The sequence below is a fragment of the Heterodontus francisci genome, unplaced genomic scaffold, assembly GCF_036365525.1.
Source record: "Heterodontus francisci isolate sHetFra1 unplaced genomic scaffold, sHetFra1.hap1 HAP1_SCAFFOLD_52, whole genome shotgun sequence".
Classification (NCBI taxonomy): domain Eukaryota; kingdom Metazoa; phylum Chordata; class Chondrichthyes; order Heterodontiformes; family Heterodontidae; genus Heterodontus; species Heterodontus francisci.
The window spans coordinates 7856861-7926681 of record NW_027141175.1 but is presented as its reverse complement, the minus strand read 5'-3'; positions in this window follow the sequence as shown (position 1 = coordinate 7926681).

Genomic DNA, 69821 nt, shown 5'->3' with positions numbered 1-69821 from the left:
TTACTTGGTGTCCGTGTGTGTCTTTGTTACTGGTTGTCAGTGTATGTCTTTGTTACTGGGTGTCAGTGTGTGTCTTTGTTACTTGGTGGAAGTGTGTGTCTGTGTTACTGGGTGTCAGTGTGTGTCTGTGTTACTTGGTGTAAGTCAGTGTCTTTGTTACTTGGTGTCCGTGTGTGTCTGTGTTACTGGGAGTCAGTGTATGACTATGTTACTGGGTGTCAGAGTATGTCTTTGTTACTTGGTGTAAGTGTGTGTCTGTGTTACTGGGTGTCAGTGTATGTCTGTGTTACTTCGTGTAAGTGTGAGTCTGTGTTACTGGGTATCAGTGTATGTCTTTGTGACTTGGTGTCAGTGTATGTCTTTGTTACTGGGTGTCAGTGTGTGTCTTTGTGACTTGGTGTCAGTGTATGTCTTTGTTACTTGGTGTAAGTGTGTGTCTGTGTTACTGGGTATCAGTGTATGTCTTTGTTACTTGGTGTCAGTGTATGTCAAAATACTTGGTGTAAGTGTATGTCTTTGTTACTTGGTGTAATTGTCTGTCTTTGTTACTTGGTGTAAGTGTATGTCTTTGTTACTGGGTATCAGTGTATGTCTTTGTGACTTGTTATCAGTGTATGTCTGTGTTACTTGGTGTAAGTGTGTGTCTGTGTTACTGGGTGTCAATGTGTGTCTGTGTTACTTGGTGTAAGTCAGTGTCTTTGTTACTTGGTGTCCGTGTGTGCCTGTGTTTCTGGTTGTCAGTGTATGACTATGTTACTGGGTGTCAGTGTATGTCTTTGTTACTTGGTGTAAGTGTGTGTCTGTGTTACTGGGTGTCAGTGTATGTCTGTGTTACTTCGTGTAAGTGTGTGTCTGTGTTACTGGGTATCAGTGTATGGCTTTGTGACTTGGTGTCAGTGTATGTCTTTGTTACTGGGTGTCAGTGTGTGCCTTTGTGACTTGGTGTCAGTGTATGTCATTGTTACTTGGTGTAAGTGTGTGTCTGTGTTACTGGGTATCAGTGTATGTCTTTGTTACTTGGTGTCAGTGTATGTCAAAATACTTGGTGTAAGTGTATGTCTTTGTCACTTGGTGTAATTGTCTGTCTTTGTTACTTGGTGTAAGTGTATGTCTTTGTTACTGGGTATCAATGTATGTCTCTGTGACTTGTTATCAGTGTATGTCTGTGTTACTTGGTGTAAGTGTGTGTCTGTGTTACTGGGTGTCAATGTGTGTCAGTGTTACTGGGTGTCAATGTGTGTCCGTGTTACTTGGTGTAAGTCTGTGTCTTTGTTACTTGGTGTCCGTATTTGTCTGTGTTACTGGGTGTCAGTGTATGTCTGTGTTACTTGGTGTAAGTGTGTGTCTGTGTTACTTGGTATCAGTGTATGGCTTTGTGACTTGGTGTCAATGTATGTATTTGTTACTGGGTGTCAGTGTGTGTCTTTGTGACTTGATGTCAGTGTGTGTCTTTGTTACTTGGTGTAAGTGCGTGTCTGTGTTAATGGGTATCAGTGTATGTCTTTGTTATTTGGTGTCAGTGTATGTCAAAATAATTGGTGTAAGTGTATGTCTTTGTTACTTGGTGTAATTGTCTGTCTTTGTTACTTGGTGTAAGTGTATGTCTTTGTTACTTGGTGTAAGTGTATGTCTTTGTTACTTGGTGTAATTGTCTGTCTTTGTTACTTGGTGTGAGTGTTTGTCTGTGTTACTGGGTGTCAGTGTATGTCTTTGTTACTTGCTGTAAGGGTGTGTCTGTGTTACTGGGTGTCAGTGTATGTCTGTGTTACTTGGTGTAAGTGAGTCTGTGTTACTTGGTGTAAGTGAGTCTGTTTTACTGGGTATCAGTGTATGTCAAAATACTTGGTGTCAGTGTATGTCTTTGTTACTTGGTGTAATTGTCTGTCTTTGTTACTTGGTGTAAGTGTATGTCTTTGTTACTTGTCGTCAGTGTATGTCTGTGTTACTTGGTGTAAGTGTGTGTCTTTGTTACTTGGTGTAAGTGTATGTGTTTGTTACTTGGTGTAATTGTCTGTCTTTGTTACTTGGTGTAATTGTATGTCTTTGTTACTTGGCGTCACTGTATGTCTGTGTTACGTGGTGTAAGTGTATGTCTTTGTGACTTGGTATCAGTGTATGTCTTTGTGCCTTGGTGACAGTGTATGTCTTTGTTACTGGGTGTCAGTGTGTGTCTGTGTTACTTGGTGTCAGTGTATGTCTTTGTTACTTGGTGTCAGTGTCTGTCTGTGATACTTGGTGTAAGTGTGTGTCTATGTTACTGGGTATCAGTGTATGTCTTTGTTACTTGGTGTCAGTGTATGTCTGTGTTACTTGGTGTCAGTGTATGTCTTTGTTACGGGGTGTCAGTGTGTGTCTGTTTTACTGGGTGTAAGCGTATGTCTGTGTTACATGGTTTAACTGTGAGTCTTTGTTACTGGGTATCAGTGTATTTCTTTGTTACTTGGTGCAAGTGTGTGTCTGTGTTACTGGGTATCAGTGTATGTCTTTGTTACTTGGTGTCAGTGTATGTCTATTTTACTAGGTGTAAGTGTATGTCTTTGTTACTTGGTGTCTGTGTATGTCTGTGTTACTAGGTGTAAGTGTGTGTCTGTGTTACTGGGTGTCAGTGTGTGTCTGTGTTCCTTGGTGTAAGTCTGTGTCTTTGTTACTTGGTGTCCGTGTGTGTCTGTGTTACTGGTTGTCAGTGTATGTCTTTGTTACTGGGTGTCAGTGTATGTCTTTGTTACTGGGTGTCAGTGTATGTCTTTGTTACTTGGTGTAAGTGTGTGTCTGTGTTACTGGGTGTCAGTGTATGTCTGTGTTAATTGGTGGAAGTGTGTGTCTGTGTTACTGGGTATCAGTGTATGTCTTTGTGACTTGATGTCAGTGTATGCCTTTGTTACTGGGTGTCAGTGTGTGTCTGTGTTACTGGGTATCAGTGTATGTCTTTGTTACTTGGTGTCAGTGCATGTCAAAATACTTGGTGTAAGTGTATGTCTTTGTTATTTGGTGTAAGTGTATGTCTTTGTTACTGGGTATCAGTGTATGTCTTTGTGACTTGGTGTCAGTGTATGTCTTTGTTACTTGGTGTAAGAGTGTGTCTGTGTTACTGCGTATCAGTGTATGTCTTTGTTACTTGGTGTCAGTGTATGTCAAAATACTTGGTGTAAGTGTATGTCTTTGTTACTTGGTGTAATTGTCTGTCTTTGTTACTTGGTGTCAGTGTATTTCTGTGTTACTTGGTGTAAATGTGTGTCTTTGTTACTTGGTGTAAGTGTACGTCTTTGTTACTTGGTGTCAGTGTATGTCTTTGTTACTTGGTGTCAGTGTATGTCTGTGTTACTTGGTGTCAGTGTGTGACTGTGTTACTGGGCATCAGTGTATGTCTTTGTTACTTGGTGTCTGTGTATGCCTGTGTTACTTGGTGTAAGTGTGTGACTGTGTTACTTGGTGTAAGTGTGTGACTGTGTTACTGTGTATCAGTGTATGTCTTTGTGACTTGGTGTCAGTGTATGTCTTTGTTACTGGGTGTCAGTGTATGTCTTTGTGACTTGGTGTCAGTGTATGTCTTTGTTACTTGGTGTAAGAGTGTGTCTGTGTTACTGGGTATCAGTGTATGTCTTTGATACTTGGTGTCAGTGTATGTGAAAATACTTGGTGTCAGTGTATGTCTGTGTTACTTGGTGTCAGTGTGTGACTGTGTTACTGGGTATCAGTGTATGTCTTTGTTACTTGGTGTCTGTGTATGTCTTTGTGCCTTGGTGACAGTGTATGTCTTTGTTACTGGGTGTCAGTGTGTGTCTGTGTTACTTGGTGTCAGTGTATGTCTTTGTTACTTGGTGTCAGTGTGTGTCTGTGATACTTGGTGTAAGTGTGTGTCTATGTTACTGGGTATCAGTGTATGTCTTTGTTACTTGGTGTCAGTGTATGTCTGTGTTACTTGGTGTCAGTGTATGTCTTTGTTACGGGGTGTCAGTGTGTGTCTGTTTTACTGGGTGTAAGCGTATGTCTGTGTTACATGGTTTAACTGTGAGTCTTTGTTACTGGGTATCAGTGTATTTCTTTGTTATTGGTGCAAGTGTGTGTCTGTGTTACTGGGTATCAGTGTATGTCTTTGTTACTTGGTGTCAGTGTATGTCTATTTTACTAGGTGTAAGTGTATGTCTTTGTTACTTGGTGTCTGTGTATGTCTGTGTTACTAGGTGTAAGTGTGTGTCTGTGTTACTGGGTGTCAGTGTGTGTCTGTGTTCCTTGGTGTAAGTCTGTGTCTTTGTTACTTGGTGTCCGTGTGTGTCTGTGTTACTGGTTGTCAGTGTATGTCTTTGTTACTGGGTGTCAGTGTATGTCTTTGTTACTGGGTGTCAGTGTATGTCTTTGTTACTTGGTGTAAGTGTGTGTCTGTGTTACTGGGTGTCAGTGTATGTCTGTGTTAATTGGTGGAAGTGTGTGTCTGTGTTACTGGGTATCAGTGTATGTCTTTGTGACTTGATGTCAGTGTATGCCTTTGTTACTGGGTGTCAGTGTGTGTCTGTGTTACTGGGTATCAGTGTATGTCTTTGTTACTTGGTGTCAGTGCATGTCAAAATACTTGGTGTAAGTGTATGTCTTTGTTATTTGGTGTAAGTGTATGTCTTTGTTACTGGGTATCAGTGTATGTCTTTGTGACTTGGTGTCAGTGTATGTCTTTGTTACTTGGTGTAAGAGTGTGTCTGTGTTACTGCGTATCATTGTATGTCTTTGTTACTTGGTGTCAGTGTATGTCAAAATACTTGGTGTAAGTGTATGTCTTTGTTACTTGGTGTAATTGTCTGTCTTTGTTACTTGGTGTCAGTGTATTTCTGTGTTACTTGGTGTAAATGTGTGTCTTTGTTACTTGGTGTAAGTGTACGTCTTTGTTACTTGGTGTCAGTGTATGTCTTTGTTACTTGGTGTCAGTGTATGTCTGTGTTACTTGGTGTCAGTGTGTGACTGTGTTACTGGGCATCAGTGTATGTCTTTGTTACTTGGTGTCTGTGTATGCCTGTGTTACTTGGTGTAAGTGTGTGACTGTGTTACTTGGTGTAAGTGTGTGACTGTGTTACTGTGTATCAGTGTATGTCTTTGTGACTTGGTGTCAGTGTATGTCTTTGTTACTGGGTGTCAGTGTATGTCTTTGTGACTTGGTGTCAGTGTATGTCTTTGTTACTTGGTGTAAGAGTGTGTCTGTGTTACTGGGTATCAGTGTATGTCTTTGATACTTGGTGTCAGTGTATGTGAAAATACTTGGTGTCAGTGTATGTCTGTGTTACTTGGTGTCAGTGTGTGACTGTGTTACTGGGTATCAGTGTATGTCTTTGTTACTTGGTGTCTGTGTATGCCTGTGTTACTTGGTGTAAGTGTGTGACTGTGTTACTTGGTGTAAGTGTGTGACTGTGTTACTGTGTATCAGTGTATGTCTTTGTGACTTGGTGTCAGTGTATGTCTTTGTTACTGGGTGTCAGTGTATGTCTTTGTGACTTGGTGTCAGTGTATGTCTTTGTTACTTGGTGTAAAAGTGTGCCTGTGTTACTGGGTATCAGTGTATGTCTTTGTTACTTGATGTCAGTGTATTTCTGTGTTACTTGGTGTCAGTGTGTTTGTTTGTGTTACTGGGTGTCAGTGTGTGTCTGTGTTACTTGGTGTAAGTGTGTGTCTTTGTTACTTGGTGTCCGTTTGTGTCTGTGTTACTGGGTGTCAGTGTGTGTCTTTGTTACTTGGTGTCAGTGCATGTCTTTGTTACTTGGTGTCAGTGCATGTCTTTGTTACTTGTTGTAAGTTTGTGTCTGCGTTACTGGGTATCAGTGTCTGTCTTTGTTACTTGGTGTAAGTGTGTGTCTGTGTTACTGGGTATCAGTGTATGTCTTTGTTACTTGGTGTCAGTGTATGTCTGTGTTACTTGGTGTAAGTGTGTGTCTGTGTTACTGGGTATCAGTGTATGTCTTTGTTACTGGGTGTCAGTGTGTGTCTGTGTTACTGGGTGTCAGTGTATGTCTTTGTGACTTGGTATCAGTGTCTGTCTTTGTGACTTGGTGTCAGTGTATGTCTTTGTTACTGGGTGTCAGTGTGTGTCTGTGTTACTTGATGTCAGTGGATGTCTTTGTTCCTTGGTGTCAGTGTGTGTCTATGTTACTGGGTATCAGTGTATGTCTTTGTTAATTGGTGTCAGTGTATGTCAAATTACTTGGTGTATGTGTATGTCTTTGTTAATTGGTGTAATTGTCTGTCTTTGTTACTTGGTGTAAGTGTATGTCTTTGTTACTGGGTATCAGTGTATATCTTTGTGACTTGTTATCAGTGTATGTCTGTGTTACTTGGTGTAAGTGTGTGTCTTTGTTACTTGGTGTGAGTGTTTGTCTGTGTTACTGGGTGTCAGTGTATGTCTTTGTTACTTGCTGTAAGGGTGTGTCTGTGTTACTGGGTGTCAGTGTATGTCTGTGTTACTTGGTGTAAGTAAGTCTGTGTTACTTGGTGTAAGTGAGTCTGTTTTACTGGGTATCAGTGGAGGTCAAAATACTTGGTGTCAGTGTATGTCTTTGTTACTTGGTGTAATTGTCTGTCTTTGTTACTTGGTGTAAGTGTATGTCTTTGTTACTTGTCGGCAGTGTATGTCTGTGTTACTTGGTGTAAGTGTGTGTCTTTGTTACTTGCTGTAAGTGTATGTCTTTGTTACTTGGTGTAATTGTCTGTCTTTGTTACTTGGTGTAATTGTATGTCTTTGTTACTTGGCGTCAGTGTATGTCTGTGTTACTTGGTGTAAGTGTATGTCTTTGTGACTTGGTATCAGTGTATGTCTTTGTGCCTTGGTGACAGTGTATGTCTTTGTTACTTTGTGTCAGTGTGTGTCTGTGTTACTTGGTGTCAGTGCATGTCTTTGTTACTTGGTGTCAGTGTGTGTCTGTGATACTTGGTGTAAGTGTGTGTCTATGTTACTGGGTATCAGTGTATGTCTTTGTTACTTGGTGTCAGTGTATGTCTGTGTTACTTGGTGTCAGTGTATGTCTTTGTTACTGGGTATCAGTGTGTGTCTGTGTTACTGGGTGTAAGCGTATGTCTGTGTTACTTGGTGTCAGTGTATGTCTATTTTACTTGGTGTAAGTGTATGTCTTTGTTACTTGGTGTCTGTGTATGTCTGTGTTACTTGGTGTAAGTGTGTGTCTGTATTACTGGGTGTCAGTGTGTGTCTGTGTTCCTTGGTGTAAGTCTGTGTCTTTGTTACTTGGTGTCCGTGTGTGTCTGTGTTCCTGGTTGTCAGTGTATGTCTTTGTTACTGGATGTCAGTGTATGTCTTTGTTACTTGGTGTAAGTGTGTGTCTGTGTTACTGGGTGTCAGTGTATGTCTGTGTTAACTGGTGGAAGTGTGTGACTGTGTTACTGGGCATCAGTGTATGTCTTTGTTACTTGGTGTCTGTGTATGCCTGTGTTACTTGGTGTAAGTGTGTGACTGTGTTATTTGGTGTAAGTGTGTGACTGTGTTACTGTGTATCAGTGTATGTCTTTGTGACTTGGTGTCAGTGTATGTCTTTGTTACTGGGTGTCAGTGTATGTCTTTGTGACTTGGTGTCAGTGTATGTCTTTGTTACTTGGTGTAAGAGTGTGTCTGTGTTACTGGGTATCAGTGTATGTCTTTGATACTTGGTGTCAGTGTATGTGAAAATACTTGGTGTCAGTGTATGTCTGTGTTACTTGGTGTCAGTGTGTGACTGTGTTACTGGGTATCAGTGTATGTCTTTGTTACTTGGTGTCTGTGTATGCCTGTGTTACTTGGTGTAAGTGTGTGACTGTGTTACTTGGTGTAAGTGTGTGACTGTGTTACTGTGTATCAGTGTATGTCTTTGTGACTTGGTGTCAGTGTATGTCTTTGTTACTGGGTGTCAGTGTATGTCTTTGTGACTTGGTGTCAGTGTATGTCTTTGTTACTTGGTGTAAAAGTGTGCCTGTGTTACTGGGTATCAGTGTATGTCTTTGTTACTTGATGTCAGTGTATTTCTGTGTTACTTGGTGTCAGTGTGTTTGTTTGTGTTACTGGGTGTCAGTGTGTGTCTGTGTTACTTGGTGTAAGTGTGTGTCTTTGTTACTTGGTGTCCGTTTGTGTCTGTGTTACTGGGTGTCAGTGTGTGTCTTTGTTACTTGGTGTCAGTGCATGTCTTTGTTACTTGGTGTCAGTGCATGTCTTTGTTACTTGTTGTAAGTTTGTGTCTGCGTTACTGGGTATCAGTGTCTGTCTTTGTTACTTGGTGTAAGTGTGTGTCTGTGTTACTGGGTATCAGTGTATGTCTTTGTTACTTGGTGTCAGTGTATGTCTGTGTTACTTGGTGTAAGTGTGTGTCTGTGTTACTGGGTATCAGTGTATGTCTTTGTTACTGGGTGTCAGTGTGTGTCTGTGTTACTGGGTGTCAGTGTATGTCTTTGTGACTTGGTATCAGTGTCTGTCTTTGTGACTTGGTGTCAGTGTATGTCTTTGATACTGGGTGTCAGTGTGTGTCTGTGTTACTTGATGTCAGTGGATGTCTTTGTTCCTTGGTGTCAGTGTGTGTCTATGTTACTGGGTATCAGTGTATGTCTTTGTTAATTGGTGTCAGTGTATGTCAAATTACTTGGTGTATGTGTATGTCTTTGTTAATTGGTGTAATTGTCTGTCTTTGTTACTTGGTGTAAGTGTATGTCTTTGTTACTGGGTATCAGTGTATATCTTTGTGACTTGTTATCAGTGTATGTCTGTGTTACTTGGTGTAAGTGTGTGTCTTTGTTACTTGGTGTGAGTGTTTGTCTGTGTTACTGGGTGTCAGTGTATGTCTTTGTTACTTGCTGTAAGGGTGTGTCTGTGTTACTGGGTGTCAGTGTATGTCTGTGTTACTTGGTGTAAGTAAGTCTGTGTTACTTGGTGTAAGTGAGTCTGTTTTACTGGGTATCAGTGGCGGTCAAAATACTTGGTGTCAGTGTATGTCTTTGTTACTTGGTGTAATTGTCTGTCTTTGTTACTTGGTGTAAGTGTATGTCTTTGTTACTTGTCGGCAGTGTATGTCTGTGTTACTTGGTGTAAGTGTGTGTCTTTGTTACTTGCTGTAAGTGTATGTCTTTGTTACTTGGTGTAATTGTCTGTCTTTGTTACTTGGTGTAATTGTATGTCTTTGTTACTTGGCGTCAGTGTATGTCTGTGTTACTTGGTGTAAGTGTATGTCTTTGTGACTTGGTATCAGTGTATGTCTTTGTGCCTTGGTGACAGTGTATGTCTTTGTTACTGGGTGTCAGTGTGTGTCTGTGTTACTTGGTGTCAGTGCATGTCTTTGTTACTTGGTGTCAGTGTGTGTCTGTGATACTTGGTGTAAGTGTGTGTCTATGTTACTGGGTATCAGTGTATGTCTTTGTTACTTGGTGTCAGTGTATGTCTGTGTTACTTGGTGTCAGTGTATGTCTTTGTTACTGGGTGTCAGTGTGTGTCTGTGTTACTGGGTGTAAGCGTATGTCTGTGTTACTTGGTGTCAGTGTATGTCTATTTTACTTGGTGTAAGTGTATGTCTTTGTTACTTGGTGTCTGTGTATGTCTGTGTTACTTGGTGTAAGTGTGTGTCTGTATTACTGGGTGTCAGTGTGTGTCTGTGTTCCTTGGTGTAAGTCTGTGTCTTTGTTACTTGGTGTCCGTGTGTGTCTGTGTTCCTGGTTGTCAGTGTATGTCTTTGTTACTGGATGTCAGTGTATGTCTTTGTTACTTGGTGTAAGTGTGTGTCTGTGTTACTGGGTGTCACTGTATGTCTGTGTTAACTGGTGGAAGTGTGTGTCTGTGTTACTGGGTATCAGTGTATGTCTTTGTGACTTGATGTCAGTGTATGTCTTTGTTACTGGGTGTCAGTGTGTGTCTTTGTGACTTGGTGTCAGTGTATGTCTTTGTTACTTGGTGTAAGTGTGTGTCTGTGTTACTGGGAATCAGTGTATGTCTTTGTTACTTGGTGTCAGTGCATGTCAAAATACTTGGTGTAAGTGTATGTCTTTGTTACTTGGTGTAATTGTCTGTCTTTGTTATTTGGTGTAAGTGTATGTCTTTGTTACTGGGTATCAGTGTATGTCTTTGTGACTTGTTATCAGTGTATGTCTGTGTTACTTCGTGTAAGTCTGTGTCTTTGTTACTTGGTGTGAGTGTTTGTCTGTGTTACTGGGTGTCAGTGTATGTCTTTGTTACTTGCTGTAAGGGTGTGTCTGTGTTACTGGGTGTCAGTGTATGTCTGTGTTACTTGGTGTAAGTGAGTCTGTTTTACTGGGTATCAGTTTCTGACAAAATACTTGGTGTAAGTGTATGTCTTTGTTACTTGGTGTAATTGTCTGTCTTTGTTACATGGTGTAAGTGCATGTCTTTGTTACTTGGCGTCAGTGTATGTCTTTGTTACTTGGCGTCAGTGTATGTCTGTGTTACTTGGTGTAAGTGTGTGTCTGTGTTACTTGGTGTAAGTGTCTGTCTTTGTTACTTGGTGTAAGTGTATGTCTTTCTTACTTGGCGTCAGTGTATGTCTGTGTTACTTGGTGTAAGTGTATGTCTTTGTGACTTGGTATTAGTGTATGTCTTTGTGACTTGGCATCAGTGTACGTCTTTGTGACTTGGTGACAGTGTATGTCTTTGTTACTGGGTGTCAGTGTGTGTCTGTGTTACTTGGTGTCAGTGTATGTCTTTGTTACTTGGTGTCAGTGTGTGTCTGTGATACTGGGTATCAGTGTATGTCTTTGTGACTTGGTATCAGTGTACGTCTGTGTTACTTGGTGTCAGTGTATGTCTGTGTTACTTGGTGTAAGTGTGTGGCTATGTTCCTGGGTATCAGTGTCTGTCTTTGTCACTTGGTGTCAGTGCATGTCTGTGTTACTTGGTGTCAGTGTATGTCTTTGTTACTGGGTGTCAGTGTGTGTCTGTGTTACCTGGTATCAGTGTATTTCTTTGTTACATGGTGTCAGTGTATGTCAAAATACTTGGTGTAAGTGTATTTCTTTGTTATTTGGTGTTAATTGTCTGTCTTTGTTATCTGGTGTCAGTGTATGTCTGTGTTACTTGGTGTAAGTGTGTGTCTGTGTTACTTGGTGTCCGTGTGTGTCTTTGTTACTTGGTGTCCGTGTGTGTCTGTGTTACTGGGTGTCAGTGTATATCTTTGTTACTGGGTGTCAGTGTATGTCTTTGTTACATGGTGTAAGTGTGTGTCTGTGTTATTGGGTATCAGTATCTGTCTTTGTGACTTGGTGTAAGTATGTGTCTGTGTTACTGGTTGTCAGTGTATGTCTTTGTTACTTGGTGTCAATGTATGTCTTTGTTACTGGGTGTCAGTGTGTTTCTTTGTGACCTGGTGTCAGTGTATGTCTTTGTTACTTGGTGTAAGTGTGTGTCTGTGTTACTGGGTATCAATGTATGTCTTTGTTACTTGGTGTCAATGTATGTCAAAATACTTAGTGTAAGTGTATGTCTTTGTTACTTGGTGTAATTGTCTGAATTTGTTACTTGGTGTCAGTGTATTTCTGTGTTACTTGGTGTAAGTGTGTGTCTTTGTTACTTGGTGTCAGTGTATGTCTTTGTTACTTGGTGTCAGTGTATGTCTTTGTTACTTGGTGTCAGTGTATTTCTGTGTTACTTGGTGTCAGTGTATTTCTGTGTTAATTGGTGTCAGTGTATGTCTGTGTTACTTGGTGTCAGTGTATGTGTGTGTTACTTGGTGTAAGTGTGTGACTGTGTTACCTGGTATCAGTGTATGTCTTTGTTACTTGGTGTCAGTGTATGTCTTTGTTACTTGGTGTAAGTGTGTGTCTGTGTTACTGGGTATCAATGTATGTATTTGTTACTTGGTGTCAGTGTATGTCAAAATACTTGGTGTAAGTGTATGTCTTTGTTACTTGGTGTAATTGTCTGTCTTTGTTACTTGGTGTCAGTGTATTTCTGTGCTACCTGGTGTAAGTGTGTGTCTTTGTTACTTGGTGTAAGTGTACGTCTTTGTTACTTGGTGTCAGTGTATGTCTTTGTTACTTGGTGTCAGTGTATGTCTGTGTTACTTGGTGTCAGTGTGTGACTGTGTTACTGGGTATCAGTGTATGTCTTTGTTACTTGGTGTCTGTGTATGCCTGTGTTACTTGGTGTAAGTGTGTGACTGTGTTACTTGGTGTAAGTGTGTGACTGTGTTACTGTGTATCAGTGTATGTATTTGTGACTTGGTGTCAGTGTATGTCTTTGTTACTGGGTGTCAGTGTATGTCTTTGTGACTTGGTGTCAGTGTATGTCTTCGTTAATTGGTGTAAGAGTGTGTCTGTGTTACTGGGTATCAGTGTATGTCTTTGATACTTTGTGTCAGTGTATGTGAAAATACTTGGTGTCAGTGTATGTCTGTGTTACTTGGTGTCTGTGTATGCCTGTGTTACTTGGTGTAAGTGTGTGACTGTGTTAATTGGTGTAAGTGTGTGACTGTGTTACTGGGTATCAGTGTAAGTCTTTGTTACTTGGTGTCTGTGTATGCCTGTGTTACTTGGTGTAAGTGTGTGACTGTGTTACTTGGTGTAAGTGTGTGACTGTGTTACTGTGTATCAGTGTATGTCTGTGTTACTTCGTGTCAGTGTATGTCTTTGTTACTGGGTGTCAGTGTATGTCTTTGTGACTTGGTGTCAGTGTATGTCTTTGTGACTTGGTGTCAGTGTATGTCTTTGTTACTTGGTGTAAGAGTGTGCCTGTGTTACTGGGTATCAGTGTATGTTTTTGTTACTTGATGTCAGTGTATTTCTGTGTTACTTGGTGTCAGTGTGTTTGTTTGTGTTACTGGGTGTCAGTGTGTGTATGTGTTACTTGGTGTAAGTGTGTGTCTTTGTTACTTGGTGTCCGTTTGTGTCTGTGTTACTGGGTGTCAGTGTGTGTCTTTGTTACTTGGTGTGTGTGCATGTCTTTGTTACTTGGTGTCAGTGCATGTCTTTGTTACTTGTTGTAAGTGTGTGTCTGCGTTACTGGGTATCAGTGTCTGTCTTTGTTAGTTGGTGTAAGTGTGTGTCTGTGTTACTGGGTATCAGTGTATGTCTTTGTTACTTGGTGTCAGTGTATGTCTGTGTTACTTGGTGTAAGTGTGTGTCTGTGTTACTGGGTATCAGTGTATGTCTTTGTTACTGGGTGTCAGTGTGTGTCTGTGTTACTGGGTGTCAGTGTATGTCTTTGTGACTTGGTATCAGTGTCTGTCTTTGTGACTTGGTGTCAGTGTATGTCTTTGTTACTGGGTGTCAGTGTGTGTCTGTGTTACTTGATGTCAGTGGATGTCTTTGTTCCTTGGTGTCAGTGTGTGTCTATGTTACTGGGTATCAGTGTATGTCTGTGTTACTGGTTGTCAATGTGTGTCTGTGTTACTTGGTGTAAGTCTGTGTCTTTGTTACTTGGTGTGAGTGTTTGTCTGTGTTACTGGGTGTCAGTGTATGTCTTTGTTACTTGCTGTAAGGGTGTGTCTTTGTTACTGGGTGTCAGTGTATGTCTGTGTTACTTGGTGTAAGTGAGTCTGTTTTACTGGGTATCAGTGTATGTCAAAATACTTGGTGTAAGTGTATGTCTTTGTTACTTGGTGTAATTGTCCGTCTTTGTTACTTGGTGTAATTGTCTGTCTTTGTTACTTGGTGTAATTGTCTGTCTTTGTTACTTGGCGTCAGTGTATGTCTGTGTTACTTGGTGTAAGTGTGTGTCTGTGTTACTTGGTGTAAGTGTGTGTCTGTGTTACTTGGTGTAAGTGTATGTCTTTGTTACTTGGTGTAATTGTCTGTCTTTGTTACTTTGTGTAAGTGTATGTCTGTGTTACTTGGCGTCAGTGTATGTCTGTGTTACTTGGTGTAAGTGTATGTCTTTGTGACTTGGTATCAGTGTATGTCTTTGTTACTGGGTGACAGTGTGTGTCTGTGTTACTTGGTGTCAGTGTATGTCTTTGTTACTTGGTGTCAGTGTATGTCTGTGTTACTTGGTGTCAGTGTATGTCTGTGTTACTTGGTGTAAGTGTGTGGCTATGTTCCTGGGTGTCAGTGTATGTCTTTGTTACTTGGTGTCAGTGTATGTCAGTGTTACTTGGTGTCAGTGTATGTCTGTGTTACTTGGTGTCAGTGTATGTCTGTGTTACTGGGTATCAGTGTATGTCTTTGTTACTGGGTATCAGTGTATGTCAAAATACTTGGTGTAAGTGTATGTCTTTGTTACTTGGTGTTAATTGTCTGTCTTTGTTATCTGGTGTCAGTGTATGTCAAAATACTTGGTGTAAGTGTATGTCTTTGTTACTTGGTGTTAATTGTCTGTCTTTGTTATCTGGTGTCAGTGTATGTCTTTGTTACTTGGTGCAAGTGTGTGTCTGTGTTACTGGGTATCAGTGTATGTCTTTGTTCCTTTGTGTCAGTGTCTGTCTTTGTTACTTGGTGTAAGTGTATGTCTTTGTTACTTTGTGTCAGTGTATGTCTTTGTTACTTGGTGTAAGTGTGTGTCTGTGTTACTGGGTGTCAGTGTGTGTCTGTGTTACTTGGTGAAAGTGTGTGTCTGTGTTACTTGGTGTCCGTGTGTGTCTGTGTTACTGGGTGTCAGTGTATATCCTTGTTACTGGGTGTCAGTGTATGTCTTTTTTACATGGTGTAAGTGTGTGTCTGTGTTACTGGGTATCAGTGTATGTCTTTGTGACTTGGTGTCAGTGTATGTCTTTGTTACTTGGTGTAAGTGTGTGTCTGTGTTACTGGGTATCAATGTATGTCTTTGTTACTTGGTGTCAGTGTATGTCAAAATACTTGGTGTAAGTGTATGTCTTTGTTACTTGGTGTATTTGTCTGTCTTTGTTACTTGGTGTCAGTGTTTGTCTGTGTTACTTGGTGTAAGTGTGTGTCTTTGTTACTTGGTGTAAGTGTGTGTCTTTGTTACTTGGTGTAAGTGTGTGTCTTTGTTACATGGTGTAAGTGTGTGCCTTTGTTACTTGGTGTCAGTGTATGTATTTGTTACTTGGTGTCAGTGTGTGTCTGTGTTACTGGGTATCAGTGTATGTCTTTGTGACTTGGTGTCAATGTATGTCTTTGTTACTTGGTGTCAGTGTATGTCTGTGTTACTTGGTGTAAGTGAGTCTGTTTTACTGGGTATCAGTGTCTGTCAAAATACTTGGTGTAAGTGTATGTCTTTCTTACTTGGTGTAATTGTCTGTCTTTGTTACTTGGTGTAAGTGTATGTCTTTGTTACTTGGCGTCAGTGTATGTCTTTGTTACTTGGCGTCAGTGTATGTCTGTGTTACTTGGTGTAAGTGTGTGTCTTTGTTACTTGGTGTAATTGTCTGTCTTTGTTACTTGGTGCAAGTGTATGTCTTTGTTACTTGGCATCGGTGTATGTCTTTGTGACTTGGTATCAGTGTATGTCTTTGTGACTTGGTATCAGTGTATGTCTTTGTGACTTGGTATCAGTGTATGTCTTTATGACTTGGTGACAGTGTATGTCTTTGTTACTGGGTGTCAGTGTGTGTCTGTGTTACTTGGTGTCAGTGTATGTCTTTGTTACTTGGTGTCAGTGTGTGTCTGTGATACTGGGTATCAGTGTATGTCTTTGTGACTTGGTATCAGTGTACGTCTGTGTTACTTGGTGTCAGTGTATGTCTGTGTTACTTGGTGTAAGTGTGTGGCTATGTTCCTGGGTGTCAGTGCATGTCTTTGTCACTTGGTGTCAGTGTATGTCTGTGTTACTTGGTGTCAGTGTATGTCTTTGTTACTGGGTGTCAGTGTGTGTCTGTGTTACTGGGTATCAGTGTATGTCAAAATACTTGGTGTAAGTGTATTTCTTTGTAACTTGGTGTTAATTGTCTGTCTTTGTTACCTGGTGTCAGTGTATGTCTGTGTTACTTGGTGTAAGTGTGTGTCTGTGTTACTTAGTGTAAGCGCATGTCTGTGTTACATGGCTTAACTGTGTGTCTTTGTTACTGGGTATCAATGTATATCTTTGTTATTTGGTGTAAGTGTGTGTCTGTGTTACTGGGTATCAGTGTATGTCTTTGTTCCTTGGTGTCAGTGTACGTCTTTGTTACTTGGTGTATGTGTATGTCTTTGTTACTTGGTGTAAGTGTATGTCTTTGTTACTTGGTGTAAGTGTGTGTCTGTGTTACTGGATGTCAGTGTGTGTCTGTGTTACTGGGTGTCAGTGTGTGTCTTTGTTACTTGGTGTAAGTGTGTGTCTGTGTTATTGGGTGTCAGTGTATATCTTTGTTACTTGGTGTCAGTGTATGTCTTTGTTACTTGGCGTCAGTGTATGTCTGTGTTACTTGGTGTAAGTGTGTGTCTGTGTTACTTGGTGTAAGAGTGTGTCTTTGTTACTTGGTGTAAGTGTATGTCTTGGTTACTTGGTGCAATTGCCTGTCTTTGTTACTTGGTGTAAGTGTATGTCTTTGTGACTTGGTATCAGTGTATGTCTTTGTTACTGGGTGACAGTGTGTGTCTGTGTTACTTGGTGTCAGTGTATGTCTTTGTTACTTGGTGTCAGTGAATGTCTGTGATACTGGGAATCAGTGTATGTCTTTGTGACTTGGTATCAGTGTATGTCCGTGTTACTTGGTGTCAGTGTATGTCTGTGTTACTTGGTGTCAGTGTGTGGCTATGTTCCTGGGTGTCAGTGTATGTCTTTTTTACTGGGTGTCAGTGTATGTCTTTGTTACATGGTGTAAGTGTGTGTCTGTGTTATTGGGTATCAGTATCTGTCTTTGTTACTTGGTGTAAGTGTGTGTCTGTGTTACTGGGTGTCAGTGTATGTCTTTGTGACTGGGTTTCAGTGTGTTTCTTTGTGACTTGGTGTCAGTGTATGTCTTTGTTACTTGGTGTAAGTGTGTGTCTGTGTTTCTGGGTATCAATGTATGTCTTTGTTACTTGGTGTCGATGTATGTCAAAATACTTGGTGTAAGTGTATGTCTTTGTTACTTGGTGTAATTGTCTGTCTTTGTTACTTGGTGTCAGTGTATTTCTGTGTTACTTGGTGTAAGTGTATGTCTTTGTTACTTGGTGTCAGTGTATGTCTTTGTTACTTGGTGTCAGTGTATGTCTGTGTTACTTGGTGTAAGTGTGTGACTTTGTTACTGGGTATCAGTGTATGTCTTTGTTACTTGGTGTCAGTGTATGTCTTTGTTACTTGGTGTAAGTGTGTGTCTGTGTTACTGGGTATCAATGTATGTCTTTGTTACTTGGTGTCAGTGTATGTCAAAATACTTGGTGTAAGTGTATGTCTTTGTTACTTGGTGTAATTGTCTGTCTTTGTTACTTGGTGTCAGTGTATTTCTGTGTTACTTGGTGTCAGTGTATGTCTTTGTTACTTGGTGTAATTGTCTGTCTTTGTTACTTGGTGTCAGTGTATTTCTGTGTTACTGGGTATCAGTGTATGTCTGTGTTACTTGATGTCAGTGGATGTCTTTGTTCCTTGGTGTCAGTGTGTGTCTGTGTGACTGGGTATCAGTGAATGTCTTTGTTACTTGGTGTCAGTGTATGTCAAAATACTTGGTGTAAGTGTATGTCTTTGTTAATTGGTGTAATTGTATGTCTTTTTTACTGGGTATCAGTGTATATCTTTGTGACTTGTTATCAGTGTATGTCTGTGTTACTTGGTGTAAGTGTGTGTCTGTGTTACTGGGTGTCAATGTGTGTCAGTGTCACTTGTTGTAAGTCTGCGTCTTTGTTACTTGGTGTGAGTGTTTGTCTGTGTTACTGGGTGTCAGTGTATGTCTTTGTTACTTGCTGTAAGGGTGTGTCTGTGTTACTGGGTATCAGTGTATGTCTTTGTTACTTGGTGTAAGTGTGTGTCTGTGTTACTGGGTATCAGTGTATGTCTTTGTTCCTTGGTGTCAGTGTATGTCTTTGTTACTTGGTGTAAGTGTATGTCTTTGTTACTTTGTGTCAGTGTATGTCTTTGTTACTTTGTGTCAGTGTGTGTCTGTGTTACTGGGTGTCAGTGTGTGTCAGTGTTACTTGGTGAAAGTGTGTGTCTGTGTTACTTGGTGTCCGTGTGTGTCTGTGTTACTGGATGTCAGTGTATATCTTTGTTACTGGGTGTCAGTGTATGTCTTTGTTACATGGTGTAAGTGTGTGTCTGTGTTACTGGGTATCAGTATCTGTCTTTGTTACTTGGTGTCCGTGTGTGTCTGTGTTACTGGGTGTCAGTGTATATCTTTGTTACTGGGTGTCAGTGTATGTCTGTGTTACTTGGTGTAAGTGTGTGTCTGTGTTACTGGGTATCAGTGTATGTCTTTGTGACTTGGTGTCAGTGTATGTCTTTGTGACTGGGTTTCAGTGTGTTTCTTTGTGACTGGGTGTCAGTGTATGTCTTTGTTACTTGGTGTAAGTGTGTGTCTGTGTTACTGGGTATCAATGTATGTCTTTGTTACTTGGTGTCGATGTATGTCAAAATACTTGGTGTAAGTGTATGTCTTTGTTACTTGGTGTAATTGTCTGTCTTTGTTACTTGGTGTCAGTGTATTTCTGTGTTACTTGGTGTAAGTGTATGTCTTTGTTACTTGGTGTCAGTGTATGTCTTTGTTACTTGGTGTCAGTGTATGTCTGTGTTACTTGGTGTAAGTGTGTGACTTTGTTACTGGGTATCAGTGTATGTCTTTGTTACTTGGTGTCAGTGTATGTCTTTGTTACTTGGTGTAAGTGTGTGTCTGTGTTACTGGGTATCAATGTATGTCTTTGTTACTTGGTGTCAGTGTATGTCAAAATACTTGGTGTAAGTGTATGTCTTTGTTACTTGGTGTAATTGTCTGTCTTTGTTACTTGGTGTCAGTGTATTTCTGTGTTACTTGGTGCCAGTGTATGTCTTTGTTACTTGGTGTAATTGTCTGTCTTTGTTACTTGGTGTCAGTGTATTTCTGTGTTACTGGGTATCAGTGTATGTCTGTGTTACTTGATGTCAGTGGATGTCTTTGTTCCTTGGTGTCAGTGTGTGTCTGTGTGACTGGGTATCAGTGAATGTCTTTGTTACTTGGTGTCAGTGTATGTCAAAATACTTGGTGTAAGTGTATGTCTTTGTTAATTGGTGTAATTGTATGTCTTTTTTACTGGGTATCAGTGTATATCTTTGTGACTTGTTATCAGTGTATGTCTGTGTTACTTGGTGTAAGTGTGTGTCTGTGTTACTGGGTGTCAATGTGTGTCAGTGTCACTTGTTGTAAGTCTGCGTCTTTGTTACTTGGTGTGAGTGTTTGTCTGTGTTACTGGGTGTCAGTGTATGTCTTTGTTACTTGCTGTAAGGGTGTGTCTGTGTTACTGGGTATCAGTGTATGTCTTTGTTACTTGGTGTAAGTGTGTGTCTGTGTTACTGGGTATCAGTGTATGTCTTTGTTCCTTGGTGTCAGTGTATGTCTTTGTTACTTGGTGTAAGTGTATGTCTTTGTTACTTTGTGTCAGTGTATGTCTTTGTTACTTTGTGTCAGTGTGTGTCTGTGTTACTGGGTGTCAGTGTGTGTCAGTGTTACTTGGTGAAAGTGTCTGTCTTTGTTACTTGGTGTCCGTGTGTGTCTGTGTTACTGGGTGTCAGTGTATAGCTTTGTTACTGGGTGTCAATGTATGTCTGTGTTACTTGGTGTAAGTGTGTGTCTGTGTTACTGGGTATCAGTGTATGTCTTTGTGACTTGGTGTCAGTGTATGTCTTTGTTACTGGGTGTCAGTGTGTTTCTTTGTGACTTGTTGTCAGTGTATGTCTTTGTTACTTGGTGTAAGTGTGTGTCTGTGTTACTGGGTATCAATGTATGTCTTTGTTACTTGGTGTCAGTGTATGTCAAAATACTTGGTGTAAGTGTATGTCTTTGTTACTTGGTGTATTTGTCTGTCTTTGTTACTTGGTGTCAGTGTTTGTCTGTGTTACTTGGTGTAAGTGTGTGTCTGTGTTACTTGGTGTAATTGTGTGTCTGTGTTACTGGGTATCAGTGTATGTCTTTGTGACTTGGTGTCAGTGTGTGTCATTGTGACTTGGTGTCAGTGTATGTCAAAATACTTGGTGTAAGTGTATGTCTTTGTTACTTGGTGTATTTGTCTGTCTTTGTTACTTGGTGTCAGTGTTTGTCTGTGTTACTTGGTGTAAGTGTGTGTCTTTGTTACTTGGTGTAAGTGTATGCCTTTGTTACTTGGTGTCAGTGTATGACTTTGTTACTTGGTGTCAGTGTTTGTCTGTGTTAATGGTGTAAGTGTGTGTCTTTGTTACTGCGTGTCAGTGTATGTCTTTGTTACTTGGTGTAAGTGCGTGTCTGTGTTACTGGGTATGAGTGTCTGTCTTTGTTACTTGGTGTAAGTGTGTGTCTGTGTTACTGGGTATCAGTGAATGTCTTTGTTACTTGGTGTCAGTGTATGTCTGTGTTACTTGGTGTAAGTGTGTGACCGTGTTACTGTGTATAAGTGTATGTCTTTGTGACTTGGTGTCAGTGTATGTCTTTGTTACTGGGTCTCAGTGTGTGTCTTTGTGACCTGATGTCAGTGTATGTCTTTGTTACTTGGTGTAAGTGTGTGTCTGTGTTACTGGGTATCAGTGTATGTCATTGTTACTTGGTGTCAGTGCATGTCAAAATACTTGGTGTCAGTGTCAGTGTGCGTCTTTGAGACTTGGTGTCAGTGTATGTCTTTGTTACTTGGTGTAAGTGTGTGTTTGTGTTACTGGGTATCAGTGTATGTCTGTGTTACTTGGAGTAAGTGTGTGTCTGTGTTACTGGGTATCAGTGTATGTCTTTGTGACATGGTGTCAGTGTATGTCTTTGTTACTGGGTGTCAGTGTGTGTCTTTGCGACTTGGTGTCAGTGTATGTCATTGTTACTTGGTGTAAGTGTGTGTCTGTGTTACTGTGAATCAGTGTATGTCTTTGTGACTTGGTGTCAGTGTATGTCTTTGTTACTGGGTGTCAGTGTGTGTCTTTGTGACTTGGTGTCATTGTATGTCTTTGTTACTTGGTGTCAGTGTGTGTCTGTGTTACTGGGTATCAGTGTATGTCTTTGTGACTTGGTGTCAGTGTATGTCTTTGTTACTGGGTGTCAGTGTGTGTCTGTGTTACTTGATGTCAGTGGATGTCTTTGTTACTTGGTTTCAGTGTGTGTCTGTGTTACTGGGTATCAGTGTATGTCTTTGTTACTTGGTGTCAGCGTATGTCTTTGTTACTTGGTGTAAGTGTTTGTCTTTGTTACTTGGTGTAAGTGTATGTCTTTGTTACTTGGTGTCAGTATATGTCTTTGTTACTTGGTGTAAGTGTGTGTCCGTGTTACTGGGTGTTAGTGTGTGTCTGTGTTACTTGGTGTAAGTGTGTGTCTTTGTTACTTGGTGTCCGTGTGTGTCTGTGTTACTGGGTGTCAGTGTATTTCTTAGATGCTGGGTGTCAGTGTATGTCTTTGTTACATGTTGTAAGTGTGTGTCTGTGTTACTGGGTATCAGTGTATGTCTTTGTTACTTGGTGCCAGTGTGTGTCTGTGTTACTTGGTGTAAGTGTGTGTCAGCGTTACTGGGTATCAGTGTATGTCTTTGTGACTTGGTGTCAGTGTATGTCTGTGTTACTTGGTGTAAGTGTGTGTCTGTGTTACTGGGTATCAGTTTATGTCTTTGTGACTTGGTGTCAGTGTATGTCTTTGTTACTGGGTGTAAGTGTGTGTCTGTGTTACTGGGTATCAGTGTATGTCTTTGTGACTTGGTGTCAGTGTATGTCTTTGTTACTGGGTGTCAGTGTGTGTCTGTGTTACTTGATGTCAGTGGATGTCTTTGTTACTTGGTTTCAGTGTGTGTCTTTGTTACTGGGTATCAGTGTATGTCTTTGTTACTTGGTGTCAGTGTATGTCTTTGTTACTTGGTGTAAGTGTATGTCTTTGTTACTTGGTGTCAGTATATGTCTTTGTTACTTGGTGTAAGTGTGTGTCCGTGTTACTGGGTGTAAGTGTGTGTCTTTGTTACTTGGTGTCCGTGTGTGTCTGTGTTACTGGGTGTCAGTGTATTTCTTTGATACTGGGTGTCAGTGTATGTCTTTGTTACATGTTGTAAGTGTGTTTCTGTGTTACTGGGTTTCAGTATCTGTCTTTGTTACTTGGTGTAAGTGTGTGTCTGTGTTACTGGGTATCAGTGTATGTCTTTGTTACTTGGTGCCAGTGTGTGTCTGTGTTACTTGGTGTAAGTGTGTGTATGTGTTACTGGGTATCAGTGTATGTCTTTGTGACTTGGTGTCAGTGCATGTCTTTGTTGCTGGGTGTCAGTGTGTGTCTTTGTGACTTGGTGTCAGTGTATGTCTTTGTTACTTGCTGTAAGTGTGTGTCTGTGTTACTGGGCATCAGTGTATGTCTTTGTTATTTGGTGTCAGTGTATGTCAAAATACTTGGTGTAAGTGTATGTCTTTGTTATTTGGTGTATTTGTCTGTCTTTGTTACTTGGTGTCAGTGTTTGTCTGTGTTACTTGGTGTAAGTGTGTGTCTTTGTTACTTGGTGTAAGTGTATGTCTTTGTTACTTGGTGTCAGTGCATGACTTTGTTACTTTGTGTCCGTGTGTGTCTGTGTTACTGGGTGTCAGTGTATGTCTTTGTTACTGCGTGTCAGTGTATGTCTTTGTTACTTGGTGTAAGTGTGTGTGTGTCTGTGTTACTGGGTATCTGTGTATGTCTTTGTTACTTGGTGTCAGTGTATGTCTGTGTTACTTGGTGTAAGTGTGTGACCGTGTTGCTGTGTATCAGTGTATGTCTTTGTGACTTGGTGTCAGTGTATGTCTTTGTTACTGGGTGTCAGTGTGTATCATTGTGACTTGGTGTCAGTGTATGTCTTTGTTACATGGTGTAAGTGTGTGTCTGTGTTACTGGGTATTAGTGTATGTCATTGTTACTTTGTGTCATTGTATGTCAAAATAATTGGTGTCAGTGTCAGTGTGTGTCTTTGAGACTTGGTGTCAGTGTATGTCTTTGTTACTTGGTGTAAGTGTGTGTCTGTGTTACTGGGTATCAGTGTATGTCTGTGCTACATGGTGTAAGTGTGCGTCTGTGTTACTGGGTATCAGTGTATGTCTTTGTGACTTGGTGTCATTCTATGTCTTTGTTACTTGGTGTAAGTGTGTGTCTGTGTTACTGGGTATCAGTGTATGTCTTTGTTACTTGGTGTCAGTGTATGTCAAAATACTTGTTGTAAGTGTATGTCTTTGTTACTTGGAGTAATTGTCTGTCTTTGTTACTTGGTGTCAGTGTATGTCTGTGTTACTTGGTGTAAGTGTGTGTCTTTGTTTCTTGGTGTAAGTGTATGCCTTTGTTACTTGGTGTCAGTGAATGTCTTTGTTACTTGGTGTCAGTGTGTGTCTGTGTTACTTGGTGTAAGTGTGTGTCTTTGTTTCTTGGTGTAAGTGTATGCCTTTGTTAATTGGTGTCAGTGTATGTCTTTGTTACTTGGTGTCAGAGTATGCCTTTGTTAATTGATGTCAGTGTATGTCTTTGTTACTTGGTGTCAGAGTATGTCTTTGTTACTTGGTGTAAGTGTATGTCTTTGTTACTTGGTGTCAGTGTATGTCGTTGTTACTTGGTGTAAGTGTGTGTCTGTGTTACTGGTTATCAGTGTATGTCTTTGTGACTCGGTGTCCGTGCATGTCTTTGTTACTGGGTGTCAGTGTATGTCTTTGTTACTTGGTGACAGTGTGTGTCTGTGTGTCAGTGTATGTCTTTGTTACTGTGTATCAGTTTTTCTCGATGTTACTTGGTGTCAGTTTGTGTTTGTTTGTGTCATGGGTGTCAGTATTTAGTTTAGTGATACAGCACTGAAACAGGCACTTCGGCCAACCGTGTCTGTGCCGACCATCAACCACCCATTTATTCTAATCCTACACTAATCCCGTATTCCTATCACATCCCCACCTGTCCCTATCTATTTCCGTACCACCTACCTATACTAGGGTCACTTCTAATGGCCAATTAACCTATCAACCTGCAAGTCTTTGGCATGTGGGAGGAAACCGGAGCACCCGGAGGAAACTCACGCAGACACAGGGAGAAATTGCAAACTCCGCACAGGCACTACCCAGAATCGAGCCCGGGTCCCTGGAGCTGTGACGCTGCTAGCCACTGTGCCAATGTGCCGCCCAGTGTGTGTCAGTGTTACTGGGTATCAGTGTATGTCTTTGTTACTTGGTGTAAGAGCGTGTCTGTGTTACTGGGTAACAGTGTATGTCTTTGTTACTTGGTGTCAGTTTATGTCTGTGTTACTTAGTGTAAGTGTGTGTCTTTGTTACTTGGTGTAATTGCATATCTTTGTTACTTGGTGTCAGTGTATGTCTGTGTTACTTGGTGTAAGTGTATGTCTTTGTTACATGGTGTCAGTGTATGTCTCTGTGACGTGGTGTCATTGTCTGTCTTTGTTTCTTGGTGTAAGTGTGTGTCTGTGTTACTGGGTATCAGTGTATATCTTTGTTACTTGGTGTAAGTGTGTGTCTGTGTTACTGGGTATCAGAGTCTGTCTTTGTTACTTGGTGTCAGTGTATGTCTGTGTTACATGGTGTCAGTGTGTGTCTTTGTTACTGGGTGTCAGTGTATGTCTTTGTTACTTGGTGACAGTGTGTGTCTGTGTATGTCTTTGTGACTGTGTGTCAGTGCTTCTCTATGTTACTGGGTGTCAGTGTGTGTTTGACTGTGTTACTGGGTGTAGTTGTATGTCTGTGTTACTTGGAGTAAATGTATGTCTTTGTGACTTGATGTCAGTGTATGTCTTTGTTACTGTGTGTCAGTGTATGTCTTTGTTACGTGGTGTCTGTGCCTGTCTGTGTTACTGGGTATCAGTGCATGTCTTTGTTACATGGTGTCAGTGTATGTCTGTGTTACTTGGTGGAATTGTGTGTCTTTGTTACTTGGTGTAATTGTTTGTCTTTGTTACTTGGTGTCAGTGTATGTCTGTGTTACTTGGTGTAAGTGTATGTCTTTGTTACTTGGTGTCAGTGTATGTCTTTGTTACTGGGGGTCAGTGTGTGTCTGTGTTACTGGGGGCCAGAGTGTGTTTCTAACTGGGTGTCAGTATGTGTGTTACTGGGTGTAAGTGTGTGTCTGTGTTCCTGGCTATCAGTGTATGTCTTTGTTACTTGGGGTAAGTGTATGTCTTTGTTACTTGGTGTCAGTGTATGTGTTTGTGACTTTGTGTCAGTGTATGTCTTTGTTACTGGGTGTCAGTGTATGTCTTAGTTACTTGGTGTAAGTGTGTGTTTGTGTTACTTGTTGTCAGTGGATGTCTTATTTACTTGGTGTCAGTGTATGTCTTTGTTACTTGGTTTAAGTGTATGTCTTTGTTGCTTGGTGTAAGTGTGTGTCTTTGTTACTTGGTGTCAGTGTATGTCTTTGTTACTTGGTGTCAGTCTATGTCTTTGTTACTTGGTGTAAGTGTATGTCTTCGTTACTTGGTGTAAGTGTGTGTCTTGGTTACTTGGTGTAAGTGTGTGTCTTTGTTACTTGGTGTACGTGTGTGTCTTTGTTACTTGGTGTAAGTGTGTGTCATTGTTGCTTGGTGGAAGTGTGTGTCTGTGTGACTGGGTATCAGTGTATGTCTTTGTGACTTGGTGTCAGTGTATGTCTTTGTTACTGGGTATCAGTGTCTGTCTGTGTTACTGGGGGTCAGTGTGTGTTTCTAACTGGGTGTCTGTGTGTGTGTTACAGGGTGTAAGTGTGTGCCTGTGTTACTGGGTATCAGTGTATGTCATTGTTACTTGGTGTAAGTGTATCTCTTTGTACTTGGTGTCAGTGTATGAGTTTGTTACTTGGTGTAAGTGTGTGTCTTTGTTACTTGGTGTCAGTGTGTTTCTGTGTATGTCTTTGTTACTGTGTGTCAGTGTTTCTCTATGTTACTGGGTGTCAGTGTGTGTTTGTTTGTGTTACTGGGTGTCAGTGTGTGTCTGTGTTACTTGGTGTAAATCTATGTCTTTGTTTCTTGTAGTCAGTGTATGTCTTTGTTAATTGGTGTCAGTGTTTGTCTTTGTTACTTGGTGTAAGTGTGTGTCTGTGTTACTGGGTATCAGTGTATGTCTTTGTGGCTTGGTGTCAGTGTATGTCTTTGTTACTGGGTGTCAGTGTATGTCTTTGTTACTTGGTGTAAGTGTGTGACTGTGTTACTGGGTATCAGTGTATGTCTTTGTTTCTTGGTGTCAGTGTATGTCTTTGTTACTTGGTGTCAGTGTATGTCTGTGTTACTGGGTATCAGTGCATGTCTTTGTTATATGGTGTCAGTGTATGTCTGTGTTGCTTGGTGGAGATGTGTGTCTTTGATACTTGGTGTAATTGTATGTCTTTGTTACTTGGTGTCAGTGCATGTCTGTGTTACTTGGTGTAAGTGTATGTCTTTGTTACTTGGTGCCAGTGTATGTGTTTGTTACTTGGTGTAAGTGTGTGTATGTGTTACTTGGTGTAAGAGTGTGTCTGTGTTACTTGGTATCAGTGTATGTCTTTGTTACTTGGTGTAAGTGTGTGTCTGTGTTACTGGGTAACAGTGTATGTCTTTGTTACTTGGTGTCAGTGTATGTCTGTGTTACTTGGTGTAAGTGTGTGTCTTTGTTACTTGGTGTACTTATATGTCTTTGTTACTTGGTGTCAGTGTATGTCTTTGTTACTTGGTGCAAGTGTGTGTTTGTGTTGCTTGGTGTAAGTGTGTGTCTGTGTTACTTGGTATCAGTGTATGTCTTTGTGACTTGGTGTCAGTGTATGTCTTTTTTACTGGGTGTCAGTGTGTGTCTTTGTGACTTGGTGTCAGTGGATGTCTGTGTAACTTGGTGCAAGTGTGTGTCTTATTTACTTGGTGTCAGTGTATGTCTTTGTTACTTGGTGTAAGTGTTTGTCTTTGTTACTTGGTGTAAGTGTGTGTCTTTGTTACTTGGTGTAAGTGTGTGTATTTGTTACTTGGTGTCAGTCTATGTCTTTGTTACTTGGTGTAAGTGTATGTCTTTGTTACTTGGTGTAAGTGTGTGTCATTGTTACTTGGTGTAAGTGTGTGTCTGTGTGACTGGGTATCAGTGTATGTCTTTGTGACTTGCTGTCAGTGTATGTCTTTTTTACTGGGTGTCAGTGTGTGTCTTTGTGACGTGGTGTCTGTGTGTGTCTGTGTTACTGGGTGTCAGTGTGTGTCTGTGTTACTTGGTGTAATTGTCTGTCTTTGTGAATTGGTGTCAGTGTATCTCTGTGTTACTTGGTGTAAGTGTATGTTTTTGTGACTTGGTGTCAGTCTATGTCTTTGTTACTGGGTGTCAGTGTGTGTCTTTGTGACTTGGTGTAATTGTCTGTCTTTGTGAATTGGTGTCAGTGTATGTCTGTGTTACTTGGTGTAAGTGTATGTTTTTGTGACTTGTTGTCAGTCTATGTCTTTGTTACTTGGTGTAAGTGTGTGTCTGTGTAACTGGGTGTCAGTGTATGTCTGTGTTACTTGGTGTAAGTGTGTCTGTTTTACTGGGTATCAGTGTATGTCTTTGTTACTTGGTGTCAGTGTATGTCTTTTTTACTTGGTGTAAGTGTGTGTCTGTGTTACTGGGTATCAGTGTATGTCTTTGTTACTTGGTGTCAGTGTATGTCTGTGTTACTTGGTGTAAGTGTGTGTCTGTGTTACTGGGTGTCAATGTGTGTCTGTGTTACTTGGTGTAAGTCTGTGTCTTTGTTACTTGGTGTCCGTGTGTGTCTGTGTTACTGGGTGTCAGTGTATGTCTTTGTTACTGGGTGTCAGTGTATGTCTTTGTTACTGGGTGTAAGTGTGTGTTTGTGTTACTGGGTGTCAGTGTATGTCTGTGTTACTTGGTGTAAGTGTGTCTGTTTTACTGGGTATCAGTGTATGTCTTTGTGACTTGGTGTCAGTGTATGTCTTTGTTACTGGGTGTCAGTGTGTGTCTTTGTGACTTGGTGTCAGTGTATGTCTTTGTTACTTGGTGTAAGTGTGTGTCTGTGTTACTGGGTATCAGTGTATATCGTTGTTACTTGGTGTCAGTGTTTGTCAAAATACTTGGTGTAAATATATGTCTTTGTTACTTGGTGTAATTGTCGGTCTTTGTTACTTGGTGTAAGTGTATGCCTTTGTGACTTGGTGTCAGTGTATGTCTTTGTTACTGGGTGTCAGTTTGTGTCTGTGTTACTTGGTGTCAGTGTATGTCTTTGTTACTGTTTCGCAGTGTTTCTCGGTGTCAATGTGTGTTTGTTTGTGTTACTGGGTGTCAGTGTGTATCTGTGACACTAGGTGTCAGTATTTAGTTTAGTTTCGAGACACTGCTCTTCAACAGGCCCTTCGGCCCACCGAGTCTGTGCCGACCATCAACCAACCATTTATACTAATCCTACACTAATCCCGTATTCCTATCACAACCCCACCTGTCCCTATATATTTCCCGACCACCTACCTATACTAGGGGCAATTTATGATGGCCAATTAACCTATCAACCTGCAAGTCTTTGGCATGTGGGAGGAAACCGGAGAACCCGGAGGAAACCCACGCAGACACAGGGAGAACTTGCAAACTACGCACAGGCAGTACCAAGAATCGAACCCGGGTACCTGGAGCTGTGAGGCTGCGGTGCTAACCACTGCGCCAATGTGCCCCCCCGCCCCCCGCCAGTGTGTGCCTGTGTTACTGGGTTTCAGTATATGTCTTTGTTACTTGGTGTCAGTGCATGTCTGTGTTAGTTGGTGTAATTGTGTGTCTGTGTTACTGGATGTCAATGTGTGTCTGTGTTACTTGGTGTAAGTCTGTGTCTTTGTTACTTGGTGTCCGTGGGTGTCTGTGTTACTGGGTGTCAGTGCATGTCTTTGTTACTGGGTGACAGTGTATGTCTTTGTTACTTGGTGTAAGTGTGTGTCTGAGTAAATGGGTGTCAGTGTATGTCTGTGTTACTTGGTGTAAATGTGTCTGTTTTACTGGGTATCAGTGTATGTCTTTGTGACTTGGTGTCAGTACATGTCTTTGTTACTGGGTGTCAGTGTGTGTCTTTGTGACTTGGTGTCAGTGTATGTCAAAATACTTGGTGTAAGTGTATGTCTTTGTTACTTGGTGTAATTGTCTGTCTTTGTTACTTGGTGTAAGTGTATGTCTTTGTCACTAGGTATCAGTGTATGTCTTTGTGACTTGGTATCAGTGTATGTCTTTGTGACTTGGTGTCAGTCAATGTCTGTGTAACTTGGTGTAATTGTGTGTCTGTGTTACTGGGTGTCAATGTGTGTCTGTGTTACTTGGTGTAAGTCTGTGTCTTTGTTACTTGGTGTCCGTGTGTGTCTTTGTTACTGGGTGTCAGTGTATGTCTTTGTTACTGGGTGTCTGTGTGTGTCTTTGTTACTTGGTGTAAGTGTGTGTCTGTGTTACTGGGTGTCAGTGTATGTCTGTGTTACTTGGTGTAAATGTGTCTGTTTTACTGGGTATCAGTGTATGTCTTTGTGACTTGGTGTCAGTACATGTCTTTGTTACTGGGTGTCAGTGTGTGTCTTTGTGACTTGGTGTCAGTGTATGTCAAAATACTTGGTGTAAGTGTATGTCTTTGTTACTTGTTGTAATTGTCTGTCTTTGTTACTTGGTGTACGTGTATGTCTTTGTCACTGGGTATCAGTGTATGTCTGTGTTACTTGGTGGAAATCTATGTCTTTGTTTCTTGTGGTCAGTGTATGTCTTTGTTTCTTGGTGTCAGTGTTTGTCTTTGTTACTTGGTGTAAGTGTGTGTCTGTGTTACTGGGTATCAGTGTATGTCTTTGTGACTTGGTGTCAGTGTATGTCTTTGTTACTGGGTGTCAGTGTATGTCTTTGTTACTTGGTGTAAGTGTGTGTCTGTGTTACTGGGTATCAGTGTATGTCTTTGTTTCTTGGTGTCAGTGTATGTCTTTGTTACTTGGTGTCAGTGTATGTCTGTGTTACTGGGTATCAGTGCATGACTTTGTTATATGGTGTCAGTGTATGTCTGTGTTGCTTGGTGGAGATGTGTGTCTTTGTTACTTGGTGTAATTGTATGTCTTTGTTACTTGGTGTCAGTGCATGTCTATGTTACTTGGTGTAAGTGTATGTCTTTGTTACTTGGTGCCAGTGTATGTCTTTGTTACTTGGTGTAAGTGTGTGTATGTGTTACTTGGTGTAAGAGTGTGTCTGTGTTACTTGGTATCAGTGTATGTCTTTGTTACTTGGTGTAAGTGTGTGTCTGTGTTACTGGGTAACAGTGTACGTCTTTGTTACTTGGTGTCAGTGTATGTCTGTGTTAGTTGGTGTAAGTGTGTGTCTTTGTTACTTGGTGTACCTGTATGTCTTTGTTACTTGGTGTCAGTGTATGTCTTTGTTACTTGGTGCAAGTGTGTGTTTGTGTTGCTTGGTGTAAGTGTGTGTCTTTTTTACTGGGTGTCAGTGTGTGTCTTTGTGACTTGGTGTCAGTGTGTGTCTGTGTTACTGGGTGTCCAGTGTGTTTGTTTGTGTTACTGGGTGTCAGTGTGTCTCTGTGTTACTTGGTGTAATTGTCTGTCTTTGTGACTTGGTGTCAGTGTATGTCTGTGTTACTTGGTGTAAATGTGTGTCTTATTTACTTGGTGTCAGTGTATGTCTTTGTTACTTGGTGTAAGTGTATGTCTTTGTTACTTGGTGTAAGTGTGTGTCTTTGTTACTTGGTGTCAGTGTATGTCTTTGTTACTTGGTGTCAGTCTATGTCTTTGTTACTTGGTGTAAGTGTATGTCTTTGTTACTTGGTGTAAGTGTGCGTCTTTGTTACTTGGTGTCAGTGTATGCCTTTGTTACTTGGTGTAAGTGTGTGTCATTGTTACTTGGTGTAAGTGTGTGTCTGTGTGACTGGGTATCAGTGTATGTCTTTGTGACTTGCTGTCAGTGTATGTCTTTTTACTGGGTGTCAGTGTGTGTCTTTGTGACTTTGTGTCAGTGTGTGTCTGTGTTACTGGGTGTCAGTGTGTGTCTTTGTTACTTGGTGTAAGTGTGTGTCTGTGTGAATTGGTGTCAGTGTATGTCTGTGTTACTTGGTGTAAGTGTATGTTTTTGTGACTTGGTGTCAGTCTATGTCTTTGTTAAAGGGTGTCAGTGTGTGTCTTTGTGTCTTGGTGTCAGTGTATGTCTTTGTTACTTGGTGTAAGTTTGTGTCTTTGTTACTGGGTGTCAGTGTGTGTCTTTGTGACTTGGTGTCAGTGTATGTCTTTGTTACTTGGTGTAAGTGTGTGTCTGTGTTACTGGGTATCAGTGTATGTCTTTGTTACCTTGTGTCAGTGTATGTCAAAATACTTGGTGTAAGTCTATGTCTTTGTTACTTGGTGAAATTGTCTGTCTTTGTTACTTGGTGTAGGTGTATGTCTTTGTTACTTGGTGTCAGTGTATGTCTTATTTACTGGGTGTCAGTGTGTGTCTGTGTTACTTGGTGTAAGTGTCTGTCGTTGTTACTTGGTGTAAGTGTGTGTCTTTGTTACTTGGTGTCAGTGTAAGTCTTTGTGACTTGGTGTCAGTGTATGTCTTTGTAACTGGGTATCGGTGTCTGTCTGTGTTACTGGGGGTCAGTGTGTGTCTGTGTTACTGAGGGTCAGCGTGTGTTTCTAACTGGGTGTCTGTGTGTGTGTTACTGGGTGTAAGTGTCTGCCTGTGTTACTGGGTATCAGTGTATGTCACTGTTACTTGGTGTCAGTGTATGTGTTTGTTACTTGGTGTAAGTGTGTGTCTGTGTTACTGGGTATCAGTGCATGTCTTTGTTACATGGTGTAAGTGTGTGTCTGTGTTACTTGGTGTAATTGTCTGTCTTTGTTACTTGGTGTCAGTGTATGTCTGTGCTACTTGGTGTAAGTGTATGTCTTTGTGACTTGGTGTCAGTGTATGTCTTTGTTACTGGGTGTCAGTGTATGTCTTTGTGACTTGGTGTCAGTGTATGTCTTTGTTACTGGGTGTCAGTGTGTGTCTTTGTGACTTGGTGTCAGTGTATGTCTTTGTTACTTGGTGTAAGTGTATGTCTAAATACCTGGTGTAAGTGTATGTCTTTGTTACTTGGTGTAATTGTCTGTCTTTGTTACTTGGTGTACGTGTATGTCTTTGTTACTTGGTGTAAGCGTATGTCATTGTTACTTGGTGTAAGTGTATGTCTTTGTTACTTGGTGTCAGTGTATGTGTTTGTTACTTGGTGTCAGTGTGTGTCTCTGTTACTTGGTGTCAGTGTGTGTCTGTGTATGTCTTTGTTACTGTGTGTCAGTGTTTTTCTATGTTACTGGGTGTCAGTGCGTGTTTGTTTGTGTTACTGGGTGTCAGTGTGTGTCTGTGTTACTTGGTGTAAATGTATGTCTTTGTTTCTTGTTGTCAGTGTATGTCTTTGTTACTTGGTGTAAGTGTGTCTCTGTGCTACTGGGTATCAGTGTATGTCTTTGTTTCTTGGTGTCAGTGTATGTCTTTGTTACTTGGTGTCAGTGTATGTCTGTGTTACTGGGTATCAGTGCATGTCTTTGTTACATGGTGTCAGTGTATGTCTGTGTTACTTGGTGGAGATGTGTGTCTTTGTTACTTGGTGTAATTGTATGTCTTTGTTACTTGGTGTCAGTGTATGTCTGTGTTACTTGGTGTAAGTGTATGTCTTTGTTACTTGGTGTCTGTGTATGTCTTTGTTACTTGGTGTCAGTGTGTGTTTGTGTTACTTGGTGTCAGTGTGTTTCTGTGTTACTTGGTATCAGTGTATGTCTTTGTGACTTGGTGTCAGTGTATGTCTTTTTTACTGGGTGTCAGTGTGTGTCTTTGTGACTTGGTGTCAAGGTGTGTCTGTGTTACTGGGTGTCAGTGTATTTGTTTGTGTTACTGGGTGTCAGTGTGTGTCTGTGTGACTTGGTGTAATTGTCTGTCTTTGTTACTTGGTGTCAGTGTATGTCTGTGTTACTTGGTGTAAGTGTATGTCTTTGTTACTTGGTTTCAGTGTATGTCTTTGTTATTGGGTATCAGTGTGTGTCTGTGTTACTGGGGTTCAGTGTGTGTCTGTGTTACTGGGGGACAGTGTGTTTTTCTAACTGGGTGTCAGTGTGTGTCTGTGTTACTGGGTATCAGTGTATGGCTTTGTTACTTGGTGTAAGTGTGTGTCTTTGTTACTTGGTCTAAGTGTGTGTCGTTGTTAATTGGTGTCAGTGTATGTCTTTGTTACTTGATGTAAGTGTGTGTCTGTGTTACTGGGTATCAGTGTATGTCTTTGTTACAGGGTGTCAGTGTGTGTCTGTGTTACTTGGTTTCAGTGTATGTCTTTGTTACTTGATGTAAGTGTGTGTCTTTGTTACTTGGTGTAAGTGTGTGTCTGTGTTACTGGGTAATAGTGTCTGTCTTTGTTACTTGGTGTAAGTGTGTGTCTGTGTTACTGGATATCAGTGTATGTCTTTGTTACTTGGTGTCAGTGTATGTCTGTGTTACTTGGTGTAAGTGTGTGTCTGTGTGACTGGGTATCCGTGTATGTCTTTGTGACTTGGTGTCAGTGTATGTCTTTGTTACATGGGTATAAGTGTCTGTCTGTGTTACTGGGGGTCAGTGTGTGTCTGTGTTACTGGGGGTCAGTGTGTGTTTCTAACTGGGTGTCTGTGTGTGTGTTACTGGGTGTAAGTGTGTGTCTGTGTTACTGGGTATCAGTGTATGTCTTTGTTACTTGGTGTATGTGTATGTCTTTGTTACTTGGTGTCAGTGTATGTCTGCGTTACTTGGTGTAAGTGTGTGTCTTTGTTACTTGGTGTCAGTGTGTGTCTGGGTATGTCTTTGTTACTGCGTGTCAGTGTTTCTCTATGTTACTGGGTGTCAGTGTGTGTTTGTTTGTGTTACTGGGTGTCAGTGTCTGTCTGTGTTACTTGGTGTAAATGTATGTCTTTGTGTCTTGTTGTCAGTGTATGTCTTTGTTACTTGGTGTAAATGTGTATCTGTGTTACTGGGTATCAGTGTATGTCTTTGTGACTTGGTGTCAATGTATGTCTTTGTTACTGGGTGTCAGTGTATGTATTTGTTACTTGGTGTAAGTGTGTGTCTGTGTTACTGGGTATCAGTGTAGGTCTTTGTTTCTTGGTGTCAGTGTATGTCTTTGTTACTTGGTGTCAGTGTATGTCTGTGTTACTGGGTATCAGTGCATGTCTTTGTTACATGGTGTCAGTGTATGTCTGTGTTACTTGGTGGAAGTGTGTGTCTTTGTTACTTGGTGTAATTGTATGTCTTTGTTACTTGGTGTCAGTGTATGTCTTTGTTACTTCGTGTAAGTGTATGTCTTTGTTACTTGGTGTCAGTGTATGTCTTTGTTACTTGGTGTACGTGTGTGTATGTGTTACTTGGTGTAAGTGTGTGTCTGTGTTACTTGGTATCAGTGTATGTGTTTGTTACTTGGTGTAAGTGTGTGTCTGTGTTACTGGGTAACAGTGCATGTCTTTGTTTCTTGGTGTCAGTGTATGTCTTTGTTATTTGGTGTCAGTGTATGTCTGTGTTACTTGGTGTAAGTGTGTGTCTTTGTTACTTGGTGTACTTGTATGTCTTTGTTACTTGGTGTCAGTGTATGTCTTTGTTACTTGGTGTAAGTGTGTGTTTGTGTTACTTGGTGTAAGTGTGTGTCTGTGTTACTTGGTATCAGTGTATGTCTTTGTGACTTGGTGTCAGTGTATGTCATTTTTACTGGATGGCAGTGTGTTTGTTTGTGTTACTGGGTGTCAGTGTGTGTCTGTGTTACTTGGTGTAATTGTCTGTCTTTGTTACTTGGTGTCAGTGTATGTCTGTGTTACTTGGTGTAAGTGTATGTCTTTGTGACTTTTTGTCAGTGTATGTCTTTGTTAATGGTTGTCAGTGTGTGTCTTTGTGACTTGGTGTCAGTGTATGTGTTTGTTACTTGGTGTAAGTTTGTGTCTGTGTTCCTGGGTATCAGTGAATGTCTTTGTGACTTGGTGTCAGAGTATCTCTTTGTTACTGGGTGTCAGTGTGTGTCTTTGTGAATTGGTGTCAGTGTATGTCTTTGTTACTTGGTGTCAGTGTGTGTCTGTGTTACTGGGTATCAGTGTATGTCTTTGTTACTTGGTGTCAGTGTTTGTCAAAATACTTGGCGTAAGTGTATGTCTTTGTTACTTGGTGTAATTGTATGTCTTTGTTACTTGGTGTAAGTGTATGTCTTTGTTACTGGGTGTCAGTGTATGTCTTTGTTACTTGGTGTGAGTGTATGTCAAAATACTTGGTGTAAGTGTATGTCTTTGTTACTTGGTGTAATTGTCTGTCTTTGTTACTTTGTGTAAGTGCATGTCTTTGTTACTTGGTGTCAGTGTTTGTCTTTGTTACTTGGTGTCAGTGTATGTCTGTGTTACTTGGTGTAAGTATGTGTCTTTGTTACTTGGTGTAAGTGTATGACTTTGTTACTTGGTGTCAGTATATCTGTGTTACTGGGTATCAGTGTCTGTCTGTTTTACTGGGGGTCAGTGTGTGTCTGTGTTACTGGGGGACAGTGTGTGTTTCTAACTGGGTTTCAGTGTGTGTGTTACTGGGTGTAAGTGTGTGTCTGTGTTACTTGGTGTCAGTGTATGTGTTTGTTACTTAGTGTAAGTGTGTGTCTTTGTTACTTGGTGTCAGTGTGTGTCTGGGTATGTCTTTGTTACTGCGTGTCAGTGTTTCTCTATGTTACTGGGTGTCAGTGTGTGTTTGTTTGTGTTACTGGGTGTCAGTATGTGTCTGTGTTGCTTGGTGTAAATGTATGTCTTTGTGTCTTGTTGTCAGTGTATGTCTTTGTTACTTGGTGTAAGTGTGTATCTGTGTTACTGGGTATCAGTGTATGTCTTTGTGACTTGGTGTCAGTGTATGTCTTTGTTACTGGGTGTCAGTGTATGTCTTTGTTACATGGTGTAAGTGTGTGTCTTTTTTACTGGGTGTTAGTGTGTGTCTTTGTGACTTGGTGTCAGTGTGTGTCTGTGTTACTGGGTGTCAGTGTGTTTGTTTGTGTTACTTGGTGTCAGTGTATGTCTTTGTTACTTGGTGCAAGTGTGTGTTTGTGTTGCTTGGTGTAAGTGTGTGTCTGTGTTACTTGGTGTAATAGTCTGTCTTTGTGAATTTTTGTCAGTGTATGTCTGTGTTACTTGGTGTAAGTGTATGTTTTTGTGACTTGGTGTCAGTCTATGTCTTTGTTACTGGGTGTCAGTGTGTGTCTTTGTGACTTGGTGTAATTGTCTGTCTTTGTGAATTGGTGTCAGTGTATGTCTGTGTTACTTGGTGTAAGTGTATGTTTTTGTGACTTGGTGTCAGTCTATGTCTTTGTTAAAGGGTGTCAGTGTGTGTCTTTGTGTCTTGGTGTCAGTGTATGTCTTTGTTACTTGGTGTAAGTTTGTTTCTGTGTTACTGGGTATCAGTGTATTTCTTTGTGACTTGGTGTCAGAGTATGTCTTTGTTACTGGGTGTCAGTGTGTGTCTTTGTGACTTGGTGTCAGTGTATGTCTTTGTTACTTGGTGTAAGTGTGTGTCTGTGTTACTGGGTATCAGTGTATGTCTTTGTTACCTTGTGTCAGTGTTTGTCAAAATACTTGGTGTAAGTCTATGTCTTTGTTACTTGGTGAAATTGTCTGTCTTTGTTACTTGGTGTACGTGTATGTCTTTGGTACTGGGTGTAAGCGTATGTCATTGTTACTTGGTGTAAGTGTATGTCTTTGTTACTTGGTGTCAGTGTATGTGTTTGTTACTTGGTGTCAGTGTGTGTCTCTGTTACTTGGTGTCAGTGTGTGTCTGTGTATGTCTTTGTTACTGTGTGTCAGTGTTTTTCTATGTTACTGGGTGTCAGTGCGTGTTTGTTTGTGTTACTGGGTGTCAGTGTGTGTCTGTGTTACTTGGTGTAAATGTATGTCTTTGTTTCTTGTTGTCAGTGTATGTCTTTGTTACTTGGTGTAAGTGTGTCTCTGTGCTACTGGGTATCAGTGTATGTCTTTGTTTCTTGGTGTCAGTGTATGTCTTTGTTACTTGGTGTCAGTGTATGTCTGTGTTACTGGGTATCAGTGCATGTCTTTGTTACATGGTGTCAGTGTATGTCTGTGTTACTTGGTGGAGATGTGTGTCTTTGTTACTTGGTGTAATTGTATGTCTTTGTTACTTGGTGTCAGTGTATGTCTGTGTTACTTGGTGTAAGTGTATGTCTTTGTTACTTGGTGTCTGTGTATGTCTTTGTTACTTGGTGTCAGTGTGTGTTTGTGTTACTTGGTGTCAGTGTGTTTCTGTGTTACTTGGTATCAGTGTATGTCTTTGTGACTTGGTGTCAGTGTATGTCTTTTTTACTGGGTGTCAGTGTGTGTCTTTGTGACTTGGTGTCAAGGTGTGTCTGTGTTACTGGGTGTCAGTGTATTTGTTTGTGTTACTGGGTGTCAGTGTGTGTCTGTGTGACTTGGTGTAATTGTCTGTCTTTGTTACTTGGTGTCAGTGTATGTCTGTGTTACTTGGTGTAAGTGTATGTCTTTGTTACTTGGTTTCAGTGTATGTCTTTGTTATTGGGTATCAGTGTGTGTCTGTGTTACTGGGGTTCAGTGTGTGTCTGTGTTACTGGGGGACAGTGTGTTTTTCTAACTGGGTGTCAGTGTGTGTCTGTGTTACTGGGTATCAGTGTATGGCTTTGTTACTTGGTGTAAGTGTGTGTCTTTGTTACTTGGTCTAAGTGTGTGTCGTTGTTAATTGGTGTCAGTGTATGTCTTTGTTACTTGATATAAGTGTGTGTCTGTGTTACTGGGTATCAGTGTATGTCTTTGTTACAGGGTGTCAGTGTGTGTCTGTGTTACTTGGTTTCAGTGTATGTCTTTGTTACTTGATGTAAGTGTGTGTCTTTGTTACTTGGTGTAAGTGTGTGTCTGTGTTACTGGGTAATAGTGTCTGTCTTTGTTACTTGGTGTAAGTGTGTGTCTGTGTTACTGGATATCAGTGTATGTCTTTGTTACTTGGTGTCAGTGTATGTCTGTGTTACTTGGTGTAAGTGTGTGTCTGTGTGACTGGGTATCCGTGTATGTCTTTGTGACTTGGTGTCAGTGTATGTCTTTGTTACATGGGTATAAGTGTCTGTCTGTGTTACTGGGGGTCAGTGTGTGTCTGTGTTACTGGGGGTCAGTGTGTGTTTCTAACTGGGTGTCTGTGTGTGTGTTACTGGGTGTAAGTGTGTGTCTGTGTTACTGGGTATCAGTGTATGTCTTTGTTACTTGGTGTATGTGTATGTCTTTGTTACTTGGTGTCAGTGTATGTCTGCGTTACTTGGTGTAAGTGTGTGTCTTTGTTACTTGGTGTCAGTGTGTGTCTGGGTATGTCTTTGTTACTGCGTGTCAGTGTTTCTCTATGTTACTGGGTGTCAGTGTGTGTTTGTTTGTGTTACTGGGTGTCAGTGTCTGTCTGTGTTACTTGGTGTAAATGTATGTCTTTGTGTCTTGTTGTCAGTGTATGTCTTTGTTACTTGGTGTAAATGTGTATCTGTGTTACTGGGTATCAGTGTATGTCTTTGTGACTTGGTGTCAATGTATGTCTTTGTTACTGGGTGTCAGTGTATGTATTTGTTACTTGGTGTAAGTGTGTGTCTGTGTTACTGGGTATCAGTGTAGGTCTTTGTTTCTTGGTGTCAGTGTATGTCTTTGTTACTTGGTGTCAGTGTATGTCTGTGTTACTGGGTATCAGTGCATGTCTTTGTTACATGGTGTCAGTGTATGTCTGTGTTACTTGGTGGAAGTGTGTGTCTTTGTTACTTGGTGTAATTGTATGTCTTTGTTACTTGGTGTCAGTGTATGTCTTTGTTACTTCGTGTAAGTGTATGTCTTTGTTACTTGGTGTCAGTGTATGTCTTTGTTACTTGGTGTACGTGTGTGTATGTGTTACTTGGTGTAAGTGTGTGTCTGTGTTACTTGGTATCAGTGTATGTGTTTGTTACTTGGTGTAAGTGTGTGTCTGTGTTACTGGGTAACAGTGCATGTCTTTGTTTCTTGGTGTCAGTGTATGTCTTTGTTATTTGGTGTCAGTGTATGTCTGTGTTACTTGGTGTAAGTGTGTGTCTTTGTTACTTGGTGTACTTGTATGTCTTTGTTACTTGGTGTCAGTGTATGTCTTTGTTACTTGGTGTAAGTGTGTGTTTGTGTTACTTGGTGTAAGTGTGTGTCTGTGTTACTTGGTATCAGTGTATGTCTTTGTGACTTGGTGTCAGTGTATGTCATTTTTACTGGATGGCAGTGTGTTTGTTTGTGTTACTGGGTGTCAGTGTGTGTCTGTGTTACTTGGTGTAATTGTCTGTCTTTGTTACTTGGTGTCAGTGTATGTCTGTGTTACTTGGTGTAAGTGTATGTCTTTGTGACTTTTTGTCAGTGTATGTCTTTGTTAATGGTTGTCAGTGTGTGTCTTTGTGACTTGGTGTCAGTGTATGTGTTTGTTACTTGGTGTAAGTTTGTGTCTGTGTTCCTGGGTATCAGTGAATGTCTTTGTGACTTGGTGTCAGAGTATCTCTTTGTTACTGGGTGTCAGTGTGTGTCTTTGTGAATTGGTGTCAGTGTATGTCTTTGTTACTTGGTGTCAGTGTGTGTCTGTGTTACTGGGTATCAGTGTATGTCTTTGTTACTTGGTGTCAGTGTTTGTCAAAATACTTGGCGTAAGTGTATGTCTTTGTTACTTGGTGTAATTGTATGTCTTTGTTACTTGGTGTAAGTGTATGTCTTTGTTACTGGGTGTCAGTGTATGTCTTTGTTACTTGGTGTGAGTGTATGTCAAAATACTTGGTGTAAGTGTATGTCTTTGTTACTTGGTGTAATTGTCTGTCTTTGTTACTTTGTGTAAGTGCATGTCTTTGTTACTTGGTGTCAGTGTTTGTCTTTGTTACTTGGTGTCAGTGTATGTCTGTGTTACTTGGTGTAAGTATGTGTCTTTGTTACTTGGTGTAAGTGTATGACTTTGTTACTTGGTGTCAGTATATCTGTGTTACTGGGTATCAGTGTCTGTCTGTTTTACTGGGGGTCAGTGTGTGTCTGTGTTACTGGGGGACAGTGTGTGTTTCTAACTGGGTTTCAGTGTGTGTGTTACTGGGTGTAAGTGTGTGTCTGTGTTACTTGGTGTCAGTGTATGTGTTTGTTACTTAGTGTAAGTGTGTGTCTTTGTTACTTGGTGTCAGTGTGTGTCTGGGTATGTCTTTGTTACTGCGTGTCAGTGTTTCTCTATGTTACTGGGTGTCAGTGTGTGTTTGTTTGTGTTACTGGGTGTCAGTATGTGTCTGTGTTGCTTGGTGTAAATGTATGTCTTTGTGTCTTGTTGTCAGTGTATGTCTTTGTTACTTGGTGTAAGTGTGTATCTGTGTTACTGGGTATCAGTGTCTGTCTTTGTTACTTGGTGTAAGTGTGTGTCTGTGTTACTGGGTATCAGTGTATGTCTTTGTTACTTGGTGTCAGTGTATGTCTGTGTTACTTGGTGTAAGTGTGTGACCGTGTTACTGTGTATAAGTGTATGTCTTTGTGACTTGGTGTCAGTGTATGTCTTTGTTACTGGGTGTCAGTGTGTGTCTTTGTGACCTGATGTCAGTGTATGTCTTTGTTACTTGGTGTAAGTGTGTGTCTGTGTTACTGGGTATCAGTGTATGTCATTGTTACTTGGTGTCAGTGTATGTCAAAATACTTGGTGTCAGTGTCAGTGTGCGACTTTGAGACTTGGTGTCAGTGTATGTCATTGTTACTTGGTGTAAGTGTATGTCTTTGTTACTTGGTGTCAGTGTATGTCTTTGTTACTTCGTGTAAGTGTATGTCTTTGTTACTTGGTGTCAGTGTATGTCTTTGTTACTTGGTGTACGTGTGTGTATGTGTTACTTGGTGTAAGTGTGTGTCTGTGTTACTTGGTATCAGTGTATGTGTTTGTTACTTGGTGTAAGTGTGTGTCTGTGTTACTGGGTAACAGTGCATGTCTTTGTTTCTTGGTGTCAGTGTATGTCTTTGTTATTTGGTGTCAGTGTATGTCTGTGTTACTTGGTGTAAGTGTGTGTCTTTGTTACTTGGTGTACTTGTATGTCTTTGTTACTTGGTGTCAGTGTATGTCTTTGTTACTTGGTGTAAGTGTGTGTTTGTGTTACTTGGTGTAAGTGTGTGTCTGTGTTACTTGGTATCAGTGTATGTCTTTGTGACTTGGTGTCAGTGTATGTCATTTTTACTGGATGGCAGTGTGTTTGTTTGTGTTACTGGGTGTCAGTGTGTGTCTGTGTTACTTGGTGTAATTGTCTGTCTTTGTTACTTGGTGTCAGTGTATGTCTGTGTTACTTGGTGTAAGTGTATGTCTTTGTGACTTTTTGTCAGTGTATGTCTTTGTTAATGGTTGTCAGTGTGTGTCTTTGTGACTTGGTGTCAGTGTATGTGTTTGTTACTTGGTGTAAGTTTGTGTCTGTGTTCCTGGGTATCAGTGAATGTCTTTGTGACTTGGTGTCAGAGTATCTCTTTGTTACTGGGTGTCAGTGTGTGTCTTTGTGTCTTGGTGTCAGTGTATGTCTTTGTTACTTGGTGTAAGTTTGTTTCTGTGTTACTGGGTATCAGTGTATTTCTTTGTGACTTGGTGTCAGAGTATGTCTTTGTTACTGGGTGTCAGTGTGTGTCTTTGTGACTTGGTGTCAGTGTATGTCTTTGTTACTTGGTGTAAGTGTGTGTCTGTGTTACTGGGTATCAGTGTATGTCTTTGTTACCTTGTGTCAGTGTTTGTCAAAATACTTGGTGTAAGTCTATGTCTTTGTTACTTGGTGAAATTGTCTGTCTTTGTTACTTGGTGTACGTGTATGTCTTTGGTACTGGGTGTAAGCGTATGTCATTGTTACTTGGTGTAAGTGTATGTCTTTGTTACTTGGTGTCAGTGTATGTGTTTGTTACTTGGTGTCAGTGTGTGTCTCTGTTACTTGGTGTCAGTGTGTGTCTGTGTATGTCTTTGTTACTGTGTGTCAGTGTTTTTCTATGTTACTGGGTGTCAGTGCGTGTTTGTTTGTGTTACTGGGTGTCAGTGTGTGTCTGTGTTACTTGGTGTAAATGTATGTCTTTGTTTCTTGTTGTCAGTGTATGTCTTTGTTACTTGGTGTAAGTGTGTCTCTGTGCTACTGGGTATCAGTGTATGTCTTTGTTTCTTGGTGTCAGTGTATGTCTTTGTTACTTGGTGTCAGTGTATGTCTGTGTTACTGGGTATCAGTGCATGTCTTTGTTACATGGTGTCAGTGTATGTCTGTGTTACTTGGTGGAGATGTGTGTCTTTGTTACTTGGTGTAATTGTATGTCTTTGTTACTTGGTGTCAGTGTATGTCTGTGTTACTTGGTGTAAGTGTATGTCTTTGTTACTTGGTGTCTGTGTATGTCTTTGTTACTTGGTGTCAGTGTGTGTTTGTGTTACTTGGTGTCAGTGTGTTTCTGTGTTACTTGGTATCAGTGTATGTCTTTGTGACTTGGTGTCAGTGTATGTCTTTTTTACTGGGTGTCAGTGTGTGTCTTTGTGACTTGGTGTCAAGGTGTGTCTGTGTTACTGGGTGTCAGTGTATTTGTTTGTGTTACTGGGTGTCAGTGTGTGTCTGTGTGACTTGGTGTAATTGTCTGTCTTTGTTACTTGGTGTCAGTGTATGTCTGTGTTACTTGGTGTAAGTGTATGTCTTTGTTACTTGGTTTCAGTGTATGTCTTTGTTATTGGGTATCAGTGTGTGTCTGTGTTACTGGGGTTCAGTGTGTGTCTGTGTTACTGGGGGACAGTGTGTTTTTCTAACTGGGTGTCAGTGTGTGTCTGTGTTACTGGGTATCAGTGTATGGCTTTGTTACTTGGTGTAAGTGTGTGTCTTTGTTACTTGGTCTAAGTGTGTGTCGTTGTTAATTGGTGTCAGTGTATGTCTTTGTTACTTGATGTAAGTGTGTGTCTGTGTTACTGGGTATCAGTGTATGTCTTTGTTACAGGGTGTCAGTGTGTGTCTGTGTTACTTGGTTTCAGTGTATGTCTTTGTTACTTGATGTAAGTGTGTGTCTTTGTTACTTGGTGTAAGTGTGTGTCTGTGTTACTGGGTAATAGTGTCTGTCTTTGTTACTTGGTGTAAGTGTGTGTCTGTGTTACTGGATATCAGTGTATGTCTTTGTTACTTGGTGTCAGTGTATGTCTGTGTTACTTGGTGTAAGTGTGTGTCTGTGTGACTGGGTATCCGTGTATGTCTTTGTGACTTGGTGTCAGTGTATGTCTTTGTTACATGGGTATAAGTGTCTGTCTGTGTTACTGGGGGTCAGTGTGTGTCTGTGTTACTGGGGGTCAGTGTGTGTTTCTAACTGGGTGTCTGTGTGTGTGTTACTGGGTGTAAGTGTGTGTCTGTGTTACTGGGTATCAGTGTATGTCTTTGTTACTTGGTGTATGTGTATGTCTTTGTTACTTGGTGTCAGTGTATGTCTGCGTTACTTGGTGTAAGTGTGTGTCTTTGTTACTTGGTGTCAGTGTGTGTCTGGGTATGTCTTTGTTACTGCGTGTCAGTGTTTCTCTATGTTACTGGGTGTCAGTGTGTGTTTGTTTGTGTTACTGGGTGTCAGTGTCTGTCTGTGTTACTTGGTGTAAATGTATGTCTTTGTGTCTTGTTGTCAGTGTATGTCTTTGTTACTTGGTGTAAATGTGTATCTGTGTTACTGGGTATCAGTGTATGTCTTTGTGACTTGGTGTCAATGTATGTCTTTGTTACTGGGTGTCAGTGTATGTATTTGTTACTTGGTGTAAGTGTGTGTCTGTGTTACTGGGTATCAGTGTAGGTCTTTGTTTCTTGGTGTCAGTGTATGTCTTTGTTACTTGGTGTCAGTGTATGTCTGTGTTACTGGGTATCAGTGCATGTCTTTGTTACATGGTGTCAGTGTATGTCTGTGTTACTTGGTGGAAGTGTGTGTCTTTGTTACTTGGTGTAATTGTATGTCTTTGTTACTTGGTGTCAGTGTATGTCTTTGTTACTTCGTGTAAGTGTATGTCTTTGTTACTTGGTGTCAGTGTATGTCTTTGTTACTTGGTGTACGTGTGTGTATGTGTTACTTGGTGTAAGTGTGTGTCTGTGTTACTTGGTATCAGTGTATGTGTTTGTTACTTGGTGTAAGTGTGTGTCTGTGCTACTGGGTAACAGTGCATGTCTTTGTTTCTTGGTGTCAGTGTATGTCTTTGTTATTTGGTGTCAGTGTATGTCTGTGTTACTTGGTGTAAGTGTGTGTCTTTGTTACTTGGTGTACTTGTATGTCTTTGTTACTTGGTGTCAGTGTATGTCTTTGTTACTTGGTGTAAGTGTGTGTTTGTGTTACTTGGTGTAAGTGTGTGTCTGTGTTACTTGGTATCAGTGTATGTCTTTGTGACTTGGTGTCAGTGTATGTCATTTTTACTGGATGGCAGTGTGTTTGTTTGTGTTACTGGGTGTCAGTGTGTGTCTGTGTTACTTGGTGTAATTGTCTGTCTTTGTTACTTGGTGTCAGTGTATGTCTGTGTTACTTGGTGTAAGTGTATGTCTTTGTGACTTTTTGTCAGTGTATGTCTTTGTTAATGGTTGTCAGTGTGTGTCTTTGTGACTTGGTGTCAGTGTATGTGTTTGTTACTTGGTGTAAGTTTGTGTCTGTGTTCCTGGGTATCAGTGAATGTCTTTGTGACTTGGTGTCAGAGTATCTCTTTGTTACTGGGTGTCAGTGTGTGTCTTTGTGAATTGGTGTCAGTGTATGTCTTTGTTACTTGGTGTCAGTGTGTGTCTGTGTTACTGGGTATCAGTGTATGTCTTTGTTACTTGGTGTCAGTGTTTGTCAAAATACTTGGCGTAAGTGTATGTCTTTGTTACTTGGTGTAATTGTATGTCTTTGTTACTTGGTGTAAGTGTATGTCTTTGTTACTGGGTGTCAGTGTATGTCTTTGTTACTTGGTGTGAGTGTATGTCAAAATACTTGGTGTAAGTGTATGTCTTTGTTACTTGGTGTAATTGTCTGTCTTTGTTACTTTGTGTAAGTGCATGTCTTTGTTACTTGGTGTCAGTGTTTGTCTTTGTTACTTGGTGTCAGTGTATGTCTGTGTTACTTGGTGTAAGTATGTGTCTTTGTTACTTGGTGTAAGTGTATGACTTTGTTACTTGGTGTCAGTATATCTGTGTTACTGGGTATCAGTGTCTGTCTGTTTTACTGGGGGTCAGTGTGTGTCTGTGTTACTGGGGGACAGTGTGTGTTTCTAACTGGGTTTCAGTGTGTGTGTTACTGGGTGTAAGTGTGTGTCTGTGTTACTTGGTGTCAGTGTATGTGTTTGTTACTTAGTGTAAGTGTGTGTCTTTGTTACTTGGTGTCAGTGTGTGTCTGGGTATGTCTTTGTTACTGCGTGTCAGTGTTTCTCTATGTTACTGGGTGTCAGTGTGTGTTTGTTTGTGTTACTGGGTGTCAGTATGTGTCTGTGTTGCTTGGTGTAAATGTATGTCTTTGTGTCTTGTTGTCAGTGTATGTCTTTGTTACTTGGTGTAAGTGTGTATCTGTGTTACTGGGTATCAGTGTATGTCTTTGTGACTTGGTGTCAGTGTATGTCTTTGTTACTGGGTGTCAGTGTATGTCTTTGTTACATGGTGTAAGTGTGTGTCTTTTTTACTGGGTGTTAGTGTGTGTCTTTGTGACTTGGTGTCAGTGTGTGTCTGTGTTACTGGGTGTCAGTGTGTTTGTTTGTGTTACTTGGTGTCAGTGTATGTCTTTGTTACTTGGTGCAAGTGTGTGTTTGTGTTGCTTGGTGTAAGTGTGTGTCTGTGTTACTTGGTGTAATAGTCTGTCTTTGTGAATTTTTGTCAGTGTATGTCTGTGTTACTTGGTGTAAGTGTATGTTTTTGTGACTTGGTGTCAGTCTATGTCTTTGTTACTGGGTGTCAGTGTGTGTCTTTGTGACTTGGTGTAATTGTCTGTCTTTGTGAATTGGTGTCAGTGTATGTCTGTGTTACTTGGTGTAAGTGTATGTTTTTGTGACTTGGTGTCAGTCTATGTCTTTGTTAAAGGGTGTCAGTGTGTGTCTTTGTGTCTTGGTGTCAGTGTATGTCTTTGTTACTTGGTGTAAGTTTGTTTCTGTGTTACTGGGTATCAGTGTATTTCTTTGTGACTTGGTGTCAGAGTATGTCTTTGTTACTGGGTGTCAGTGTGTGTCTTTGTGACTTGGTGTCAGTGTATGTCTTTGTTACTTGGTGTAAGTGTGTGTCTGTGTTACTGGGTATCAGTGTATGTCTTTGTTACCTTGTGTCAGTGTTTGTCAAAATACTTGGTGTAAGTCTATGTCTTTGTTACTTGGTGAAATTGTCTGTCTTTGTTACTTGGTGTACGTGTATGTCTTTGGTACTGGGTGTCAGTGTATGTCTTTGTTACTCAGTGTAAGTTTGTGTCTGTGTTACTGGGTATCAGTGTATTTCTTTGTGACTTGGTGTCAGAGTATGTCTTTGTTACTGGGTGTCAGTGTGTGTCTTTGTGACTAGGTGTCAGTGTATGTCTTTGTTACTTGGTGTAAGTGTGTGTCTGTGTTACTGGGTATCAGTGTATGTCTTTGTTACCTTGTGTCAGTGTATGACAAAATACTTGGTGTAAGTCTATGTCTTTGTTACTTGGTGAAATTGTCTGTCTTTGTTACTTGGTGTAGCTGTATGTCTTTGTTACTTGGTGTCAGTGTATGTCTTATTTACTGGGTGTCAGTGTGTGTCTGTGTTACTTGGTGTAAGTGTCTGTCGTTGTTACTTGGTGTAAGTGTGTGTCTTTGTTACTTGGTGTCAGTGTAAGTCTTTGTGACTTGGTGTCAGTGTATGTCTTTGTTACTGGGTATCGGTGTCTGTCTGTGTTACTGGGGGTCAGTGTGTGTCTGTGTTACTGAGGGTCAGCGTGTGTTTCTAACTGGGTGTCTGTGTGTGTGTTACTGGGTGTAAGTGTGTGCCTGTGTTACTGGGTATCAGTGTATGTCATTGTTACTTGGTGTCAGTGTATGTGTTTGTTACTTGGTGTAAGTGTGTGTCTGTGTTACTGGGTATCAGTGCATGTCTTTGTTACATGGTGTAAGTGTGTGTCTGTGTTACTTGGTGTAATTGTCTGTCTTTGTTACTTGGTGTCAGTGTATGTCTGTGCTACTTGGTGTAAGTGTATGTCTTTGTGACTTGGTGTCAGTGTATGTCTTTGTTACTGGGTGTCAGTGTATGTCTTTGTGACTTGGTGTCAGTGTATTCTTTGTTACTGGGTGTCAGTGTGTGTCTTTGTGTCTTGGTGTCAGTGTATGTCTTTGTTACTTGGTGTAAGTGTATGTCTAAATACCTGGTGTAAGTGTATGTCTTTGTTACTTGGTGTAATTGTCTGTCTTTGTTACTTGGTGTACGTGTATGTCTTTGTTACTTGGTGTAAGCGTATGTCATTGTTACTTGGTGTAAGTGTATGTCTTTGTTACTTGGTGTCAGTGTATGTGTTTGTTACTTGGTGTCAGTGTGTGACTTTGTTACTTGGTGTCAGTGTGTGTCTGTGTATGTCTTTGTTACTGTGTGTCAGTGTTTCTCTATGTTACTGGGTGTCAGTGCGTGTGTGTTTGTGTTACTGGGTGTCAGTGTGTGTCTGTGTTATGTTGGTGTAAATGTATGTCTTTGTTTCTTGTTGTCAGTGTATGTCTTTGTTACTTGGTGTAAGTGTGTCTCTGTGCTACTGGGTATCAGTGTATGTCTTTGTTTCTTGGTGTCAGTGTATGTCTTTGTTACTTGGTGTCAGTGTATGTCTGTGTTACTGGGTATCAGTGCATGTCTTTGTTACATGGTGTCAGTGTATGTCTGTGTTACTTGGTGGAGATGTGTGTCTTTGTTACTTGGTGTAATTGTATGTCTTTGTTACTTGGTGTCAGTGTATGTCTGTGTTACTTGGTGTAAGTGTATGTCTTTGTTACTTGGTGTCAGTGTATGTCTTTGTTACTTGGTGTCAGTGTGTGTTTGTGTTACTTGGTGTCAGTGTGTTTCTGTGTTACTTGGTATCAGTGTATGTCTTTGTGACCTGGTGTCAGTGTATGTCTTTTTTACTGGGTGTCAGTGTGTGTCTTTGTGACTTGGTGTCAAGGTGTGTCTGTGTTACTGGGTGTCAGTGTATTTGTTTGTGTTACTGGGTGTCAGTGTGTGTCTGTGTTACTTGGTGTAATTGTCTGTCTTTGTTACTTGGTGTCAGTGTATGTCTGTGTTACTTGGTGTAAGTGTATGTCTTTGTTACTTGGTTTCAGTGTATGTCTTTGTTATTGGGTATCAGTGTGTGTCTGTGTTACTGGGGTTCAGTGTGTGTCTGTGTTACTGGGGGACAGTGTGTGTTTCTAACTGGGTGTCAGTGTGTGTCTGTGTTACTGGGTATCAGTGTATGGCTTTGTTACTTGGTGTAAGTGTGTGTCTTTGTTACTTGGTGTAAGTGTGTGTCGTTGTTAATTGGTGTCAGTGTATGTCTTTGTTACTTGATGTAAGTGTGTGTCTGTGTTACGGGGTATCAGTGTATGTCTTTGTTACAGGGTGTCAGTGTGTGTCTGTGTTACTTGGTTTCTGTGTATGTCTTTGTTACTTGATGTAAGTGTGTGTCTTTGTTACTTGGTGTAAGTGTGTGTCTGTGTTACTGGGTAATAGTGTCTGTCTTTGTTACTTGGTGTAAGTGTGTGTCTGTGTTACTGGATATCAGTGTATGTCTTTGTTACTTGGTGTCAGTGTATGTCTGTGTTACTTGGTGTAAGTGTGTGTCTGTGTGACTGGGTATCCGTGTATGTCTTTGTGACTTGGTGTCAGTGTATGTCTTTGTTACTGGGTATAAGTGTCTGTCTGTGTTACTGGGGGTCAGTGTGTGTCTGTGTTACTGGGGGTCAGTGTGTGTTTCTAACTGGGTGTCTGTGTGTGTGTTACTGGGTGTAAGTGTGTGTCTGTGTTACTGGGTATCAGTGTATGTCTTTGTTACTTGGTGTATGTGTATGTCTTTGTTACTTGGTGTCAGTGTATGTCTGTGTTACTTGGTGTAAGTGTGTGTCTTTGTTACTTGGTGTCAGTGTGTGTCTGGGTATGTTTTTGTTACTGCGTGTCAGTGTTTCTCTAATTGACTGGGTGTCAGTGTGTGTTTGTTTGTCTTACTGGGTGTCAGTGTGTGTCTGTGTTACTTGGTGTAAATGTATGTCTTTGTGTCTTGTTGTCAGTGTATGTCTTTGTTACTTGGTGTAAATGTGTATCTGTGTTACTGGGTATCAGTGTATGTCTTTGTGACTTGGTGTCAATGTATGTCTTTGTTACTGGGTGTCAGTGTATGTATTTGTTACTTGGTGTAAGTGTGTGTCTGTGTTACTGGGTATCAGTGTATGTCTTTGTTTCTTGGTGTCAGTGTATGTCTTTGTTACTTGGTGTCAGTGTATGTCTGTGTTACTGGGTATCAGTGCATGTCTTTGTTGCATGGTGTCAGTGTATGTCTGTGTTACTTGGTGGAAGTGTGTGTCTTTGTTACTTGGTGTCAGTGTATGTCTTTGTTACTTCGTGTAAGTGTATGTCTTTGTTACTTGGTGTCAGTGTATGTCTTTGTTACTTGGTGTAAGTGTGTGTATGTGTTACTTGGTGTAAGTGTGTGTCTGTGTTACTTGGTATCAGTGTATGTGTTTGTTACTTGGTGTAAGTGTGTGTCTGTGTTACTGGGTAACAGTGCATGTCTTTGTTTCTTGGTGTCAGTGTATGTCTTTGTTACTTGGTGTCAGTGTATGTCTGTGTTACTTGGTGTAAGTGTGTGTCTTTGTTACTTGGTGTACTTGTATGTCTTTGTTACTTGGTGTCAGTGTATGTCTTTGTTACTTGGTGTAAGTGTGTTTTTGTGTTACTTGGTGTAAGTGTGTGTCTGTGTTACTTGGTATCAGTGTATGTCTTTGTGACTTGGTGTCAGTGTATGTCATTTTTACTGGATGGCAGTGTGTTTGTTTGTGTTACTGGGTGTCAGTGTGTGTCTGTGTTACTTGGTGTAATTGTCTGACTTTGTTACTTGGTGTCAGTGTATGTCTGTGTTACTTGGTGTAAGTGTATGTCTTTGTGACTTGGTGTCAGTGTATGTCTTTGTTAATGGTTGTCAGTGTGTGTCTTTGCGACTTGGTGTCAGTGTATGTCTTTGTTACTTGGTGTAAGTGTGTGTCTGTGTTCCTGGGTATCAGTGAATGTCTTTGTGACTTGGTGTCAGAGTATGTCTTTGTTCCTGGGTGTCAGTGTGTGTCTTTGTGAATTGGTGTCAGTGTATGTCTTTGTTACTTGGTGTCAGTGTGTGTCTGTGTTACTGGGTATCAGTGTATGTCTTTGTTACTTGGTGTCAGTGTATGTCAAAATACTTGGTGTAAGTGTATGTCTTTGTTACTTGGTGTAATTGTATGTCTTTGTTACTTGGTGTAAGTGTATGTCTTTGTTACTGGGTGTCAGTGTATGTCTTTGTTACTTGGTGTGAGTGTATGTCAAAATACTTGGTGTAAGTGTATGTCTTTGTTACTTGGTGTAATTGTCTGTCTTTGTTACTTTCTGTAAATGCATGTCTTTGTTACTTGGTGTCAGTGTTTGTCTTTGTTACTTGGTGTCAGTGTATGTCTGTGTTACTTGGTGTAAGTATGTGTCTTTGTTACTTGGTGTAAGTGTATGACTTTGTTACTTGGTGTCAGTATATCTGTGTTACTGGGTATCAGTGTCTGTCTGTTTTACTGGGGGTCAATGTGTGTCTGTGTTACTGGGGGACAGTGTGTGTTACTAACTGGGATTCAGTGTGTGTGTTACTGGGTGTAAGTGTGTGTCTGTGTTACTTGGTGTCATTGTATGTGTTTGTTACTTAGTGTAAGTGTGTGTCTTTGTTACTTGGTGTCAGTGTGTGTCTGGGTATGTCTTTGTTACTGCGTGTCAGTGTTTCTCTATGTTACTGGGTGTCAGTGCGTGTTTGTTTGTGTTACTGGGTGTCAGTGTGTGTCTGTGTTGCTTGGTGTAAATGTATGTCTTTGTGTCTTGTTGTCAGTGTATGTCTTTGTTACTTGGTGTAAGTGTGTATCCGTGTTACTGGGTATCAGTGTATGTCTTTGTGACTTGGTGTCAGTGTATGTCTTTGTTACTTGGTGTCAGTGTATGTCTTTGTTACATGGTGTAAGTGTGTGTCTTTTTTACTGGGTGTTAGTGTGTGTCTTTGTGACTTGGTGTCAGTGTGTGTCTGCGTTACTGGGTGTCAGTGTGTTTGTTTGTGTTACTGGGTGTCAGTGTGTGTCTTTGTTACTTGGTGTACTTGTATGTCTTTGTTACTTGGTGTTAGTGTATGTCTTTGTTACTTGGTGCAAGTGTGTGTTTGTGTTGCTTGGTGTAAGTGTGTGTCTGTGTTACTTGGTATCAGTGTATGTCTTTGTGACTTGGTGTCAGTGTATGTCTTTTTTACTGGGTGTCAGTGTGTGTCTTTGTGACTTGGTGTCAGTGTGTGTCTTTTTTACTGGGTGTCAGTGTGTTTGTTTGTGTTACTGGGTGTCAGTGTGTCTCTGTGTTACTTGGAGTAATTGTCTGTCTTTGTGACTTGGTGTCAGTGTATGTCTGTGTTACTTGGTGTAAGTGTATGTTTTTGTGACTTGGTGTCTGTCTATGTCTTTGTTACTGGGTGTCAGTGTGTGTCTTTGTGACTTGGTGTCAGTCTATGTCTTTGTTGCTGGGAGTCTGTGTGTGTCTTTGTGACTTGGTGTCAGTCTGTGTCTTTGTTACTGGGTGTCAGTGTGTGTCTTTGTGACTTGGTGTCAGTGTATGTCTTTGTTACATGGTGTAAGTGTGTGTCTGCGTTACTGGGTATCAGTGTATGTCTTTGTTACCTTGTGTCAGTGTATGTCAAAATACGTGGTGTAAGTGTATGTCTTTGTTACTTGGTGTAATTGTCTGTCTTTGTTACTTGGTGTAAGTGTATGTCTTTGTTACTGGGTGTCAGTGTATGTCTTTGTTACTTGGTGTGAGTGTATGTCAAAATACTTGGTGTAAGTGTATGTCTTTGTTACTTGGTGTAATTGTCTGTCTTTGTTACTTTGTGTAAGTGCATGTCTTTGTTACTTGGTGTCAGTGTATGTCTTTGTTACTTGGTGTCAGTGTATGTCTGTGTTACTTGGTGTAAGTGTATGTCTTTGTTTCTTGTTGTCAGTGTATGACTTTGTTACTTGGTGTAAGTGTGTGTCTGTGTTACTGGGTATCAGTGTATGTCTTTGTGTTTTGGTGTCAGTGTATGTCTTTGTTACTGGGTGTCAGTGTATGTCTTTGTTACTTTGTGTAAATGTGTGTCTGTGTTACTGGGTATCAGTGTATGTCTTTGTTTCTTGGTGTCAGTGTATTTCTGTGTTACTTGGTGTCAGTGTATGTCTGTGTTACTGGGTATCAGTGCACGTCTTTGTTACATGGTGTCAGTGTATGTCTGTGTTACTTGGTGGAGATGTTTGTCTTTGTTACTTGGTGTCAGTGTATGTCTGTGTTACTTGGTGGAAGTGTATGTCTTTGTCACTTGGTGTCAGTGTATGTCTTTGTTACTTGGTGCAAGTGTGTGTTTGTGTTACTTGGTGTAAGTGTGTGTCTGTGTTACTTGGTATCAGTGTATGTCTTTTTTACTGGGTGTCATTGTGTGTCTTTGTGACTTGGTGTCAAGGTGTGTCTGTGTTACTGGGTGTCAGTGTATTTGTTTGTGTTACTGGGTGTCAGTGTGTGTCTGTGTTACTTGGTGTAATTGTCTGTCTTTGTTACTTGGTGTCAGTATATGTCTGTGTTACTTGGTGTAAGTGTATGTCTTTGTTACTTGGTTTCAGTGTATGTCTTTGTTACTGGGTATCAGTGTATGTCTGTGTTACTGGGGTTCAGTGTGTGTCTGTGTTACTGGGGGACAGTGTGTGTTTCTAACTGGGTGTCAGTGTGTGTCTGTGTTACTGGGTATCAGTGTATGTCTTTGTTACGTGGATTAAGTGTATGTCAAATTACTTGGTGCAAGTGTGTGTCTTTGTTACTTGGTGTAAGTGTGTGTCTTTGTTAATTGGTGTCAGTGTATGTCTTTGTTACTTGATGTAAGTGTGTGTCTTTGTTACTTGGTGTAAGTGTGTGTCTGTGTTGCTGGGTAATGGTGTCTGTCTTTGTTACTTGGTGTAAGTGTGTGTCTGTGTTACTGGATATCAGTGTATGTCTTTGTTACTTGGTGTCAGTGTATGTCTGTGTTACTTGGTGTAAGTGTGTGTCTGTGTAACTGGGTATCAGTGTATGTCTTTGTGACTTGGTGTCAGTGTATGTCTTTGTTACTGGGTATAAGTGTCTGTCTGTGTTACGTGGGTCAGTGTGTGTCTGTGTTACTGGGGGTCAGTGTGTGTTTCTAACTGGGTGTCAGTGTGTGTGTTACTGGGTGTAAGTGTGTGTCTGTGTTACTGGGTATCAGTGTATGTCTTTGTGACTTGGTGTCAGTGTATGTCTTTGTTATTGGGTATCAGTGTATGTCTTTGTTTCTTGGTGTCAGTGTCTGTCTTTGTTACTTGGTGTCAGTGTATGTCTGTGTTACTGGGTATCAGTGCATGTCTTTGTTACATGGTGTCAGTGTATGTCTGTGTTACTTGGTGGAAGTGTGTTTCTTTGTTACTTGGTGTAATTGTATGTCTTTGTTACTTGGTGTCAGTGTATGTCTTTGTTACTTGGTGTCAGTGTATGTCTTTGTTACTTGGTGTAAGTGTATGTCTTTGTTACTTGGTGTAAGTGTGTGTATGTGTTACTTGGTGTAAGTGTGTGTCTGTGTTACTTGGTATCAGTGTATGTGTTTGTTACTTTGTGTAAGTGTGTGTCTGTGTTACTGGGTAACAGTGTATGTCTTTGTTTCTTGGTGTCAGTGTATGTCTTTGTTACTTGGTGTCAGTGTATGTCTTTGTTACTTGGTGTAAGTGTGTGTTTGTGTTACTTTGTGTAAGTGTTTGTCTGTGTTACTTGGTATCAGTGTATGTCTTTGTGACTTGGTGTCAGTGTATGTCTTTTTTACTGGATGGCAGTGTGTTTGTTTGTGTTACTGGGTGTCAGTGTGTGTCTGTGTTACTTGGTGCAATTGTCTGTCTTTGTTACTTGGTGTCAGTGTATGTCTGTGTTACTTGGTGTAAGTGTATGTCTTTGTGACTTGGTGTCAGTGTATGTCTTTGTTAATGGGTGTCAGTGCGTGTCTTTGTGACTTGGTGTCAGTGTATGTCTTTGTTACTTGGTGTAAGTGTGTGTCTGTGTTATTGGGTATCAGTGTATGTCTTTGTTACTTGGTGTCAGTGCATGTCAAATTTCTTGGTGTCAGTGTATGTCTTTGTTACTTGGTGTAATTGTCTGTCTTTGTTACTTGGTGTAAGTGTATGTCTTTGTTGCTGGGTGTCAGTGTATGTCTTTGTTACTGGGTGTCAGTGTATGTCTTTGTTACTTGGTGTGAGTGTATGTCAAAATACTTGGTGTAAGTGTATGTCTTTGTTACTTGGCGTAATTGTCTGTCTTTGTTTGTTTGTGTAAGTGCATGTCTTTGTTACTTGGTGTCAGTGTATGTCTTTGTTACTTGGTGTCAGTGTATGTCTGTGTTACTTGGTGTAAGTATGTGTCTTTGTTACTTGGTGTAAGTGTATGTCTTTGTTACTTGGTGTCAGTATATCTGTGTTACTGGGTATCAGTGTCTGTCTGTGTTACTGGGGGTCAATGTGTGTCTGTGTTACTGGGGGACAGTGTGTGTTTCTAACTGGGTGTCAGTGTGTGTGTTACTGGGTGTAAGTGTGTGTCTGTGTTACTTGGTGTCAGTGTATGTGTTTGTTACTTGGTGTAAGTGTGTGTCTTTGTTACTTGGTGTCAGTGTGTGTCTTTGTTACTGGGTGTCAGTGTATGTCTTTGTTACTGGGTGTCAGTGTATGTCTTTGTTACTTGGTGTGAGTGTATGTCAAAATACTTGGTGTAAGTGTATGTCTTTGTTACTTGGCGTAATTGTCTGTCTTTGTTACTTTGTGTAATTGCATGTCTTTGTTACTTGGTGTCAGTGTATGTCTTTGTTACTTGGTGTCAGTGTATGTCTGTGTTACTTGGTGTAAGTATGTGTCTTTGTTACATGGTGTAAGTGTATGTCTTTGTTACTTGGTGTCAGTATATCTGTGTTACTGGGTATCAGTGTCTGTCTGTGTTACTGGGGGTCAGTGTGTGTCTGTGTTACTGGGGGACAGTGTGTGTTTCTAACTGGGTGTCAGTGTGTGTGTTACTGGGTGTAAGTGTGTGTCTGTGTTACTTGGTGTCAGTGTATGTGTTTGTTACTTGGTGTAAGTGTGTGTCTTTGTTACTTGGTGTCAGTGTGTGTCTGTGTATGTCTTTGTTACTGCGTGTCAGTGTTTCTCTATGTTACTGGGTGCCAGTGTGTGTTTGTTTGTGTTACTGGGTGTCAGTGTGTGTCTGTGTTACTTGCTGTAAATGTATGTCTTTGTGTCTTGTTGTCAGTGTATGTCTTTGTTACTTGGTGTAAGTGTGTATCTGTGTTACTGGGTATCAGTGTATGTCTTTGTGACTTGGTGTCAGTGTATGTCTGTGTTACTTGGTGGAAGTGTGTGTCTTTGTTACTTGGTGTATTGGAAGTCTTTGTTACTTGGTGTCAGTGTATGTCTTTGTTACTGGGTGTCAGTCTATGTCTTTGTTACTTGGTGTAAGTGTGTGTTTGTGTTACTGGGTATCAGTGTATGTCTTTGTTACTTGGTGTCAGTGTATGTCTGTGTTACTGGGTATCAGTGCATGTCTTTGTTACATGGTGTCAGTGTATGTCTGTGTTACTTGGTGGAAGTGTGTGTCTTTGTTACTTGGTGTATTGGAAGTCTTTGTTACTTTGTGTCAGTGTATGTCTTTGTTACTTCGTGGACTTGTATGTCTTTGTTACTTGGTGTCAGTGTATGTCTTTGTTACTTGGTGTAAGTGTGTGTTTGTGTTACTTGGTGTAAGTGTGTGTCTGTGTTACTTGGTATCAGTGTATGTCTTTGTTACTGGGTGTCAGTGTGTGTCTTTGTGACTTGGTGTCAGTGTATGTCTTTTTTACTGGATGGCAGTGTGTTTGTCTGTGTTACTTGGTGTAAGTATGTGTATTTGTTACTTGGTGTAATTGTATGTCTTTGTTACTTGGTGGCAGTATATCTGTGTTACTGGGCATCAGTGTATGTCTTTGCTACTGTGTATCAGTGTTTGTTTGTTTGTGTTTCTGGGTGTCAGTGACACTAGTTGTCAGTATTTAGTTCAGTTTAGAGATACAGCACTGAAACAGGACCTTCGGCCCACCGAGTCTGTGCCGACCATCAACCACCCATTTATACTAATCCTACACGAAACCCATATTCCAATAACATCCCCACCTGCCCCTATATATTTCCCTACCACCTACCTATACTAGGGTCAATTTATAATGGCCAATTAACCTTTCAAACTGAAAGTGGCATGCGGGAGCAAACCAGAGCACCCGGAGGAAACCCACGCTGACACAGGGAGAACTTGCAAACTCCGCACAGGCAGTACACCGAAACTAAAAGAAAGAGATTCTGAACCACACAAATATATACCTTTTTCCTTACCCAGCAGTCCCCTGGTCCACCGAAGACAAAAGGGAATTCACTTTTAAACTTACGCTGAAATTGACTTCACAGCTGTAAGCCCGTTCACGCACCTCCGTTGCTATCCACGCTGCAGTCACCGAAACTAAAAGAAAGAGATTCTAAACCACACAAATATATACCTTTTTCCTTACCCAGCAGTCCCCTGGTCCTCCGAAAACAAAAGGGAATTCACTTTTAAACTTACGCTGAAATTGACTTCACAGCTGTAAGCCCGTTCACGCACCTCCGTTGCTATCCACGCTGCAGTCACCGAAACTAAAAGAAAGAGATTCTAAACCACACAAATATATACCTTCTTCCTAACCCAGCAGTCCCCTGGTCCTCCGAAAACAAAAGGGAATTCACTTTTAAACTTACGCTGAAATTGACTACACAGCTGCAAGCCCGTTCACGCACCTCCGTTGCTATCCACGCTGCAGTCATCGAAACTAAAAGAAAGAGATTCTAAACCACACAAATATATACCTTTTTCCTTACCCAGCAGTCCCCTGGTCCTCCGAAAACAAAAGGGAATTCACTTTTAAACTTACGCTGAAATTGACTTCACAGCTGTAAGCCCGTTCACGCACCTCCGTTGCTATCCATGTGTTTGTTTGTATTACTGGGTGTCAGTGTGTGTCTGTGTTACTTGGTGTAAGTGTGTGTCTTTGTTACTTGGTGTCCGTGTGTGTCTGTGTTACTGGGTGTCAGTGTATGTCTTTGTTACTGGGTGTCACTGTATGTCTTTGTTACTTGGTGTAAGTGTGTGTCTGTGTTACTGGGTATCAGTGTCTGTCTTTGTTACTTGGTGTAAGTGTGTGTCTGTGTTACTGGGTATCAGTGTATGTCTTTGTTACTTGGTGTCAGTGTATGTCTGTGTTACTTGGTGTAAGTGTGTGTCTGTGTTACTGGGTATCAGTGTATGTCTTTGTGACTTGGTGTCAGTGTATGTCTTTGTTACTGGCTGTCAGTGTGTGTCTGTGTTACTGGGTATCAGTGTATGTCTTTGTGACCTGGTGTCAGTGTATGTCTTTATTACTGGGTGTCAGTGTGTGTCTGTGTTACATGATGTCAGTGGATGTCTTTGTTACTTGGTGTCAGTGTGTGTCTGTGTTACTGGGTATCAGTGTATGTCTTTGTGACTTGGTGTCAGTGTATGTCTTTGTTACTTGGTGTAAGTGTATGTCTGTGTTACTTGGTGTCAGTATATGTCTTTGTTACTTGGTGTAAGTGTGTGTCTGTGTTACTGGGTGTCAGTGTGTGTCTGTGTTACTTGGTGCAAGTGTGTGTCTTTGTTACTTGGTGTCCGTGTGTGGCTGTGTTACAGGGTGTCAGTGTATGTCTTTGTTACTGGGTGTCAGTGTATGACTTTGCAAAATGTTGTAAGTGTGTGTCTGTGTTACTGGGTATCAGTATCTGTCTTTGTTACTTGGTGTAAGTGTGTGTCTGTGTTACTGGGTGTCAGTGTATGTCTTTGTTACTTGGTGCCAGTGTATGTCTGTGTTACTTGGTGTAAGTGTGTGTCTGTGTTACTGGGTATCAGTGTATGTCTTTGTGACTTGGTGTCAGTGCATGTCTTTGTTACTGGGTGTCAGTGTGTGTCTTTGTGACTTGGTGTCAGTGTATGTCAAAATACTTTGTGTAAGTGTATGTCTTTGTTACTTGGTGTATTTGTCTGTCTTTGTTACTTGGTGTCAGTGTTTGTCTGTGTTACTTGGTGTAAGTGTGTGTCTTTGTTACTTGGTGTAAGTGTATGCCTTTGTTACTTGGTGTCAGTGTTTGACTTTGTTACTTGGTGTCCGTGTGTGTCTGTGTTACTGGGTGTCAGTGTATGTCTTTGTTACTGCGTGTCAGTGTATGTCTTTGTTACTTGGTGTAAGTGTGTGTCTGTTTTACTGGGTATCAGTGTCTGTCTTTGTTACTTGGTGTAAGTGTGTGTCTGTGTTACTGGGTATCAGTGTATGTCTTTGTTACTTGGTGTCAGTGTATGTCTGTGTTACTTGGTGTAAGTGTGTGACCGTGTTACTGTGTATAAGTGTATGTCTTTGTGACTTGGTGTCAGTGTATGTCTTTGTTACTGGGTGTCAGTGTGTGTCTTTGTGACCTGATGTCAGTGTATGTCTTTGTTACTTGGTGTAAGTGTGTGTCTGTGTTACTGGGTATCAGTGTATGTCATTGTTACTTGGTGTCAGTGTATGTCAAAATACTTGGTGTCAGTGTCAGTGTGCGACTTTGAGACTTGGTGTCAGTGTATGTCTTTGTTACTTGGTGTAAGTGTGTGTTTGTGTTACTGGGTATCAGTGTATGTCTGTGTTACTTGGAGTAAGTGTGTGTCTGTGTTACTGTGTATCAGTGTATGTCTTTGTGACATGGTATCAGTGTATGTCTTTGTTACTGGGTGTCAGTGTGTGTCTTTGCGACTTGGTGTCAGTGTATGTCTTTGTTACTTGGTGGAAGTGTGTGTCTGTGTTACTGTGTATCAGTGTATGTCTTTGTGACTTGGTGTCAGTGTATGTCTTTGTTACTGGGTTTCAGTGTGTGTCTTTGTGACTTGGTGTCATTGTATGTCTTTGTTACTTTGTGTAAGTGTGTGTCTGTGTTACTGGGTATCAGTGTATGTCTTTGTTACTTGGTGTCAGTGGATGTCTTTGTGACTTGGTGTCAGTGTATGTCTGTGTTACTTGGTGTAAGAGTGTGCCTGTGTTACTGGGTGTCAGTGTATGTCTTTGTTACTGGGTGTCAGTGTATGTCTTTGTTACTTGGTGTAAGTGTGTGTCTGTGTTACTGGGTATCAGTGTCTGTCTTTGTTACTTGGTGTAAGTGTGTGTGTGTGTTACTGGGTATCAGTGTCTGTCTTTGTTACTTGGTGTAAGTGTGTGTCTGTGTTTTTGGGTATCAGTGTATGTCTTTGTTACTTGGTGGCAGTGTATGTCTGTGTTACTTGGTGTAAGTGTGTGTCTGTGTTACTGGGTATCAGTTTATGTCTTTGTGACTTGGTGTCAGTGTATGTCTTTGTTACTGGGTGTCAGTGTGTGTCTGTGTTACTGGGTATCAGTGTATGTCTTTCTGACTTGGTGTCAGTGTATGTCTTTGTTACTGGGTGTCAGTGCGTGTCTGTGTTAATTGATGTCAGTGGATGTCTTTGTTACTTGGTGTCAGTGTGTGTCTGTGTTACTGGGTATCAGTGTATGTCTTTGTGACTTGGTATCAGTGTATGTCTTTGTTACTTGGTGTATGTGTGTGTCTGTGTTACTGGATATCAGTGTATGTCTTTGTTACTTGGTGTCAGTGTATGGCTTTGTTACTTGGTGTAAGTGTATGTCTTTGTTACTTGGTGTCAGTATATGTCTTTGTTACTTGGTGTAAGTGAGTGTCCGTGTTACTGGGTGTCAGTGTGTGTCTGTGTTACTTGGTGTAAGTGTGTGTCTTTGTTACTTGGTGTCCGTGTGTGTCTGTGTTACTGGGTGTCAGTGTATGTCTTTGATACTGGGTGTCAGTGTATGTCTTTGTTACATGTTGTAAGTGTGTGTCTGTGTTACTGGGTATCAGTATCTGTCTTTGTTACTTGGTGTAAGTGTGTGTCTGTGTTACTGGGTATCAGTGTCTGTCTTTGTTACTTGGTGCCAGTGTGTGTCTGTGTTACTTGGTGCCAGTGTGTGTCTGTGTTACTTGGTGTAAGTGTGTGCCTGTGTTACTGGGTATCAGTGTATGTCTTTGTGACTTGGTGTCAGTGCATGTCTTTGTTACTGGGTGTCAGTGTATGTCTTTGTGACTTGGTGTCAGTGTATGTCTTTGTTACTTGGTGTAAGTGTGTGTCTGTGTTACTGGGCATCAGTGTATGTCTTTGTTATTTGGTGTATTTGTCTGTCTTTGTTACTTGGTGTCAGTGTTTGTCTGTGTTACTTGGTGTAAGTGTGTGTCTTTGTGACTTGGTGTAAGTGTATGTCTTTGTTACTTGGTGTCAGTGTATGACTATGTTACTGGGTGTCAGTGTATGTCTTTGTTACTGCGTGTCAGTGTATGCCTTTGTTACTTGGTGTAAGTGTGTGTCTGTGTTACTGGGTATCAGTGTCTGTCTTTGTTACTTGGTGTAAGTGTGTGTGTCTGTGTTACTGGGTATCAGTGCATGTCTTTGTTACTTGGTGTCAGTGTATGTCTGTGTTACTTGGTGTAAGTGTGTGACCGTGTTACTGTGTATCAGTGTATGTCTTTGTGACTTGGTGTCAGTGTATGTCTTTGTTACTTGGTGTAAGTGTGTGTCTGTGCTACTGGGTATCAGTGTATGTCATTGTTACTTTGTGTCAGTGTATGTCAAAATAATTGGTGTCAGTGTCAGTGTGTGTCTTTGAGACTTGGTGTCAGTGTATGTCTTTGTTAATTGGTGTAGGTGTGTGTCTGTGTTACTGGGTATCAGTGTATGTCTGTGTTACTTGGTGTAAGTGTGTGTCTGTGTTACTGGGTATCAGTGTATGTCTTTGTGACTTGGTGTCATTGTATGTCGTTGTTACTTGGTGTAAGTGTATGTCTGTGTTACTGGGTATCAGTGTATGTCTTTGTTACTTCGTGTCAGTGTATGTCAAAATACTTGGTGTAAGTGTATGTCTTTGTTACTTGGAGTAATTGTCTGTCTTTGTTACTTGGTGTCAGTGTATGTCTGTGTTACTTGGTGTAAGTGTGTGTCTTTGTTTCTTGGTGTAAGTGTATGCCTTTGTTACTTGGTGTCAGTGTATGTCTTTGTTACTTGGTGTCAGTGTGTGTCTGTGTTACTTGGTGTAAGTGTGTGTCTTTGTTTCTTGGTGTAAGTGTATGCCTTTGTTAATTGGTGTCAGTGTATGTCTTTGTTACTTGGTGTCAGAGTATGTCTTTGTTACTTGGTGTCATTGTATGTCTTTGTTACTTTGTGTAAGTGTGTGTCTGTGTTACTGGTTATCAGTGTATGTCTTTGTGACTCGGTGTCCGTGCATGTCTTTGTTACTGGGTGTCAGTGTATGTCTTTGTTACTTGGTGACAGTGTCTGTCTGTGTGTCAGTGTCTGTCTTTGTTACTGTGTATCAGTTTTTCTCGATGTTACTTGGTGTCAGTTTGTGTTTGTTTGTGTCATGGGTGTCAGTATTTAGTTTAGTGATACAGCACTGAAACAGGCACTTCGGCCAACCGAGTCTGTGCCGACCATCAACCACCCATTTATACTAATCCTACACTAATCCCGTATTCCTATCACATCCCCACCTGTCCCTATCTATTTCCCTACCACCTACCTATACTAGGGTCACTTTATAATGGCCAATTAACCTATCAACCTGCAAGTCTTTGGCATGTGGGAGGAAACTGGAGCACCCGGAGGAAACTCACGCAGACACAGGGAGAACTTGCAAACTCCGCACAGGCAGTACCCAGAATCGAGCCCGGGTCCCTGGAGCTGTGACGCTGCTAGCCACTGTGCCAATGTGCCGCCCAGGGTGTGTCAGTGTTACTGGGTATCAGTGTATGTCTTTGTTACTTGGTGTAAGAGCGTGTCTGTGTTACTGGGTATCAGTGTCTGTCTTTGTTACTTGGTGTAAGTGTGTGTCTGTGTTACTGGGTATCAGTGTATGTCTTTGTTACTTGGTGTCAGTGTATGTCTGTGTTACTTGGTGTAAGTGTGTGTCTGTGTTACTGGGTATCAGTTTATGTCTTTGTGACTTGGTGTCAGTGTATGTCTTTGTTACTGGGTGTCAGTGTGTGTCTGTGTTACTGGGTACCAGTGTATGTCTTTGTGACTTGGTGTCAGTGTATGTCTTTCTTACTGGGTGTCAGTGTGTGTCTGTGTTACTTGATGTCAGTGGATGTCTTTGTTACTTGGTGTCAGTGTGTGTCTGTGTTACTGGGTATCAGAGTATGTCTTTGTGACTTGGTATCAGTGTATGTCTTTGTTACTTGGTGTAAGTGTGTGTCTGTGTTACTGGGTATCAGTGTATGTCTTTGTTACTTGGTGTCAGTGTATGTCTTTGTTACTTGGTGTAAGTGTATGTCTTTGTTACTTGGTGTCAGTATATGTCTTTTGTTACTTGGTGTAAGTGTGTGTCCGTGTTACTGGGTGTCTGTGTGTGTCTTTGTTACTTGGTGTCCGTGTGTGTCTGTGTTACTGGGTGTCAGTGTATGTCTTTGATACTGGGTGTCAGTGTATGTCTTTGTTACATGTTGTAAGTGTGTGTCTGTGTTACTGGGTATCAGTATCTGTCTTTGTTACTTGGTGTAATTGTGTGTCTGTGTTACTGGGTATCAGTGTATGTCTTTGTTACTTGGTGCCAGTGTGTGTCTGTGTTACTTGGTGTAAGTGTGTGTCTGTGTTACTGGGTATCAGTGTATGTCTTTGTGACTTGGTGTCAGTGCATGTCTTTGTTACTGGGTGTCAGTGTATGTCTTTGTTACTTGGTGTAAGTGTGTGTTTGCGTTACTGGGTATCAGTGTATGTCTTTGTGACATGGTATCAGTGTATGTCTTTGTTACTGGGTGTCAGTGTGTGTCTTTGCGACTTGGTGTCAGTGTATGTCTTTGTTACTTGGTGTAAGTGTGTGTCTGTGTTACTGTGTATCAGTGTATGTCTTTGTGATTTGGTGTCAGTGTATGTCTTTGTTACTGGGTGTCAGTGTGTGTCTTTGTGACTTGGTGTCATTGTATGTCTTTGTTACTTGGTGTAAGTGTGTGTCTGTGTTACTGGGTATCAGTGTATGTCTTTGTTACTTGGTGTCAGTGTATGTCTTTGTGACTTGGTGTCCGTGTATGTCTGTGTTACTTGGTGTAAGAGTGTGCCTGTGTTACTATGTGTCAGTGTATGTCTTTGTGACTTGGTGTCAGTGCATGTCTTTGTTACTGGGTGTCAGTGTATGTCTTTGTGACTTGGTGTCAGTGTATGTCTTTGTTACTTGGTGTAAGTGTGTGTCTGTGTTACTGGGCATCAGTGTATGTCTTTGTTATTTGGTGTATTTGTCTGTCTTTGTTACTTGGTGTCAGTGTTTGTCTGTGTTACTTGGTGTAAGTGTGTGTCTTTGTGACTTGGTGTAAGTGTATGTCTTTGTTACTTGGTGCCAGTGTATGACTATGTTACTGGGTGTCAGTGTATGTCTTTGTTACTGCGTGTCAGTGTATGTCTTTGTTACTTGGTGTAAGTGTGTGTCTGTGTTACTGGGTATCAGTGTCTGTCTTTGTTACTTGGTGTAAGTGTGTGTGTCTGTGTTACTTGGTATCAGTGTATGTCTTTGTTACTTGGTGTCAGTGTATGTCTGTGTTACTTGGTGTAAGTGTGTGACCGTGTTACTGTGTATCAGTGTATGTCTTTGTGACTTGGTGTCAGTGTATGTCTTTGTTACTTGGTGTCAGTGTGTGTCTGTGTTACTGGGTATCAGTGTATGTCATTGTTACTTTGTGTCAGTGTATGTCAAAATAATTGGTGTCAGTGTCAGTGTGTGTCTTTGAGACTTGGTGTCAGTGTATGTCTTTGTTAATTGGTGTAGGTGTGTGTCTGTGTTACTGGGTATCAGTGTATGTCTGTGTTACTTGGTGTAAGTGTGTGTCTGTGTTACTGGGTATCAGTGTATGTCTTTGTGACTTGGTGTCATTGTATGTCTTTGTTACTTGGTGTAAGTGTATGTCTGTGTTACTGGGTATCAGTGCATGTCTTTGTTACTTGGTGTCAGTGTATGTCAAAATACTTGGTGTAAGTGTATGTCTTTGTTACTTGGAGTAATTGTCTGTCTTTGTTACTTGGTGTCAGTGTATGTCTGTGTTACTTGGTGTAAGTGTGTGTCTTTGTTTCTTGGTGTAAGTGTATGCCTTTGTTACTTGGTGTCAGTGTATGTCTTTGTTACTTGGTGTCAGTGTGTGTCTGTGTTACTTGGTGTAAGTGTGTGTCTTTGTTTCTTGGTGTAAGTGTATGCCTTTGTTAATTGGTGTCAGTGTATGTCTTTGTTACTTGGTGTCAGAGTATGTCTTTGTTACTTGGTGTCATTGTATGTCTTTGTTACTTTGTGTAAGTGTGTGTCTGTGTTACTGGTTATCAGTGTATGTCTTTGTGACTCGGTGTCCGTGCATGTCTTTGTTACTTGGTGACAGTGTCTGTCTGTGTGTCAGTGTCTGTCTTTGTTAATGTGTATCAGTTTTTCTCGATGTTACTTGGTGTCAGTTTGTGTTTGTTTGTGTCATGGGTGTCAGTATTTAGTTTAGTGATACAGCACTGAAACAGGCACTTCGGCCAACCGAGTCTGTGCCGACCATCAACCACCCATTTATACTAATCCTACACTAATCCCGTATTCCTATCACATCCCCACCTGTCCCTATCTATTTCCCTACCACCTACCTATACTAGGGTCACTTTATAATGGCCAATTAACCTATCAACCTGCAAGTCTTTGGCATGTGGGAGGAAACTGGAGCACCCGGAGGAAACTCACGCAGACACAGGGAGAACTTGCAAACTCCGCACAGGCAGTACCCAGAATCGAGCCCGGGTCCCTGGAGCTGTGACGCTGCTAGCCACTGTGCCAATGTGCCGCCCAGGGTGTGTCAGTGTTACTGGGTATCAGTGTATGTCTTTGTTACTTGGTGTAAGAGCGTGTCTGTGTTACTGGGTATCAGTGTCTGTCTTTGTTACTTGGTGTAAGTGTGTGTCTGTGTTACTGGGTATCAGTGTATGTCTTTGTTACTTGGTGTCAGTGTATGTCTGTGTTACTTTGTGTAAGTGTGTGTCTGTGTTACTGGGTATCAGTTTATGTCTTTGTGACTTGGTGTCAGTGTATGTCTTTGTTACTGGGTGTCAGTGTGTGTCTGTGTTACTGGGTATCAGAGTATGTCTTTGTGACTTGGTATCAGTGTATGTCTTTGTTACTTGGTGTAAGTGTGTGTCTGTGTTACTGGGTATCAGTGTATGTCTTTGTTACTTGGTGTCAGTGTATGTCTTTGTTACTTGGTGTAAGTGTATGTCTTTGTTACTTGGTGTCAGTATATGTCTTTTGTTACTTGGTGTAAGTGTGTGTCCGTGTTACTGGGTGTCTGTGTGTGTCTTTGTTACTTGGTGTCCGTGTGTGTCTGTGTTACTGGGTGTCAGTGTATGTCTTTGATACTGGGTGTCAGTGTATGTCTTTGTTACATGTTGTAAGTGTGTGTCTGTGTTACTGGGTATCAGTATCTGTCTTTGTTACTTGGTGTAATTGTGTGTCTGTGTTACTGGGTATCAGTGTATGTCTTTGTTACTTGGTGCCAGTGTGTGTCTGTGTTACTTGGTGTAAGTGTGTGTCTGTGTTACTGGGTATCAGTGTATGTCTTTGTGACTTGGTGTCAGTGCATGTCTTTGTTACTGGGTGTCAGTGTATGTCTTTGTTACTTGGTTTAAGTGTGTGTTTGCGTTACTGGGTATCAGTGTATGTCTTTGTGACATGGTATCAGTGTATGTCTTTGTTACTTGGTGTAAGTGTGTGTCTGTGTTACTGTGTATCAGTGTATGTCTTTGTGATTTGGTGTCAGTGTATGTCTTTGTTACTGGGTGTCAGTGTGTGTCTTTGTGACTTGGTGTCAGTGTATGTCTGTGTTACTTGGTGTAAGAGTGTGCCTGTGTTACTATGTGTCAGTGTATGTCTTTGTTACTGGGTGTCAGTGTATGTCTTTGTTACTTGGTGTCAGTGTGTGTCTGTGTTACTGGGTATCAGTGTCTGTCTTTGTTACTTGGTGTAAGTGTGTGTCTGTGTTACTGGGTATCAGTGTCTGTCTTTGTTACTTGGTGCCAGTGTGTGTCTGTGTTACTTGGTGTAAGTGTGTGTCTGTGTTACTGGGTATCAGTGTATGTCTTTGTGACTTGGTGTCAGTGCATGTCTTTGTTACTGGGTGTCAGTGTATGTCTTTGTTACTTGGTGTAAGTGTGTGTTTGTGTTACTGGGTATCAGTGTATGTCTGTGTTACTTGGTGTCAGTGTATGTCTTTGTGACTTGGTGTCAGTGTATGTCTTTGTGACTTGGTGTCAGTGTATGTCTGTGTTACTTGGTGTAAGAGTGTGCCTGTGTTACTATGTGTCAGTGTATGTCTTTGTTACTGGGTGTCAGTGTATGTCTTTGTTACTTGGTGTAAGTTTGTGTCTGTGTTACTGGGTATCAGTGTCTGTCTTTGTTACTTGGTGTAAGTGTGTGTCTGTGTTACTGGGTATCAGTGTATGTCTTTGTGACATGGTATCAGTGTATGTCTTTGTTCCTGGGTGTCAGTGTGTGTCTTTGAGACTTGGTGTCAGTGTATGTCTTTGTTACTTGGTGTAAGTGTGTGTCTGTGTTACTGTGTATCAGTGTATGTCTTTGTGAATTGGTGTCAGTGTATGTCTTTGTGACTTGGTGTCATTGTATGTCTTTGTTACTTGGTGTAAGTGTGTGTCTGTGTTACTGGGTATCAGTGTATGTCTTTGTTACTTGGTGTCAGTGTATGTCTTTGTGACTTGGTGTCAGTGTATGTCTGTGTTACTTGGTGTAAGAGTGTGCCTGTGTTACTGGGTGTCAGTGTATGTCTTTGTTACTGGGTGTCAGTGTATGTCTTTGTTACTTGGTGTAAGTGTGTGTCTGTGTTACTGGGTATCAGTGTCTGTCTTTGTTACTTGGTGTAAGTGTGTGTCTGTGTTACTGGGTATCAGTGCATGTCTTTGTTACTTGGTGTCAGTGTATGTCTGTGTTACTTGGTGTAAGTGTGTGTCTGTGTTACTGGGTAATAGTTTATGTCTTTGTGACTTGGTGTCAGTGTATGTCTTTGTTACTGTGTGTCAGTGTGTGTCTGTGTTACTGGGTATCAGTGTATGTCTTTCTGACTTGGTGTCAGTGTATGTCTTTGTTACTGGGTGTCAGTGTGTGTCTGTGTTACTTGATGTCAGTGGATGTCTTTGTTACTTGGTGTCAGTGTGTGTCTGTGTTACTGGGTATCAGTGTATGTCTTTGTGACTTGGTATGAGTGTATGTCTTTGTTAATTGGTGTAAGTGTATGTCTTTGTTACTTGGTGTCAGTATATGTCTTTGTTACTTGGTGTAAGTGTGTGTCCGCGTTACTGGGTGTCAGTGTGTGTCTGTGTTACTTGGTGTAAGTGTGTGTCTTTGTTACTTGGTGTCCGTGTGTGTCTGTGTTACTGGGTGTCAGTGTATGTCTTTGATACTGGGTGTCAGTGTATGTCTTTGTTACATGTTGTAAGTGTGTGTCTGTGTTACTGGGTATCAGTATCTGTCTTTGTTACTTGGTGTAAGTGTGTGTCTGTGTTACTGGGTATCAGTGTATGTCTTTGTTACTTGGTGCCAGTGTGTGTCTGTATTACTTGGTGCCAGTGTGTGTCTGTGTTACTTGGTGTAAGTGTGTGTCTGTGTTACTGGGTATCAGTGTATGTCTTTGTGACTTGGTGTCAGTGTATGTCTTTGTTACTGGGTGTCAGTGTGTGTCTTTGTGACTTGGTGTAATTGTATGTCTTTGTTACTTGGTGTAAGTGTGTGTCTGTGTTACTGGGCATCAGTGTATGTCTTTGTTATTTGGTGTATTTGTCTGTCTTTGTTACTTGGTGTCAGTGTTTGGCTGTGTTACTGTGTATCAGTGTATGTCTTTGTGATTTGGTGTCAGTGTATGTCTTTGTTACTGGGTGTCAGTGTGTGTCTTTGTGACTTGGTGTCAGTGTATGTCTGTGTTACTTGGTGTAAGAGTGTGCCTGTGTTACTATGTGTCAGTGTATGTCTTTGTTACTGGGTGTCAGTGTATGTCTTTGTTACTTGGTGTCAGTGTGTGTCTGTGTTACTGGGTATCAGTGTCTGTCTTTGTTACTTGGTGTAAGTGTGTGTCTGTGTTACTGGGTATCAGTGTCTGTCTTTGTTACTTGGTGCCAGTGTGTGTCTGTGTTACTTGGTGTAAGTGTGTGTCTGTGTTACTGGGTATCAGTGTATGTCTTTGTGACTTGGTGTCAGTGCATGTCTTTGTTACTGGGTGTCAGTGTATGTCTGTGTTACTGTGTATCAGTGTATGTCTTCGTGATTTGGTGTCAGTGTATGTCTTTGTTACTGGGTGTCAGTGTGTGTCTTTGTGACTTGGTGTCAGTGTATGTCTGTGTTACTTGGTGTAAGAGTGTGCCTGTGTTACTATGTGTCAGTGTATGTCTTTGTTACTGGGTGTCAGTGTATGTCTTTGTTACTTGGTGTCAGTGTGTGTCTGTGTTACTGGGTATCAGTGTCTGTCTTTGTTACTTGGTGTAAGTGTGTGTCTGTGTTACTGGGTATCAGTGTCTGTCTTTGTTACTTGGTGCCAGTGTGTGTCTGTGTTACTTGGTGTAAGTGTGTGTCTGTGTTACTGGGTATCAGTGTATGTCTTTGTGACTTGGTGTCAGTGCATGTCTTTGTTACTGGGTGTCAGTGTATGTCTTTGTTACTTGGTGTAAGTGTGTGTTTGTGTTACTGGGTATCAGTGTATGTCTGTGTTACTTGGTGTCAGTGTATGTCTTTGTGACTTGGTGTCAGTGTATGTCTTTGTGACTTGGTGTCAGTGTATGTCTGTGTTACTTGGTGTAAGAGTGTGCCTGTGTTACTATGTGTCAGTGTATGTCTTTGTTACTGGGTGTCAGTGTATGTCTTTGTTACTTGGTGTAAGTTTGTGTCTGTGTTACTGGGTATCAGTGTCTGTCTTTGTTACTTGGTGTAAGTGTGTGTCTGTGTTACTGGGTATCAGTGTATGTCTTTGTGACATGGTATCAGTGTATGTCTTTGTTCCTGGGTGTCAGTGTGTGTCTTTGAGACTTGGTGTCAGTGTATGTCTTTGTTACTTGGTGTAAGTGTGTGTCTGTGTTACTGTGTATCAGTGTATGTCTTTGTGAATTGGTGTCAGTGTATGTCTTTGTGACTTGGTGTCATTGTATGTCTTTGTTACTTGGTGTAAGTGTGTGTCTGTGTTACTGGGTATCAGTGTATGTCTTTGTTTCTTGGTGTCAGTGTATGTCTTTGTGACTTGGTGTCAGTGTATGTCTGTGTTACTTGGTGTAAGAGTGTGCCTGTGTTACTGGGTGTCAGTGTATGTCTTTGTTACTGGGTGTCAGTGTATGTCTTTGTTACTTGGTGTAAGTGTGTGTCTGTGTTACTGGGTATCAGTGTCTGTCTTTGTTACTTGGTGTAAGTGTGTGTCTGTGTTACTGGGTATCAGTGCATGTCTTTGTTACTTGGTGTCAGTGTATGTCTGTGTTACTTGGTGTAAGTGTGTGTCTGTGTTACTGGGTAATAGTTTATGTCTTTGTGACTTGGTGTCAGTGTATGTCTTTGTTACTGTGTGTCAGTGTGTGTCTGTGTTACTGGGTATCAGTGTATGTCTTTCTGACTTGGTGTCAGTGTATGTCTTTGTTACTGGGTGTCAGTGTGTGTCTGTGTTACTTGATGTCAGT